This window comes from Ixodes scapularis, unplaced genomic scaffold (assembly GCF_016920785.2).
Source record: "Ixodes scapularis isolate PalLabHiFi unplaced genomic scaffold, ASM1692078v2 PGA_scaffold2__306_contigs__length_199485367, whole genome shotgun sequence".
Lineage (NCBI taxonomy): Eukaryota > Metazoa > Arthropoda > Arachnida > Ixodida > Ixodidae > Ixodes > Ixodes scapularis.
In genome coordinates this window covers 63,863,311-63,935,399 of record NW_024609857.1, presented here as the reverse complement: position 1 = coordinate 63,935,399, position 72,089 = coordinate 63,863,311, and the positions used below count along the sequence as shown (strand labels likewise).

The window sequence follows — 72,089 nt, the reverse complement described above, 5'->3', positions numbered from 1 at the left end:
AGACAGAGAGTTCCAATTTTATTCACATATTTCATACACTTCTTCTCTAGGAAGAATCTATTTTCACACATGGTTATTATAGTAGATGCAAGCATACTTCGAGAGGCTTGCATCCGTCATGGCAGCACGTTCTTTGCGGTTCAGAACCCGCAATTATGAAAACGCACGCTCCTGTACGGCACGGACGTTGGCAGTGTCTTCCAGGAACCACGGCAGCCTCTGAATACATGGCTTGCACCGACATCACTTGACCAGACACAATGGGGAAAGGGTACGTGAAAGCCTACCCTCCACTGCGTTAACTTTTCCACAAAAGGGGGCCATGGTAAACACAATAGGGGAAAGGCGTGTGAGAGCTTAGCTTCCAATGCGTTCACTAGACGCTTTTGACCGCCAGAAAGGAGGGCAGACTGACGCCACGTGCAAGGCTTGTGTAAACACTGGAAGAATGCAGGATCCACGAGATAACACGTTTGACGAACGTCTACGGGGAAAGGGTTTTGCTAGGTCGGAAACATGCAACAGCCGGTGTTTTTCGGTTTTAACCGATTTTATATTTTTGTCACCGACGGATGTTTATCGGCGTTTTTCGGTTAAAACCGGAAAATACACACCCTAGTTATAATTGAAGGCTTCACTGTGTATCAGGGTGTACTATTCTTCATCCCAGATTTATGGGTTCCAAACAAAAACCACTGAAAGGAGGTGGCTTCATCCATTGCTCACCTCTCCAACCTGCACCTGCTCTAAGTGAAGGATTTTGTTTACACATGGCAGATGCAGGAAGTATGTGAGGTACTTGGTGCTGAAGCCAGGGGAATCGCATCTCCCATCTCCAGCGAGGTCAAGCGGCTGGTTGTTGAGCTCATCCATTAGCAGCTTCTGCTCATCTGTCCACACCTGTAAAAAGCAATACTGAAATATGGGATACTGCCGTATATCTTGTACTTGTTAAACACTGCATTTGAACATGAAAATATGTCATATAAAAAAACAAGTGTCATCATAATCACCTCTTCAGCAGCTGGAACTAAAATTGCCGGCAGATAGGTGAAGTACGTCTTCACGGAGAAGACTTGGGTGTTCATCATCTGGAACAGGCGCAACGTTTTGGTGGGAGAGGCACCCGTAAACAGGACCATGGACGTTAGGAGTAAGTTTCCAGCCCCTCTGCCGTTGATGTAGGGCTGGCTGTCCCAGCAGTTCATGTGACCAGCAGGGCAGGAGGTGTACACAGAGATGAGTGTACCATTCAACTTGATGGATGCCTTGCAGGGGCTGTAACAAGTCTTGCATACTTCAAAAAGTTGTCGAAGGTAGCTTTCGCTCCATATACCCTGGCACCCCTGGCTCCGCACTTGTGTTGGTGTTTTTCCTGTAAAAGTTACAAATTTGTATCGCTCAGAACTCATTTCTGTGCTCAGCTTATCAAAGAACAGGGCATTATGTCATTATATTTGGGCTGGAGGTTTTAGGGTGTTCATTTCTAAGAAATATTTGCAGCCTTTTTTTTTCATTTTTTTATTTTTTCCTTCATAAAACATGCATATTTTGCCGATTTATTTCGGGTGGACGCATCCAACCGTGATCATCACTGAAAAGTAATTGCTAATGAATGCAAAAACCTCAGAAAGACTAACATCTGAAGTTTATTTATAGTTTGTAGACTTCCTTATAAATCATGACGCTTCATGCTCACCATAATGTAAATTGCTTGCAAACGACGGGCAATGAATGTGCACACTTGTGAAAGTGAATAATCTTTAACGTAATCACTCGGAGCTTTTCTTATTTTCTTCTTGCCCTACTACCCTCCTGCTCAGTGCGCTGACAAAAATGAAAGAGTACTCAATTTTTCTTTGTCACGATTCATTTGATACCAACCACCAGTAGTTTCCAACATAATTCAAGACTGCTGAGAGGCAGGAAAAAGCTGTAGCCAGCTAAGCATGAATGTGCTCTTGTGATATGAGGTGTTTGGTAAAATTGGACTTGTATCTACAGAGAACAAGTTTCTCAAAATTTAATGGTGTTCTAATGACTTTGTACCAATACAGCTTTATATAAATAGGTCACATCAAAGTTACCAAGGCTATGCTGATTTGATTTGTTGCGCAGATCCCATTATCATTGCTCAGGCCCAATTTCAATATGTTTTATTTTGTAGTGGCTATGCTAGTCTACACATAAATCAAGGCCCTAAATGTTTTGATGAACCTAACCTGTTTCACACAGGGAGAAAACCATTCTTACTCGACAACACTCTCTCTGACAAACAGCTCGAATGTGGGATCCTTGTTCTTGTTTTCATCCTCGTCCTCGTCGTACTCCTCGTCCGACTCGCTTGGTGGTGGGCTCAATCATGTTGAATTAACCTGAGACTGGGGTAGAGAAGAAACATCAAAACGTAGAAGGGACAGAAAATAGACAGGACGACGTCTCAAACTCAGTTAAGTAATTTATTTAGTCCACCTCCTTATATAGTCTCAATCTCAAGGTCATCGCCACCAGCACAAAAGGACGAAGTTATACAGATCAAGCGCCACAGCCTTCAGCACACAATGCAATAAAGTTGACAACGTTTACAGGTCGACGCGATAAGGCAACATCCATCCACCCTCAAACTTGAACAAAAGGAACTGTTCCCCTACTATTCTATACACAGTTCATACTTCTGAATCGTAACACGCCCTCTCTACAAGAAAAAACAAAACAACAAAAACACAACGATAGTTGGGTCAAAACACGTGGAGACCCACACAAAGCAAAAAGCAAAAAAAAAAGGTTTTGCAGGTTTTTAGAAAATCACAAGCACTTAAAACAACCTAATTGACAAATAATAAAAAAATAATTTACACCTTTAGAAAGCTTTTTGAATTGCTTCCAAACTGTAGTGAAGCCTGACTTATCCAGTTGCCTAAAGACTTTATCCGCACGGTCTCCCTTACTACTTTTTACATCGTTCCTCTCTTTGTGTATTATTTCCGTCTCCGACCAGAGCGCCGTGCAGTTGTTGCATTCATGAATATGTTTTGCTATTTCTGAGTTCTGTGCATTGTTCTTTACATTTCGTTTATGTTCGTTTAATATGTCATTTATGCAGCATGACGTCTGTCCTACATACTTAAATCCACACTCTAATTGTATCTCATACACAACACCAGTCTCGCAACATACCGATTTTTCCCGATAAGTCTTTTTGCACTCGCTCACACCTGTTTGAAATGGCGTCAGTTTACTTAATCTGAAATCCGAACTAAAGACAGCGTCTACTCCAAACTGCCTTGCACATGCCTTGAAGTTGTGAGAGATGTCATGAAAATAAGGGATTACAGCAAAGCGGTTCCTTGGTTTCTGTTCAGTGTCCTCTCCTGCCTGTAATAAACAATTCTAATTGCCGTTTTATAAAACTGTCATCATAACCTACACTTATCAACCTTTTCCATTGCCTCTCTACTAATTCAGTGATATGATGGACACATGATCTTTCTAACGCGTTCCTGACCAATGACTTTACAATCCCCGCCTTTACGGTCTTCGAATGACAACTCATCCCTGGCAAAACTGGTTTCAATATTTCTTTGCTCTATTCCCAACTTAACCCTCGATTTACGTGAATACGTAAATCGAAAAAACTGCAGAACATTATCTCCCGGTTTTTGCACAGTAAATTTAAATTCTGGAGCCGTTGACCTTATCACGCCTTCTATGGTTTCTGTTACACCTTCCCCAAATGTGCATATTAAGATGTCATCTACATATCTTCTCACTATTGCCGTACCCGGGGACAACTCCTGTAGATTATCGTGCACTGCGCGATCCAAAGAGTTTCAGGGGACACACCCCCTAGTGCGGTCAACTTTTGAACCCTTGTCTTAAAATTAACAAAATTTACAGGGTAGGCTGGTGGTCATGCTAGAGCGTGTTTGACAAAATGTCAGGTCTGTCGGTTAAATGAGAAGGAAATTAGAGCAGCTTCTATCAGCACCGCGCCTACATTGTTTAGTTAATCTATCGTCAGAAAACTATCACAATAATAAAGATTTTTATTCGCTAAATATATAGCAGAATGCCTAGAGGGTGCGGCTATGGAACATTTATTTCTATAAATTTTCTCTTCAGCAAAATTGGTCAACCTTTTGGTCTTCTGTGTCTTCGACAAAATGTCAACATATTTTATAAAAGACATTCGTAAAGTGAGAAAAAAGTTCCATAGCCGCATTCCTGATTAAATTTCGATCAGAAAAAGGGAAGAATGAGCCTTCCTTGTTCTGCCATTATCAAACGATAGATTGACTAAAATGGAATTTATACAAAAAAGTGGAATGGAGAAAAATGCGTTCAAAGTGCTCCAAACCCTACCTTTTCTTTAGCTTTGGTGGACAGAAAATAATTTGTAAAAAAATAACTATGCAGTGAAAATTAATTAAACTTTTTGGGAATACTCTCTAGATGTTGATAGATGTAAATATGTCATTTTCCAAAATCAACTTTTTTTGCAGAACTTTTTTTTTCTGGGCAGTGTCTGTAAACTTCTGCTAAAATCGGTGCGACTGATGACCCTATACAAACACCTTTTTCTTGTATATACTTTCTTCCTTCGTACTCCACTACCGTTGACTTAATTAAAACTCCAAAATTGTTCAGAAACTTTCTACCGATATACCTGAGCCTGATTGGAACTTAACGAGATTCAGCTCCAATGCCTCCCTGACTCTCTGCATTAACCGGGTATTTTCTAGGGAATAATACAAGTCCTTTGATGTCCATCGATAACACTGAACGCCTCCCATGATGAGCCTCCAAACTGGTAATCAGTTCATTTGAATTTCTAAGTGATAATGAATTTTCTATGCATACATAACCCAACCCCTTCTGTAGAAACTTTGACACCACTTTCTGCCATGTCCCACTCTCATTGATGACCGTACGAAGGGGCATTTCAGGCTTATGGTCTTTTTGGAAAAACTTGATGGCCAGTGTTGAATTCATTGCATTAGTGATACATTTTGCTACATCCCTCAATTCATCCTCATTCAGTACTGCACAAATGTTTCTTTTCAACTTTCCAATGTTCCCTACCCATTCCGAAAACTGTGTATCCATAGCCGTTTGTTTTTTCTTGAATACTGCCATAGGTAAGACTGCAAACCGTCTGGACTTGTCTATTTCTAACAACTTTAAGGACTTCAACTGCAACTTCCTCTTAACCGCATTGACTTCTCTGAAATTTCTTTTGTCCTTTGGGTACGTTACATCCATTACTTTTTCCATCCTGCTGATTGCATGATCTATAAAAGCGACCTTTTCTTCTGGGTTAACCATTCTAGCTACCGTATTAATGGAAGACAACACATCAATCCTCGAAGGCTTCAAATTCAGACAACACTTCGGTCCCTTGGCTAAAACTTCCTCCGTTCTAGGTGATAATGCTTCACCACATGGATTGACAACAGGCTGCCGGGGCTCACACCATACAACAGATCGAAACCACGATTTCGCACTCCCATTAACATGAGACTTTAAGACTTTGATACTATCTAGGACATGCCTTCGCTCCACATTCCACAGTCGTTCAAACAGAGTTCTTCTGGTGCTGTTCCATTGATGGTACTCATGGCAGTGCTTGAAGTTATCTCCCAGGAGAAGTGTCCAAAGTCTGTCACACGCACCTCGGATGTCCTGGATCCTGGTGGCTCCGTTCCGGTAGGCTTTAATGATCTTTTTCTTTGTGTGCCACGGAATACTCGATGAGGGCAGATGTTTGAAGTTCTCCATATCGTATTGCCATCTCACAATAGGTGCAAAAGCAATGAATGCAAGGTTAGAAGATACACACACGAATGCCTGTGTGTGTGTGTCTTCCTTGTGTCCGTTGTTTTTGCGCTTTACACCATGCTTCATAGCGTTCACCAATTTTCATGTTTCGACTCGCTGCTAAAGGGCGGCGCTGTAAAGGCCCGTTCACACTCTTGCAACCTCTTAAAACTGGGTCCTTAAAACCTCTTACAACGAGAGGACACACTGGCGCCATCTATTGCATAGCAGTGTAAACTTGGCGGTCCAGCATATTTTCTATTTCTCTCGCACATTATCCATTCTTTCTTGGCTCGAAAACCTTTTGTCAATGTTATAAACGAGCCTTTCTTATAGGTATTACGCACATTTGACCTCGGAAATCCCGCAAAACCTTCGCTCCTGTGAAATGCAGTTTCAGGGTCACCGCATAGATGGTGCGAGTGTGTTCTCTGGTCCTAAGAAATTTTAAGAGGTCTTAACAAGTCTCGTCTCTCTCGGTCAACACTCTGTTGCAAAAGCGTGAACGGGCCTTAATCGTATCTGGTTTGGTCTTGGTTTACGTGAGTGGTCTGGGTTTTAATGGTGAGTTTCCCAACTGAGTGTTCTAGTAACGTTGGTCTCTGCCAAAGGGCCTCTTTAAGAAGATGAATAAATTTTGTTATAGTTAGGCTCTTAATTTCTTTTGGGTAATTATATTTTTAATTAGGAAACAGACTAGGACCTTTAGGCATAAAAAATATTAGGTCAGTGCACTTTACAAAAATATTAGGCACGCACAGCATCTCACAACCCCCCCCCCCCCCCCCTCACCCCTGCCATAAAACAAACAAAAAAACAATGTAATTTGGAAGCATTTTTAGGTTCTGTTTTTCTATAGGAACGCATCTTTGCGTCGACGGTCCTTTTCCGTGTGGTAAAATTAAGCAATGTGCGCCGCCACTTATGCTTCACATAATGGCAGTAAGCCATTAAATCAAAGCTTTTTTGTTGCAATATCATGTCAATAGCAGAGCGTTTAATTTCTCCAGCTCGTGCCACGCGAGTAGCTGATTAACGCCCGCCAACAAACGAAAGGCCATGTCTCTGGAAGAGAGAGCCCCTCTAATAATTGTTTCACTGTTCTGAAACTTGCAGTGAGTCTGACCTCGGACAATGTAGTAGCACGAAGAAACAATTTTCTGACAAAATTCGCATTATTCCAGATGTCATGAGCAAATTAAAATTACCAAATCAGACAAGAAAAAGAACTCTCTGTGGCTTATCCAGAGCCTACAATGGTGGGACTGTGCCACCGCTCCTGAGTGGGGCGCCTAACTAGGTGCTTGTCTGGTTGCTTGCACATTTTTCAATTGTACATATTGTTCAGTGCTGAGAGGGAAACGTTTGATGGCTTTGGCCAATGTGTAAGCTGGATTACTCTTCATCATCCATGCGCGTTTAGCATCATGCAGCGCCACCTTACACCAAATGTTCTGCACCTTATCAAATTAAAATTTAAAAACACTATATTTGTTCCCCGTGTCTCCTGAACCACTAGAAAGGCAAGGATTGTTGTCCCTTGAAGAGATGGCTGGATGGCTTTTCGAGACATGGAGCACAATCCATCTGTTATGGTTGAGTGCTCGTTCGAGAAATGCAGAATTTCGATCGGCACTTCGGACGACAATGCTGTGGCACGTGGAGTGCGACAAATAGCTGTTTGAGAGGGAGGAAGAGTGATATGGTTGCGAGCGTGGTGCTTCACAAGAAACTGCTTGTTCTTTGTGCACAAACATTGATTCTTTCTTTTTGAGTGAGCACGTTTATTTTGGGGTTTGAAAACTGGGTACCCGTTGGAATTCGGTGCACACCAGAATCAGGTAATTACAGTAATAAATCTTGGACATACAAAATTGACTTTTTAACATTTGTATTGCGATCTGGTGTTTATCAGCTTTTTCTTTGTTAAAACCAGTCTGCAGCCTAGTTTTGGTATACTTCCTAGAATCCCATGCAAAACTGCCCTCCAATTATGGTCTTGGCATGTTTGCACTTTTTGAACAGGTCACACGTAAAGATCAAAGGGCACAATGAGAGCATTTGCAGCAGCACCAGAAGTACAGCCAGCTGTCGCCTCTTTTTGGCTTCCCCCGGCGTTCCATGCCAAATGCACTGTCGGAAACCGACATTGTGTTTTTGTACTGGCTTGTCTGGTTTGCATTCATAAGCTTGGCAGGGGCTGTTAGTACCATGCATGCGAGAGCTGGCAAGTTGTCAGTCAAGGACCAGCTTCTCTGCCTCATAAGGCTTCGCCTGGGGCTTCTCTACGGCCGCCTAGCACGGACTTTTTAATTCTCAATATCAGCTGCTGGGAATGTCGTTTAAGGCCATACTTCGGCTCCTGAAAAAGGGTCCTGGTGACCGTGGTCGTGTGGTTGCCAAGGAGAATTATTTGTAACTGCATGCCACAATCCTTCATAGACAATGGCCATGGCAAAACAACCTGCAAAGTGGACTGCACCGAGGTCCACTTGCCAGGAAGTTGATGCCCTGTGCACAGATATTCAGTGGGTATGAGGCGTATAACACTATTAAGATCCTTGTGGCAATAGCGCTAAATGGCTTTATTATGCATGTTTCGTAGGCATACGGAGGCCATGCCTCAGGCAAGGTCGTGACGCGTGACTGCGGCACGTGATGCGTTGGTGCGGCATTTTATTTTCGCCTGCAAAAAAAAAAAAAAAAAGTATTTCTGAAAGGACACTGAGGCCGAAGGAGAAAGTTTATCTCCGTTGCGGACGAAACGACCGCGACCTAAAAATATCGCTAACAAAGAGAGAGAGAGAGAGAGAGGGTCTTCGGAGAAAAATAAACAAAAGAAGGAAGCGCCGCGAACGCGTTCCGGGTGCACAGAACGCGACAAGCGTTCAAGGACGTTTGTTTTCTTACTTTTTGTTTTCTCCCCATCTCCCGCGACTCTTCTTCCTCTCTCTTTCTTTCTCTCTTTTTCTTTACGCTTGTGCTGGATTGTGGCGTCCTATCGGCTCTCCCGATCTCGTGGTCGCCATAATCGCCACGCCGCCAAGCCGTTGTCATATCGCTTTCGTTCAACCTCGTCCACAGCCGCCTCCCATCCTGTTTCGACAGCGTCACCGCAGTGGCAGTGTTGTCCGTTTGTTTGCTGCCACATCGTGGCCACCACAAAGATGACAGAGCCAAGGCAGTGCAAATCGTTGACGTTGGAGCGGAAAGTGGCCTTAATCAAAGAAGTTGAAAAAGGGGGTCGGACAAAGTCAAGCATCGCCAAGGAATTCGGCATTCCCTTGTCAACGCTCTCGACAATCGTCAAGAACAAGAACAAAGTCTTCGAAGGATTTCAGCAAAGCTTTTCAAGCAAAAGAAAGAGGCAGCGTGACTCCAAGTTTCCCGACGTCGAAGCAGCGGTCCTACAATGGCTACAGAACGTTTGAGCGGCCAACCTCCCAGTGAGTGGTCCAATGATAATGGAGAAGGCAGACGCACTGGCCCTGCAAATGGACTACACAAACTTCAGCTGCAGCAAGGGCTGGTTCGATCGCTTCAGGAAGCAAAACAATGTGTCGTCCATGCCGATACTCGGTGAAAGCGGCACGGTTGACAGAGTGGCTGTGGATAACTGGCGCAACCACCGACTCGTCAAGCTGCAGGAGCACTACCGTGACAAGGACATCTTTAATCTAGATGAAGCCGCCCTTTTCTATAAGATGCTACCCAGCCGCACCTTTACACCAAAAGGAGAAGCATGCACAGGAGCCAAGCAGCGCAAGGACGGGATCACTATTTGTTTTGGAGCTAACGCTACGGGTGAAGAGAAGCTGCCCCTTCTGCTTATCGGGAAAGCCCAAAAACCCGTGTGCTTCCGCCATGCTCGCTTGCCAAAGGGGGTGATCTACCGAGCCAACAAGACTGCATGGATGACGGCGGCGCTCTTTGAGGAATATGTGCGTGCGCTGGACCGCAAACTAGCAAAGGAGAAGTGCAAAGTACTTTTCATTGTGGACAACTGCCCAGGACATGAAAAAATTGACAATCTCGAGGCGATACAGTTGGAGTTCCTGCCCCCGAACATGACCTCTGTTCTCCAGCCAATGGATCAAGGAGTTATCGAAATAACTCGAAAGCTGTATAAAAAAAGCCTCCTCCAACGAATTTTGTTGTCCTACGAGACTGTGACTGGAAAGGGGTACGAAGTCGACCTCCTAGGTGCGGTTCACCTCATCGAGCACTCCTGGAAACAAGTCATGCCAGTGTTGATTGCGCAGTGCTTCAGGCAAGCGGGGTTCTCTCGCACCCCAAGCCCGCCGGAAACACAGGCTACGCCGGAGTTCAATAACTGTGATGGACTCTGTGAGGAAGTGCGCCGTCTTACCGGTTCTGCGGACAACGAAGCAGGCAGTGACGTCAACTTTGAGGGGTACGCTTTGTACGAGAGTGATGTCCCAGTGACTGGTGACAGGACCGATGCTGAAATTATCCAGGCAGCTCTGGGCAACGTGGACGACAAAGAGGAGGGCGATGAACCACCTCGAGAGATTCCGACGTCGGCCGAGACGCGGAACTTGCTGCATCTACTCCGGAACAAGGTCGAGTGCAGCGGCGGTGAGAAACGAGTGATGCGATCCTTGAAGGTGCTCGAAGATGCTCTTCTGGCACCGAATGTGAACGCAAAGCAAACGGATATCGCGACGTTTTTCAGTGCCCAATAAGTGAGTGGAAGAAATAAAATGTTAAGCCGTGCAGTTAGCTGCTTGCCGTTTTTATTGCAAAGGCGCATCACAACAGCTCACAGCTCCATGACACTCCCATTGCATGTAACAGGTACGCTTGTTTCTAATTCATTTTTTCTCGTTTTAGTAAGTGATTTCTTGCTCAAAAACGAAGCTGTGATTGGTATGATTTTCGGAAGCGCTAGATTTTCGAAATCCGCGGTCGGTACTTCGGAAATTTTGGTACTCCGCTTATCTCGAAATTTAGCTTATCTCGCAATTTTTGCCGGTTTTTAGGACTTTGAGTTAACGGGGGTTTACTGTACTCACCGGTGGTGTTTCGGTGCGTTCCCAGTGCCAGGGACCTACCTCTCGCTGCCTCACTTCCAGATGTTTTTGTGTATGTGCCGACAGGCACAGTACGGCATTGGCGAAGGTGTGGCCCGGCACCGCCACCATTTTCCATAGTGCTGTTTGAGGTACTTTTGTCCCGACTGCAGCTTCACTCTCAGGTACCCATTTTCGGTCTTCCACTCTATCTTTTGCCCTGAATGTCCACCCTTTGTGACAGCTGCGTAGGGGCATCCTCTGTTTCCTGGGTGTCCCACTGCTCCACCCCTGCCCCAAGGACTCCAGACTTGCTGGGGTTGAACATTAGCCCCAGGGTAATTCCCTCTTCTCCACAGGTGTCGAGCGATTTCTGAAGCTCCTCCAGGGACCCCACCATAAGCACCAGATCATCTGCATAAATCAAGGCAGGGATCCTCTTATCTACTTGCCTCCCCTCTTCACCATAGCACATCTTGAAACCTAAGCGACTGTCCTCCAGTGCTCCCTCTCTCGTCTTGCAATATACAACATGAACAGAAGTGGTGAAAGTGGGCACCCCTGTCTCAGTCCCCTTGTGGCCTTTATTGGCTCGGTGAATTCCGTCCCCCACTGAACCACAACATTGTTTTCTGTATATTTCTTGGAGTAAGTCCCTCCATTCCACAGGCATTTCCAACTCCTTCAATACTGTCCATAGCAGCGAATGGTTCGCAGCGTCGTACGCCTTGGAAATGTCCAAGAAGCCGAGGTATAGGGGCCTCTGCTCATGGTTGGCGATCTGCATGGCTTGTGTGATTACGAACAAGTTGTCCTCCAGCCTCCTTCCCTTGCGGAATCCTCCTTCCCTTGCGGAATCCTATGTGTGAGCGAAGCCAAAGTTGCCAGCATAAGAATGCAGCCTGAACAACGCCTGCACTGCACGAGCGAGCATGCAAGGCAAGGATGCACAAAGCTTTGGGTTCGTGCTTGTAGCTTTAGCATCGCTCACATATGCGGTGAAACAAAGTATAGTTACACTTGCTGCACGCAGTCTTCTTGTATGTAGAAAAGACAACATAAATAGCTAAAATAGGCTAACAAAGGATGTGCACAACATTTCATTTTCTTTTCAATATTTGTTTAAAAAATGATTACTGCTGCTGATGCCGGAATGTGCACCACTTCAGACTCTTGCGTGCACTTTGATACTTGGAAATTTAGCAAAATGTATTATAGGTGGCTCTATTGGAGATAATTTCTAGTGGAGGTCATTTCCAGGCAAGCAGGTTCAGATGTCTTATTGCATGACCCTTCCATACTTTTTGTAACCTTTTTTTTCCCTAGAAGTCGAGATTTTTTTTTCAGACTGTTTTTTTTTGGCTGCTTTGAATTTTTCAAAATCAGTATCTCGAACACATTATTTTGCAGAGGTAGGAAAAGCGTGAAATAAATGTCAGTTCATATCTCTGCAAAAACTATGTTAATTTTAATATTCTACAAGATCAGCTGCATTTTTTTAGATTACATGTTTTCACACCACTGCTAGTGCCCCTACACACTGTGATGTTAATCTAGCTGAGATCATCCACTGATTCATAGACAAATTGATTACAGAGGGACAGTAGTCGGGTTTTTTGTTGCAGTCATGCTCAGTTGTGCCTACGTATGTATGTATGCGGCAGGAAATGCATGTTCCCTCACCTTTAGAAGTGGCATATCCTTATCTTTGTTAGTTATCTGGAGCTGTCTTCACTGGTACAGTTTCTCCAGCCTCGGCAGAAGCTCAGAAAAGTAGAACCTATGAAGGCATGCCGTCCATGTCCGCATTGAGGCTCCACACATGAAAAAAAATATCCTGCCGACCCGTACAAAACAACTGAAATTGCACTTGACTAGCGAATCCTCGTGACCCATTCTGTGTGATGAAGTACCCATCTTTCTCATTGCTTCGCACGTCGTAGGTTCTATCCTTGGCCAGCTGTTCAGTCATTTGTGTTTGGGCACTTGATCTCCAGGAGTACCTGTTACACAGTGCCGTCTGGCGTTGCCGAAAGTCACGAAAAGTCTTTAGACACAAACATGCCACACCTTGTGACAGTCATCCCATAGTCTCTAACAAGCTGCGCTCATGCAACTGGCTTGTGGCGTTGTCCGTTCCTCATGGCGGCATTGCTGGTGAATGTCGGGCACACCATACTAGTTGCGCTCTTCTCACACGGGGTTGTTGACTTCTTCGGTACTTTATACACATTTGATGCGGTTAGCCGAGGCCGCCGTGCCACAAACCAGGTTGGCGTCTGCTGACTTCTTGTAGCCTCCTAGAGGGCTGTAGCAGCTGTTGAGGTCATGGCAACATGGTCTGCATAGAACCTGGTGCATGGCTTACAGCTTGAAGGCAGGTCATTTGTGGCAAGGTGGCTACCGTGGCACGGAGTAGTGGCATCATTGGCTGTGACTGGCTTCTTCACGCTCTGGGGCATTGAATGTGTCGTACAGCAGGGTTCCTGGGAGAAATAATGCAATCTATGTACAAATGGTTTAGGTTACGAAGGATGGAAGCAGCTGTTTTGAAGATATAATTTAATTTTTGTTTTACAAAACTACTGAACAGGAATTGGTCGACAGCTGAGTGTAAAAAAAGACTGACATTGGCTCCATGACAGGCCTTAAGCTAATCTCTGCATTGTCATTTAAATTCTAATATTTTATGAGGTGGCAATGTATTATATCATGCCACTTTTATTCATCTCTCCCAGTAGTCTCTTTGCACCCTAATTTTGTTTAATGTTTCTTTTTTTATTACAGGAGTGTATTTTAAATGCATGTGTTTCAATTTGTATGTTTCACCTCACGAGGGGTCTACGATGTGGCACGAATGCTTAATTGTGTACCATTTTTTGGGTGAGACAGTGCGTAATGATTACTGAATGGAATCATCACGCAAAAGTGAATAATAGCAAATAGTACTATTTACTTGTCTTGTTTTTCTATAAATCAACTAGTACTGGGATGCAGTCAATGATCCTTTGTGCAATGGCTCTTTTTAGCCTTCAGCACTATGGGTTTGACATTTGTGCAGGACTAATGACAAACAAGTGTACATTCCAGTTAGTCACTGCAGATCTGTTATCAAACTAGATCTTCAGTGTGGCTTCCATGCCTTTGACTTAGAGTTATAGGTACAATAAGAATTATCTTTCGAGACAACCAGGCTTACCTGGTATGTTGAAAAGGTCTCGGAATGGTGAACCCCTTGAAATGCTGCCAGCTCCTCTGCACCCATGGGCATCAGCAGTGGTCGAAGCGGCAGCTTGCCTGGTGCTGGATCCAGAGTCCTCTTCTGGAGGTTAAATGTGATGTTGCTGAGTCTGGCCGGCACAACACTGCACTTTGTTCCTTGGTTCCATTTTGCTGCAATGTCTGTGCATGCAAAGCCTGTCAGCGCTCTGGTTACAGTATGGTCCACTTTCCAGAGAATTGCGCCGACATGGCTGCACACCCTTGCTTGGCCTGCCATGCAGGTGCAGCCAGCTGTCAGCACCTCGCCACTGTCTCTGGCACAGGCACAGGCAGTGTGGGTGGTCTGGTTGACACTCTGCGAGGGTGTTACTTGTCCCTTAACATAGCAAAGTTCTGCATCGATCTGGTGAACTGAGAGCTTTCCAACCCAGCCACTTTGCAGGTAGTTGTAGGACTCTAAGCTTCGATGGGGCTTCACGTCTTGGAGGTCGCATGCCTTTGTGTTCACCAGGTAGTAAATTACATCTGGCAATGCGACCGAAGGCCAAAGGCGTATGTCTTCGGATCAGCTGGTGATTTTATCTGGGTGAGGGTAGGTGCGGTCCTCTGGAATAGAAGATAACCACTGATGAGTGTACCGCTTCGTGTTATCAAGAAGCCCAGATCTCCAGCTTTGCTGGGACCTTGTTTCACCCTCCTCCATTAAAGGCATTCTGTCATAGGCAGGCCCCCTGAAACAAAATCCTGGCTACGTGCCTGTGTGTAATGTGCCTGTTTGACCTGTGCCTGTGTGTAAAAAAACCAATGAGACTTGCCGTTGTGAATACGTGGAAAATTTTACGAAAATGCAGTGCTGCAGGAAAAAAGAACAACTCGTCGAAAGCAAGTTTCGCCAGTCTCGTGGAGGAATCACAACTTCCTTTGCATGCTGAAGCGCTGCGTCTCTGTGCCTTCGCACGCTTGGATACTGATCAAGAATCGACGCCGTGTGGAAGTATTTTGCGAATAGTCCTGTACACAATACTAAAAAAAGTAATCAATTACAATTACTATTACTCTTGGCTAAAAAGTATTGATAAGATTACTTGATTACTCGACAGCAAAAGTAATTGGACATTATTTTAAGGAGTAACCATTACTTTTTCAATTACTTTATTGTGTGAAGACATCTTTAGCACTCATAACAATGAACTACTTCCAACCTATATTTCACATTTTCACGAGTATTGAAGAAACAACGGGTCCCTTCTTTGCGGTCGTTGCACCTTCACAATGCAGACTTAAGCATAGAATTGTTTGAAGAAGTTTAATGATTTGGGTGTTCGCCAGTTTGGAGGAGGGGGGGGAGCGGGAGCGGAGCGGGAGCGGAGGGGGTTCTAGATCTTGTTAAGCTTAAGCGAGCGTTGTCGCTCAAAGTTTGCATCGCTCTTCTTTCCACGTTTTCTTGTGAATATGTCTGCTGCTACGCTGAAAACCCTCTCAACAGACTCGCTGGATGGCAGACAGTGGTGAATCTGAGGAACACTTTCTGAAGGCAAGGGAAGTCCTTCAGGAGGTCCGCTGTATTGTCTTGGGAAGTCAAGTACCGGGGCACTTCCCCACTGCCGTTAGTTGTCCCCATAACAGAAAAGTTAAAGAAATCTATGCCGGGGGATAGTACGCAGTCATATTTTAAATTCTCGATTCTGGTTCCCCGTAGCATTGGCGGTTCACCTTGTCCTTGAGCAGTTGCGTTAACTCCTGCCGCCTGGGATCGCCATGGACCCATCCCACTTTGAATTGGGGGAGCACAATGGACGCTAGTAGCAGTCCTGGTCATCCTGCAGATGATTGAACCTGTATAGACAAACAATTGCATCCAATATGTAACCGTATTGTTGAACACAAAGTATATAACGCTTTCTTTGAAAGCATACCTGTTCCGGATGCCATTAAGAAGTGCATTCACCAGCGGAGCAGAAAACTGCAAGCCTGCAACCAAAAGCTCATTGAGCCACAGCTCCAGGATTGTGATGGTCAGCGGTAGGTTCCCCACAAACATGTGATCGTCCTTTTGAAGGACATCGATTCTGCAGGCAAGGGGCTTCATGACCTGGAGAACATGAGATATTAGGTAAAGTACTTATACACACAATGCCTAATATTGATATGACGGTAACTCATCACCAAAACACTTCCTCTTGTGGAGCATACAATAATAGCTACGACGCTATTACCTTGCAGTACTTCCTGAAGAGTAAGTCATGTGGGAGCTGGAATTGCAGAACTTGCAAGGTCCTGCACAATCTTTCGAGGTCCTTGCCGTCGGCATCTAATTTGAGTACACACACTAGTGAATTGTAAAGTGAGTTCCACCGCGTTGCTACAGACCTAGGTAGTCTCGGCAGCAACCGTCGACTGTCCTTGTTTATTTCACAAGGCACGACATGTGCGCAATGCGGACCGGAGAGGTCTTGCAAAGAGTTCATGGTTGAGTTGAGAGTGTGCGCGGAGCACCGATGGTCAAGGGGAAGACGGGCCTCTCCCTGGCCCACGTTGTCGAGCAGCGGTGCTACTTCTACGAGTTCCAAGCATTCCCCTTCCTGCTCCGAGAGCTCCACGTCTTCAGGGTGCACAGGCGTGTTAGAAATGGCTAATTAATAATCAACGAAAGAAATTTAGCTAGTACGCCACGCTCAGTCAAACTGCATTCGCGCTGGCTGGGCTCTCAAATTGCAACTGCTTCACGAATTAGGTTAGACAGCCAGTGTGTATTCAGTTTCAATAATGAGGGGGGCAGAGGGACAAAATGAAACATGCAGCACACTATTACTTTATATTGTAAATATTACCTGAAGGCCCTTACAAAGTTTGACCCATTGTCTGTCATGACCTTTGCAACTTTTCCTTGAAGCGCATAGCCCTTGAACATCTCCAGGAGGACGTTTGTGATCTTATCGTACGTCACCTTGCCCGTCTTTCTGTGGCAGAGCAGTACAGCTGAGTTTCTCTTCAGAGAGACTGGTTCAAGCCAAGAAACCGTCGCTGCCAAATAGCAACTGTGGAGGAAACATTTTTATGACTTTAAAGGGGCTGTGCAACAATTCTCGGGACTTCAGGTCGATAGGTGTGGGAGTTAATCCCTACCACCTGTGGAATATGGAACAGAAAACCGCTTTTCGATACGTGCCCGAGTTTTTTTTTAACAAAATAAAAACAGATTGAAATATGCGCCCCCCGCGGCCACTCTCAACTCTCACACCGTCTTTCCAATAATGTGGTCGTCACGTGGTTGTGACGTTTAATGGGGAAGTAAGTTTCCGGATTCGCTCGGTCCTCAGCGAGCGTTGCCATGGTTGCCAGCGTTGCGCTGCATCCGAGAGCGAACTCTTTTCCTTTCATCCTCCGCTGACCAAGATGGCATCTTGGAAGAACGGATTGAGCGTGAGATGTTCGTCTTTAGCGAGTCCGCTGGACTCGTTCCGTACGCGGGCACCCCGACGGAACGGGAGCGCGGCGTCGATGAGACGACTCTCCGCCCGATCCTGGCCCTGATCCAGAGGCATGGCGGCTTACCACCACGGCATGGTAAGTGACGCGCGTCTCATGTCACCACTTGGATATGCGGTCTCCAAGTAGGTGTCATCTAATGTCTCGTTCTAATCACAGGTGCTCGTGCAAAAGGTGCAGCATCATGCCGACATCACGAGAGTGTGTCTGCTGCCGCGAAATACCGCCTGCGGTCGTTACTCAGCCCGTGGGCTGCGTGACCGAGCACCCAGACTATGCGGCGATTTGTCTTCAGACTGGCGTGCTGCGTGTTGCCTTTTGGGCGCTGGAGGAGGCAGGGGATCACCCGACGCGTGGGGTAGAGAAGTGCATATTTCGTTTCAAATTATATTTTTTTTACGGAGCTGCCACTGATCGGCATGCTTTTTTCTGTCTTTGTTAATCTGGTTTTGATGCAGACAGGTTGCAACGGGCTCCTAATACTCGGGAGTTGACACGAGCAGAGTGTTGGCCATAATGACGTCCCAACCACTTTATTTTCTTCTCTGGTGTCCCAACTTCCCAGTTTTCATTTTGATGCTTGATTTTTCGCTTGACGTTTTGACTGGTTTCGCGGGCATCACAGGAACAGCGGTACGTGTACGGGCGGCTGACTCAGATTGCATTAAAAAAATTGTCAAAATTCCATATTGCAAGTGCATGAAATCGTTCTACTATAACTTTTACCCAATGTGACTGAGTGCGAGGAGGTTCCCACATGAGTGGCTGTGGTGCCAGAGAACAAGGTCATGCACAAACACATCACGACCTAAAAAGCAAAGCACTCAATAGACTGGATTTGCAAATTTTAAACATGCACTAGTCTAATCCGCAACTTCGCATCAATCTCCACCTTGCGGATTTATTCATATTTCAAAAGAACAGTGAACACCATACTTTTACAAAGCAAACAAAATACAATTGTTTGACATTTTTTATTATCTTTTGAGCAAAGGTACTGTTCTATGCATTGCTGGAAATATAATAAAAAATGGAAGACTCCAAGTCACATTCTAAAGATACAGTATAACATACAAGATAACTGGGGGCTATGTTCGACAAATGTTTCGTTTCTCCTAAGAAAAACAGAAGTGACGGTATCATGTCTGATTGGCTAGAGGCTCAAATGACGAAAATTTCCTCTTTCGGCATTTGAGCCTCTAACCAATCAGACGCGACATCGTTCCTTCCGTCTCTTTTTAGGAGAAACAAAACATTTGTTGAACTTGCACTAGCAGTTACCGATTTGCCCAATGACACACAGACAGAATTCTGAGCTGCCTAGAAGCACACCATCCTCTTTTGGTTTGCTATTTCTTAGTGGAGTTAGTCACCACCAACTAAATGCACTATTCCCAAAACAAAAAAACAAAAAACATACTACCTCTGTAGCTACTGCAGTTTCTAACACTCACATTTATAGTATTGTACTTATGCAATTCAGATATGTGACCATGAGAGCGCCCACATTCTGACTACCACTTTACATACTTTTGAATTTCAAGGGTAATTGACCAGTTTTCATTGTTTACCAATTTCCCAGGATGCGTTTCGTGGCCTACAGACAATTCGCTCGATGGATGTGGCACAGACTGGGACGTCGCAACAGGTCTGTCCTTCTAGCCTGTGTTGTCGGGAGGATCCGGGAGGAATTCCCATCGGAAGCCTTCACTATAAAACTGTACTCCACCTCACTACGCTGAAAATGATTGCATGTGAAATTATTGTGGTAAGGGCATTTCAATTGAGGCAACTGCTATGTACGGTATCTGCAGGCAAAATATTTCTCTTGCTGATGAGCTGTTCACAAACAGCCACTGGAATATAGTTGATAATTTCATATAGTGTATGACCTTCCCTGTCTGTCACTTGATCAGCTCCCTCCCAATCATGCCCTTTCCTTTTTTCTAAATTACTGGACAGCGGTGTTGAAAAGTGTCATTAATGGGCAAAAGGTGATGATCTGACAGGCAGTTAGTTAAGACAGTCAGGGCCTCAAAGGAAACCATGCTCGGCCCTGCACATAGCCCCCAGGCATTGTAAATATAGAAGCAGTCGCAAAGTGTAACCTGGTCGCCTGGAATTGCATTGAAATAAAACCATATGCTCCTTATATCAAGACGAGAGAGGGTCAACTTGCTGATAGACTTCCTGGTCGTCATCGCTGGGACTCGACTCAACATCCCCTGGTCCCATTCACATATATTTTTTGGGACCATTATTTGAAAACACTGATAGTCATGAAGAAACCATTTTCCAAATGGCTTGAGGTATCAGTTATGAACTCTATGCCATCCTGCAGTGGTTGCTGGAAAAAGCACTTTCTGTGTTGACCGTCGTGTCATACACTATTCGGAAAGTCCGCTTCAGTTTGTTGAACTAGCGACATTGCAGACGATTGTCGCAGACAAAGCGGTTGCACAACATGATACCCAAAGGCAGCATCAAAGGAAACACAGGGCATGGCACTGTGCCACCGCAGGATGGTACAATATCAGGACAAGAGGTTGACGTAAACAAGCTATGAAAACAGCAGACAAAAAAGGAGGATACTGGCATGACAAGATGACAACATTGCTACCACTGCCTTAGCACAGATAAAGCTGGTAGCTGCCTTTTCCTGACTGCGCTCTGTCGCTTTTCCAACAAACGGCGCAATTGAAGACGGCATGGAGCACAAGAGGGTGGTGCAAGGTGCACAGTATGAACCTGACTTACTGAACTTGGGATTGCAGGATGAACTAGCACCAATTTTGCACGAGCCGAGCTTTTTGCTAGCTCCAGCAATGCCATCTAAGTTTTGGGGGACACTGCGAACTGAAGTCGATCTGGGAGTGGTTTGCACTACCATCAGTGCAGTAACACTTTTGACGACTGGCTGCCACACCCTCCAAAGCTGGTTTAGAATGATTTGAAGTATGAGTTGGAACACGTGACTTCTAGTCCAGGATTTCGAGTCGGTCATCCTGGCTAAAAAGATGCGCAAGTTGTGAGGAGTGTCAGCAGTCAAGAGATCGAGGTTGTTTTCTCTTGTACTCAAGAGGAAGCGAGGCGGATATTAAATCTGACAATGTCGAGTAAAACACAGCACCACTCTATAACCGCAACCTTTATGTAATCCCCTATTCAATGCAACCTTTCAAGTTTTAATTCAATAAACAGTTAAATGCAACCAAATCGCTAATTGGTACCGCTAATGCTAGCACTTCAGAAGTATGATAAACTCCAAGAGAAGCAAATCATCAATTGGCCACCAAATACTTCACCATGACATGAAAGGGAACGAAGGATGTACAGCAGGCACCCAGAGGGGCCACTTCAACGAGAAACCATGGCGGCAACACAGTCAACTAAAGCAAAGAAGTGAGCCAAGGGACTGCAAATAGCCTGCCGGACGTACCTGAAGTCTCGATTCAGCCGCCAGAGGCGAATAACAAAACACCGCCTTCGACTTCCAGTGACACTAGAGACCATACAGATGGCGATGCGCGAGGCAATGAACGGTGCTGCACAACTCTGGCAAACGGAACGACATGGAATCAAGAACACACTTTTTCATCCTGCATCTTGGGAGTCAGCGGTGAGGGGGACAGAGTGATCCTCAACATGAATGTTTTGACGAATGAACTTTGAATTGCTCAAGGTGATATTGTGGCGTGGCGAAACGTGTGAACCAGACAGCGAGCTGAGAAATTTCTGCACACGAGGTAAGACCCGCCAACCGATTACTTTGGCAGAACTGCACATTAGGGAGCAAGTGACGTCTGATGAGGCTGAAGAGTTACTGGACTTGCTAAGCAATCATCGGGATTGCTTCGCGGAAGATGTTTTCGAGCTTGTCGAGACCAGTAAGGCAGAGGTAACCATCGACACTGTTGAGGATGCGAGACCTGTGTCACTTCGTTCGTATCCACTTTAGTCCTATCAGCGTCACCGGGTAAATCAAGGTGTTGACAAACTGAAATCTGCACGAATCGTTCAGGACTCTTCATTGCCATATGCAAGCCCACTACTCCTTGCAAAAAAGGAAAAGTGACGAAAAGCGACTCCGTATTGACTACAAAAGACTCAACTGAGTTACCAAGAGGGATTGTCACCCATTGCCGTTGATTGAGGATTAGCTAGAGAGACTGCAAGGAAAAAGCTATTTCACAATGCTCAACCTAGCGTCGGGACACTATCAAGTTCCTGTTGCGGACGGGTCACGTGCAGAGAGTGCCTCACTGGATGGGCATTACGAATTCTTACACATGCCATTTGGACTTACGAACACACCCACCGTGTTCCATAGAATGATGACTGTCGTGCTGGGAGCGTCTACGATGGTACCCGCTAGGCATTGACTTTTTGTTTGCTACCGACTGCAACGCACTGTGTTCAGCAAGCGGAACTGGACACCACGAGTCGGCCGATAATGACTGAAGTTACAGTTCAGGTTCAGCATAGAACATAGAAGTGGTACCTCAGTGCCACACGCCGGCGCACTCAGCAGATCGTCGTGTCGAGGAGCAGAAAAGACCGAAGCCTGCGATGCCTTGAAAATCTTGGCCATGACAGCGGAGAGCAGCAGCAGCTGGATCGTGACAACACAGGCTCTCGACCCGCAAGTTAGAGCCATAAAAGACTTCCTGGGCGGAGATCAGACGACACAGAAACCTGAACAAAACCTCTACGATTACGAGCTCGGGGACGGGGTAATATTCCGAAAGGTTGGGATTGGTAACACAGCCAAAAGGCTCTGGGTAGTGCTGAAGCCACTGAGATGGCAAGTTGTCCGGCGATGTCACGACAACATTGGGGATTTCAGCATCAATGCGATGTTGAAGAAACTTCAAGCGAAGTACTGGTTTGAGTGCAGGAAGCGCTATGTCCGCCAGTATATTTCAGTGTGCATGGAGTGCCTCTACCGTTAAACACCAATGGGGGAAAAAACCAGGAATGCTCCACTGAATCGAGAAGAAGGAACTCCCATTCCACACGGATCATCTCAATCACTTGGGACCAATCACGAGCATCAAACCCAACAAAGTTAAAGGGCATCTCCGATTTCCCAGTGCCTACAAATGTACATGACCTCCGACAATTCTTCGGCCTGTGCACCTATTTTTAACGCTTTGTGGCTGGATTTGCCACGGTTGCAAGGTCACTTACCACGCTGCTTTATAGAGGGGAGGAATGGTACTTGACAACTGATCAGGAGGCAGCATTCTGGAAGCTGCCCAGCTGCCTAATGAGCGAGCCTACGTTAGCAGTCAACGTACACGGTGCAAAAACAGAGGTGCACAAAGACACTTGCAAGTTTGGCCTTGGAGGAGTACAGTTACCAGAGCAAGCGGACAAGTTGATGCACCCGGTTATGTAGGTCAGCTGTCGCACAACGTGAGATGAGGAGCGACATCACTCTTACGAGCTCGAAGCATTTGCAGTTGTGTGGACAGTTGAGAAGCTTTGGCCGTACTTGTAGGGGATCGAGTTCATTCTCCTCATGGAATGCAACTCCTTGCAAACCACGCTGTCAAAGCGAGGCCTAGTGCCACGTATAAGCAGGTAGTATCTGCGGCTACAGGACATGTTTGAAGTAGAACATAGACCAGCAGATACAATAACTCACGTCAGTGCTCTCAACAGAGCTCCTGTGTCAGAGCCTGAAGAGATTGATGTCACAGTCGGTGCAAAGGTTTTTCTTACAGAGCTATCCGACGACGATTGGTTGGTGTTAGCTCAGCAGACGGATCCAACGTTACAGGTGATCAAAGACAGCTTAAAGCAACCCTCAGAGACAAAGCAGAGGCAGTATATTGAGGGGTATGGACTCTCAGAAGGCATGTTTTTTAAGAGAGTTCTCGATGAAGGAGGAGACCGCCTACTATGGGTAGTGCCATGAGGAGCTCATTGGCAGATCGTGCGAGGATGCCACAATGATATTAGACACCTCTCTCTCGACGACACCGTGGCTTCGCTTACCAGGGTACTGATCCGTGAGGAGCTCTTCATCTGGCTACTAGAGGACTTTCCTCAGGGACCTGGACACCACTTACAGTGCCTTGTGAGAATTGGTCACCGACCAGGGAACTGCATACACCAGCCAACCGTACAAACAGTACTGCAGGCAACGTCTTATTCGGCTATCACTGGAACTCTTTTACCAAAACGGCTAATCCTGGCTGCTACCAGGTCCTCTTTTGGTGGCCTCTCGAATCTTTCGCTCATGTAGGCATCTCCCGATCTCGCTTGAACGCTTCCCTCAGGGGTCCAATCTCCTCGCAGATCAGGACAGCCTGAGCCAGCAGCTTTGCGACGTAGGCTGTAAAATGTATTCGAAACAATGTTTTGTCAACTGTACTATCTGGACTATGATCTGGACAGATTTGAGTTACAATGAGTTACAATGCAAAATAGGCAGCACAAGGAAACAGTCTTTCCACCATCAGTAATTGGTGCACAGAACAGTGTATACATTCGTAAGGCATGCATAAGGTGTCAATATTTGTTTACATGCGCTTCTCTCTGGAAACTTTTTTTGTAAGGCTGACACATTCATTCTTCCTCAGCTGCCTATTTTTCACATTCAACAGCAGATCATGCCGTTAGTAAAACTGAAAAGAAGGGATGTCACTTAGTACACCTAATTAAAAGAGAACTGGATGATATTGTCAGCCTGCTGCAGCTGCAAGCTTCACACTAAAGCATTGGTGTCTTGCTCCTAAATGAAGCTGACGACTAGTAATTTCTGAACAGTGGAGGAAGTTGATGCGGGTGCAAGACACGTGTGGGCAGAGCTTCCCGTGTACTAACCTGTCACCGAATATAGTCACTTGATAAACCGATCTCATAATGCACTTGACAGCTTGACAGAGATAAATACTTGCGAAGTTACCATGCGTGGCTTTGGTCTTCTCTTCAGCAACGGTGGGGTGCTCTTTCTTCGCTTTGGGCGACTTCCGCTTCCATTGCCTTTAACCTGCTCCCGAGATGGCCTGTTCCCTGTCACCGTTCTCGTTGAAGTGCAATGCTGCCACTCGGGTCCTACAGCAATAGGGAATGCAGTCGGAATATGGTGCTGATTCTGCATGCGATATGCATTTTAGCGTGCTGCTCAATTTTTTTCGTTGACAGAAAAATACAATCTGTATTTTTAGGCATTCGTTAGAGCAAAGACTGCCATCTCATCATGCGAGTCAGTGTGTTGGTACCATAACTGTAGTCATGACCAAGCAAAGTGTTAAAATATAAAGTGTCCATAAAAATTCCATTGTCGAACCAGGAAAGCTTAAAAAGGACTCGGAAGGGTTTCGTGATGGTGAGGAGGTTGCCAAATGCCCGTAAAAAAATATAGGTACCACTCCCACATTGGTAATGTGGGTAGCATCTAAAGGGCTGCTTTCTGAATAATTTCCTTGCGTACATACCTGGCAAGCATGCCCTTTGTGTGAAACGCGGCCCACTTCGGTGCAAAGCTGTTGAGCACGCTGTGGAAGGACTCCAGGGTTGATGTATGAGTGTTCGGCGACAGCTGGCGGAGGTCCTTCAGAAGAGATTTGCCGGTCACCACATCCACGAACCTTGCATGTGCGGGTGTGTCTAAAACAATCAGAAGAAAGGATCAAGGCTTGCTGTAAGGAAATTTTACTCACTCATGTTAATATGTCAGTACTCATTCAAAGTTTGTTCAGCATTACTGTATTCACGTAATGCATTACTGCATTACGTGAAATGCTCACTGACCTGGCAGCAGCCATTCGCCATCTGTGATAGGCTCGTGGAAGCACCTGGTGTAGATGCCAGGATGGTCCGTGTGGATGTTGACCACGTGCCTTGTCATGCTGGTCCAGGCATCCATAAGCAGGTCAGCGTTGCCCCTGCTAGCTGCCGTGCACCAGTTGAGGTGGTTGACAGCTGGCTGGGTCCACTCGGCAATCAAACCACACTCGTGGCTCTTGCTGGCTGTGCTCAGACTCTTCTTGACGCCTGCAGTTTGAGGGGGGCAAGAAGTTAATATCGGCCTGACTACTTCTGAGAGTTGGTGTGAAAGAAAGCATTCAACGAAGATAGAGGAAGCATCACTCACAAAAAATGTTGATGCCATTTTTCACTCATGCTTCTAATGTATAAAGTAAAATAAAATTAAAATTTTTATTTTTTTTCTTGGGACTGAGCCTGTCTACCTAGCGCCCAGCTCATTACAGCCAAGAAGTTTTGTGTTACCAATAGTACCAGAGTTCTTATCAATGGTAAAAAAAAGAAAGGAAACATTGAGAGCCACTAACAAAACATTCAATCTGTGTTAAAAAAAAAAGGGATTTACTTTTCGAGACATGCCAGACATCGAAGAGGTGGAGTATTGCTGGTTCCTTTTCCCGCATGTGTTTGGCAATGGAACGATGCCTGTCAGTGGCCATAGACCGCACAGTCATCTCCTTCTCGCGCATGAAGGCGAGGGACCTGATGAGGCCTTCCTTCTCCATGTGTCCGCTGCAGCGCACTGCCTCACATTGTGCAATCAGCAGAAAGTAGGAAAAGTTATTTCTATTAGCCACACTGTTTATCTCGTGCACTACATGCAGTGGCGAGGTGCACTGGCAACTTAGTTCAGGTAGTCCTGCAACCTTCCCCAGTGACGCATGCTACGTGAAGGAGTCAGAAAATATTTCTATGGAAAGGAAGGTGTACACAAAATTATGGGATGAATGGAACTTTAAAAAATAGCTTCGAGTGCTTCCGAAATCCTATGGAAAGGATGGTCTAGACAATATTGTGGGAAGAATGCAGCTTTAAAAAATGGCTTCGAGTACTTCCCAGATTCATCACAATGAATCAAAAGTCATGGCGGTCTCCTCTTTGTCACAAGAGCGCATAATGATGTTACCCAGCATGGGGCCGTACTGCCGAAACCGGTTATAACAAAGTCGGTTACAACGAAATAGCAGCTACAGCGAAGTGATCACGATTTTCCATTCCTGTTAGCACTTTTTCAATGCATTTGTGTCCTTTTTTTTTAGCGAAAATAATTGAGTGATTTCTGCATATATAAAAAAGAGAAATTTTGTGATTATTTAAAAAATAATAAAATTTTGAAAGTTTACTAAGTCTCGGACCGCCGCACTTTGCTGCCGCAGCCAAGAAGCCACCCAGAACAGGCTGCAGAGGATGCTGTAAAGGGCGCCGGCGCCATTCTCTCGAGACACTAACTCCCAAAATAATGTGGGAGTTAGTGTCTCGACCTTTCTGAAGTAAAAAACAAAAAACGCTTTTGCCTGCATGTGCTAGTTTTTATGTTAAAAATGGACAAAGATTGAGGTTTTCGGCACCTCTCAACTCCTTCACCATCTTCCGAGTCACATGCACTGTGACGTCAATGGGGTTTGCGCGGGGTTCGGTGAAGCTCTTTCTAGAGCCACCAGTGAGCAACGAGAACTCATCCGCCCGTGACCACGTGCGGGCGGGCGCGGCGCGAACAATATGGTGAAAGGAGGAAAGTCTCATCCGGGTTTGGCCATACCCGTCCGGCTCTGTCCCCTTCCCCCTCCGGCTTCTGTTTGCGGTAGCACATGGAGCTGACGGTTTTGTGGACCTAGGATAGATGGCGCCACTAAAACTGTATAATAAAAGTTTTGTCGATGATACCAGGTTTTGATGCATTTATATTTATGTTGGAACGACAAGATTTATAGAAAAGTTACCTTTTATCGAGCAGGTATTCGCGCAACTTGCTATCTTTCTACAAGACCCCCATTGACGTCACGCGGCATGTTTCTCATGACTGCCGCTCGCGGCTGCAGGTGGGGGAATATTCTCATTTTTGCCTTGCGATTACGCGGCAGAATCGCAACATTTCGAAGGAAGGAGGTGTGTTTTCTGTCTTTTGTGACAAGGTGAACAATGTCAAAAGTAGAAGATGCCGATTCTTTCAACGTTAAAATCGTTGCACAGCTCCTTTAAGTGGGAAGCGGCTTTGCTGCATTTCACGCAGAGAAGCCGTCGTGGCATGTCAATAAGGGCATTCGGAGCACTAGCGACAACGTACCGGCAGAGATGGCTGAGAAAGCCTAGATTTAAGAGGGAGCAGTAAGTACTCCTGCATTTGTGTCGCGTGGCCAGTGTGGCGAGGAAACTGTGCAGAGAGGCGGGGACACGTTTGCAGAAGGTGAACGCTTTTCAGTTTTGACTCCTTGCATGTTGCGGCTTGTTTTGCTAATGTGGCCCGCAAACCACGTCACCCTAATCGAGCAGTTGGCCCATCTCTCTCTAAAATCTAGGCTCTCTATACCGACGATAAACAAGCTTGAGCGTGAACTCAGTGCCGTGCGTGCCTTTGTTTCGTGATCCGTGTCTGTCTGGTCGGTGAGGTCGCTCTTGCACGAAAGTCTACTCGCTGAAGCACCGATGCGGTGAATCATCGTCCCTCAACAATGGAGAGTCCCAGCACTGCCGGCAGCTCGACAGGGAGGACGAAGGCAATCTCCTTGAATCAAAAAAGTGCCATCATTGACGAAGTGTGCATAAACATAAAGAAAGCTGTCCGCCGCCGGTGTCCTCCACTGCGACCGTAGCACCTGTCGACACGGTTCGTACATAGCAGGATCCTTTTTCGATCGGAGCTTGTCGGAGCTGGCGAGAAGCGGCTCCAACCTAGCAGAGGACGCGTGCAGGGAAGCCTCAACCGCTTTCTGCGGGCTTGTTAAACATGTGCCCCTGACATCCCGTGTCACGGGCACACGATGCAAAGAAGCAGATATAGTGAAGCGATTTCCGATTCCCATTGACTCCGTTATAACCGTTCTCGACAGTATTCATTCCAAATTGAAGCTACTGTAATAAGGAGAGTGCATCCCTTCCTCACCTTTCCAACCTGCACCTGCTCACAGTGGAGGATCTTGTTCACGAGGGGCACGTGCAGGGAGTAAGTAAGGTACTTGGCACTGTAGCCAGGGGAGTCGCACCTCCCGTCCCCAGCAAGGTCCAGGGGCTGGTCACGAAGCTCCTCCAGCAGCATGTCTTGCTCCTCTTTCCACACCTGTGCGAGGCAATGCTGATATGTTTGACACTGGCTTAAATGCTGCAGTGAAAATGTGCACCCTTTTCTGCACTATCATGGCAGGGGCAGTGGTCACACAAAACATATGTGTCGCCTCACTGTTTGTGCTTCAATGGTCCAATCAAATCATTTGGTGCAAATATCATTGTGCATAATCTAGAAAAGAAAGCCCTGCCTCCAGCATGAATGAAATGCAAAGTTGGTGTCTGTTATGGTTGAGCGCACTCCCACCATACGTGCAAAAGCGTTCACACCTGCGGGGCGACCCCCTTTTCCCTCGTGCTCTGCTAAAACAGATGGTCTATACTCGCAGTCAGCTTTCTGTGGCAATGCAGTCAATGCTAGGGGCGAGGGTGAGCCAACCACTGTAGACGTGCTTTCCTCCTCTCTTCGGATTGCCACAGAAAGCTGACCATGAATATAGCATCATGTTAATGACTGGAGGGAACCTGGTTCGAAACCTGGCACATCCTGTCTTTTTCTTTTTCAAAAGGGTGATTTTGCGCCGCTTCCGTAACTAACTTTAGTTTCAGGCTTCCATTTCAGAATAGCGTTACAGGGAGTGCTAGCAGCCAGCCGCAAACACATTCTGTATTAAAATCCTCCGGTTTACGTTTGGTGACACAGAGTGTGCAGTGCGATTTGGTGGGAGTGTCGTTGGGTCTATGAGCTATCGCCCCACCTCTCACTACGCATACTCTGTCACCAGATTTTAAGTGTGAGATGAAAGCACCAATATGACAATTAAATTGTTTCAGAGCCAAATGAAAATTAAAGGAAATTGCCACATGCCTTGCCCAGTAGTGCACGAGCCACGTAGAGCAATACTTTTTAGCTGTGTGTATCGAACAGCAGCAGAAACAACACTAGCAAAGCGGAAAAAGCAGTGGTTATGATTGGCAGACCCGGCTATATCCCAGTAAATCAGTTTGAATGATTCAACCGCATGGTGTCAATTACCGTTCTGTAGTCACGCAACCATATGTGATTGCATAACATTATGTGATTATGCAACATAAGGCGATTACGTAAAGTCGGACAATCTTTCGCACATTGGGCAGCTAGGAACAAATCTTTTTTTTCCGTAATGTTTACTGTAAATTTTATCTCTCGGAAACCATAAATATATTTTTTGTTAATCCTGCATACGAATGTAGAAGCACATCAGGCCAAGATCAGAAAGCATCATAATCACCTGTTCAACTGCTGGAATCAAGATGGCCCGCTGGTAATTGAAGAAGGTCTTCCTGCAGATGACCTGGATGTTCATGAGACGCCACAGCCGCAGGGTTCTTGTTGGAGAAGCACCCGTAAACAGGACGAGCGATGAGAGCAGCAGGTCTCTGACAGCCCTTCTTTTGATGCACGGCTGGCTGTCCCAGTGGTGTGTGTGCTTAGCAGGGCAACAGGTGCGCACAGTCAGCAGCGTGCCTCTTACTTTCATTAACACGGTGCAGCTGCTGTAGCATGTCTGGCATACTGCAAACAGTCGTAAGCAGCTCTCAAATACAATAAACTTCCTCTCCTTGTAGCCTGGCTCCCCGCTTGTGGTGGCATTATCTCTGGAAAAGTTATCAGTGTTTAGAGTTAATGAATAACTTCTGTGCTCACATTACCAAAAAAGAATAGAGCATTATTGCCTCATTCATGTCTGAGCAATAGACTAATACGTGTTAGAGACATTCTATGCAAGACAGCCCTATTTACAACTGCTAAAAATTTTGCAAAGTGCAAGTGTTTGATCAAAATGGACTAACAGTTACATCAAATATGACTTACTAAAAAATTGATGGTGTCTTGCTAGTGCAAATTATGTGGCGCACTGCATTTTCTTTGCCCTAACCCAATGAACCTATTCCGAGAAGATTTCTGCATGCACTGAACATGTTTATATAGCTCCATTCATAACAAACAAACATTGCATTTGATGGCAGAGTGATCTAAGACGTGTTTTTGATTTGCCACCGTAGTATTAGTTGCACTGTAAAGCAAGCAACTACATGTTCCTTCGTGTCTAGCCTGCTTTATCTAAAAAAAACATTCTTACTCAACAGACCCTTTTTCGACGAATGGCTCGTACAGGGGGCCTCCTCTGTCCTCATCATCCTCATTGTAGTCGTCGTCGTCGTCTTTCTCCTCCTCCTCCTCCTCCTCCTCTGAATCACTTGCGTGGGGGCTCATGGCGGGTACCAGGGCCGGGTTAAGCGGTGGCACTGGAGTGGTGGTGGTGACAGTGGCATGGTTGCTGGTGCTGTGGCCGCTGCTGCTGGCAGTACTGCTGCTGCCAGGAGGCAGCTCCGAGCCTTCCGTCTGGACCGAGTGGCTGGTCCCACATTTCGCGTAAAAATTTACCTGCGTGCCTGAAGGAAGGAAAGGGGTTAGCATACTCGGTTCTTCCTTCTGCTTCTAACCACAACAAGCTTCTACAAAATTGTGTTCTGGCACAAGACTACACTTCCCCGCAGGGGGCACCTGTGAAAGCAGGTGTTTGGAGAGTGGCGTCTCCACGGACCCCGAGCCATGCGGGTTCGCCCGCCCACGTCTGGCTGTGCGTGGCTTTCCCGTGTCTGGGGAAAAGGGCATCCTGGTGGTTGAGTCGAGCCCGGGGTAGGTTTGGACCCTTCGGGGCCCCCCGGGCGAGGCAATACACCACTTCGGCCCCCGCTTCTCATAGACGGGAGTCCTGGTAAGGCCCGGCCAGGATGATTCAGTCTAGTCGCCACTTCTACTATCCCCTCTCTACTTTCACCCTTGTCTTCCCCTCCTTTTTACTCTTCTCATTTCTCTTCTTTCCTTTTTCAACTTCTTTGGCGGCAAGGGCTAACCTTGGGTGGCCACAGACCCCTTGTCCAGAACCACACTTGGGTATAGTTCCTGGGCAGTGCTAATAGCATAACGTTTCCAGCAAAGCCCTTTTTGTTATGGTGCGTTATCTATTCCCATGTAGGGCTCCGTGGTGGGCGGCACACCAGAGGTTCCGAACAAACTTCGCCTCTTATGGCAACCCCCCAAACCAAAACCCCCAGTTCTGGACGTGCCGCTAAGAGGCATCGTCCCGAACGAACAGTCATAGTCAAAGATAAGGAGGATGAAACATTTTCAAGATTTATGGTGATTCACTCTGAGGTTCCTGACAAACCTCTATCTAAGATATCACCGTTTCTGGTAGCGAAGGTTCTCGACAGTCAGATTGGTTGTGATTATAAAGCAAAGAAACTGCATTCTGGTGACCTCCTTGTTGAAGTTGCAAAAAAGTCCCAGAGCATTACTCTTCTAAAATTGACATCTCTAGGTGATATACAGGTAACAGTGAGCACACACAGAACCCTCAACACCATTCGAGGAGTGATTTCAGAAGATGATCTACTTTCCAGCAGTGAAGACGAGATCTTGGAAGGCCTGCGGGCATCTCAAGTAGTGGCGGTCAAACGCATTATGACGAGGCGTGATGGTGCAGAGGTGAAAACTAAGCACCTTATCCTGACGTTTGAACGTCACACGCTTCCTGCACTCGTCAAAGCTGGCTACCTGAACTGCCGTGTCAGACCGTACGTCCCGAACCCACAGCGATGCTTCCGTTGCCAGCGTTTTGGTCACGGATCGCGAAGCTGTCGGGGGAGGGAGACGTGTGCAAAGTGTGGGAGCCACGACCATGTGGCCGACATCTGTGAAGGTTCAGTTGCCTGCGCTAACTGCAGGGGTCCTCACCCTGCTTACTCTCGGTCCTGCCCGCTGTGGCGACAAGAAAAGGAAATACTTGCCTTACGAGCCAAAGAGAACTTATCGTACCCTGAAGCAAAACAAAGGTTTTCTTTCATTTCCAAAGGTACCTACTCCGATGCGGTGCGCAGGGGCCCTGCACCGCGTACGGAATCCAGGGCCACTCAGTTCTCTCTTGAGGACTTGGCAGGCCCCTTTCAGGCCCCGAAACAATCTGCGGGGAAGCAGGGTGCCCCAGGTAACGCTGGGAGCACACAGACTCCCCAGTCGATTCAGGCACGAGCTCCGGCTGACCGGCAGCCTCGTGCCAGTGGCTCTTCTCAAGATAGAGAGCGAGGCCGTCGTTCCAATTCCTCGGAGGCGGCCCGCCTTGTTAGGGAGCAGCAGGGCCCACCTGCTGCTCCATCAACGTCAAAAGATGTTGAAAGCGTGAATGTGGGAGGGTCCCGGCCTGGTACGTCGAAGCCTTCTTCGGCGGGATCTGGCCGCGGCCGGAAACTCGTGGCTCAGGTCTCCGACCACGTCGGAACTGGCAAACCTGCATCCAAGGTTCAGGATGCAGTGGGAACTGTTGACATTGCCGACTCTTCAGGTCCCTCCTCGGATCAGGAGGACATGGAATGGCAAACCGCTAAATCAAAACAAAAAGGAAAAAAGCCGGTGGTTCCTCCTTAGGGTGTAGCAAATGTAGAACTGCTTTAATTCATTCATGAAATCTTTTATCCTTTAAAATGGGCTCTGTAATTCTTCAGTGGAACTGCCGAGGCTTATTCGCTAACCTTACAGATGTTGAGTTCCTTTTAGAAGAGCATAAGGCATCTGCCTTATGCTTGCAGGAAACACACTTGAATACATCTCATACTAACTTTCTGAGACGCTACAGTGTGTTTCGTAAAGACCGCCCTAGCACGTCCATTTCTTGTGGCGGCGTTGCGGTGGTACTTCCAAAACATATTCCGTGTGCAGAGGTTCCGCTTCAAACGCCACTCGAAGCTATCGCTGTTCGTCTCTTGTTGCATAAAGCCATAACTGTATGTTCAGTGTATTTTCCACCTTCTCTTTCTCTGAAGCGACAAGATCTCGACTCTCTTTTAAGCCAGCTTCCAGAGCCCTTTCTTTTACTCGGTGATTTTAACGCACATAGTACCCTCTGGGGAAGTGATCATACAGATACATGTGGAAAGATAATCGAATCTATATTATTTTCACAGTCATTATGCATTTTTAATACTGGCCATCCTACATATTTTAGTCCTTCATCCTTGTCATCTACATGCATCGATCTTTCTATTGGCAGTGCCAATCTGCTACCCGATTTTTCATGGACTGTTGATCAGAATCCCCATGGAAGTGACCACTTCCCCATTATTTTAAAATGTAACGACACTCCGCAGTCCTCACCTACGCGCCATCCACGCTGGAAGTTTGAAAAAGCAGACTGGAGCCTTTTTAAGCAGTCGTCACTCCTTGCCTGTTCTCGCCTCGATCAGCTTTCGATTGATGAGCTGAGCCATCTTTTAACATCCCATATCCTCACTGCAGCGTCACTCTCAATCCCTTGGTCATCTGGGCAGCTCCCTAGACGACCGAAGCCATGGTGGAATGAAGACTGTAAAGAGAGTCGCAAACAGCAAAACAAAGCTTGGAGTGTTCTAAGACGTTATCCAACTCGGGATAACCTGATATCTTTCCGAAAAATGAAAGCTCGTGCTAGGTACATTCGTCGGAAAGCGAAACGCGAGAGCTGGCAAAAATATGCGTCCTCTATCAATAGTAGTACTTCTTCCAAGGAAGTATGGGACAGGATTCATAAAGTAAATGGCTCATATCATGCTTTCACTATTCCACTTCTTTCCAGAAATGGGAAATGCCCAAGCAATCTTGAAGAGCAGGGCAACATCCTTGGCGAGCATTTTGAATTCATTTCCAGCTCGCAGCATTACTCGCCTGCTTTTCTGCAACATAAAAGGAAAGCTGAAAGTATGGTACTGAAAACATCCGGTGGTGAACGCGAAGCTTATAATGCCCCCTTTACTTTACACGAACTGAACATAGTGCTCCAAAACTCTAGGTCATCGGCTCCTGGTCCAGATGGTATTCATTATTATATGCTTGAACATCTCCATCCTTCCACACTTGATATTGTTTTATACCTTTTTAATCGTATTTGGTTTGAGGGCTACTTTCCATTGGACTGGAGAATGGCAACAATCATACCCATACTCAAGCCCGGTAAGGATCCATCCTGTGCGGCTAGTTATAGACCTATCGCTTTGACTAGCTGTTTTGGAAAGACTCTTGAACGAATAATTAATAGAAGATTGATGTATTTCCTTGAGTTAAATAGACATCTAGATGTGAACCAGTGCGGCTATCGTTCGTCTCGGTCCACTCTTGACCATTTAGTAAGGCTGGAGACAGTCGTGCGTGAGGCCTTCGTTCATAGACAACATTGCCTATCTGTATTTTTTGACCTCGAAAAAGCCTACGATACAGCCTGGCGTTTTGGTACACTGAGGGACTTGTATGATATGGGTATCCGTGGTCGAATGCTTCGTACCATTGAGAGCTACCTCAGCAGGCGCACCTTTCGTGTTCAGATAGGAACAGCTTTATCTAAAGTGTTTGTCCAGGAAAATGGTGTTCCTCAGGGAGGCGTTCTTAGTGTCACTTTGTTTATTGTCAAAATTAACTCCCTTGCATTGGCTATCCCCCCATCGGTGCAATATTCACTCTACGTAGACGACCTTCAGATCTCTGTGTCGTCTTGCAATCTGTCACTGTGTGAGCGACGAATTCAGCTAACTATCAATAAGCTATCAACCTGGGCCGATCAAAATGGGTTTAAGTTTTCCTCAGATAAAACAGTTTGTGTATGCTTTTCTTGGAAACGCGGACTACTTCCAGAACCTGTTCTTACACTAAACAATTCCACAGTTTCTGTGAAGCCTGAGCACAAGTTTCTGGGTCTTACATTTGACAGCAAACTAACCTTTGGTGCCCATATTAAGAATCTAAGATTAAAAGCTCACAAATCACTTAATATTCTTAAAGTCCTGTCCCACCGATCTTGGGGTTCTGACCGGACGTGCCTTTTGAGGATATATCGCTCGATAGTGCGATCACGACTGGACTATGGCAGTATTGTTTACGGTTCAGCTAGGCCTTCCATTCTAAAAGTGCTCGACCCTATTCATCATCTTGGGTTGCGATTGGCGACGGGTGCCTTTCGCACGTCTCCTGTGCCAAGTCTGTATGCAGAGGCCAACGAGCTGTCTCTTGAGAAGAGAAGATTTTCACTGGGCTTTATGTATTCCCTGAGAGTCAGGTCCATCTCTGATCACCCTGCGCGAATGGCCGTGGAAGACATGCGCTCTGAAAGGGTGTTTCAAAACAAAGCCACAATTGTGCCTCCCTTCTCTTTGAGATTGAAAAGGGCCAGTGAGAACATGGGACTCGATTGGAGGCCCCCAGTAGTGCAGTCTGCTGTTGCGGGAGCACCTTGGGAGCACCCTGTCATTAAGTGTGACCTTTCACTCACGCGATACAAGAAAGCTGACACTCCTAATGGTGTGTTTCTTCAGGAATTCTTAGCACTGCAAAGTCAGTATTCCAAATATGTAAGCTTCTACACAGATGGTACGAAGACAGAATCTGCTGTTGGGTGTTCCATGATTGGCCCGACAGTTCAACTTGTTAGGCGAATCAACTCCTCTGCTTCTATTTTTACTGCAGAGCTCTATGGTCTGCTTCTTACTATAGGCTTCATACTTGATAAAAAACTCTCTCGCTCCATCGTATACACTGACTCCCTCAGTGCATTGCATGCACTGTCTTCATTAACACCCCTCAAGCACTTCTTGCTCCTTGAACTGCGAAATAAGGTTGTTGCTGCCTCAAGACAAGGATACGAAATTATTTTTTGCTGGATTCCCAGCCATGTGGGCATTCCAGGAAATGAGGCCGCAGATCGTGCAGCAAGTACTTGCGTAAAGCGAACCGTTGACCTCCAGAACATTCCTTATGCAGACTACAAAGGCCTTCTCAGGCGTTGCATTAAGTGCAAATGGCAGGCTGAATGGGACCAAGAAATCAGCAACAAGTTGCGCATGATCAAACCTCTTTTGAGCGAATGGCAGAGTGCACGCCACCAGGAACGTTTTTTTGAGGTTGTACTTTGCCGGCTCAGGATTGGTCACACTCATCTGACTCATGGCTACCTCCTTCGTGGGGAAGATGCCCCCACTTGTGAGCAGTGTGACAATGCCTTAAGCATTCTTCATATTCTAGTTGAATGTCCTGCTTATCATGAAGAACGGCTTTTGTATTTTTCGCAACTGTATGAAGAACAAGTCCCACTACACCCAGCTCTGCTCTTAAGTGATGATTCACTTGTGACACATACTAATGTTTTCAAATTTTTAGATAGTATCGGCCTTCTACACCGATTGTAGCTTTCTTAATTTACAAATCATGCCCATCACCCTTTTACCTTTTGGTACCCCATTACCATCTTTTATCTAATCACTGGCTACTAAAGCCTCTTTTTTCTCTCCAAACCTTTTCCAGCAATAGTCTCGTTTTTGGCGCTCTATGGCCTTAGTAGCTTTTGCGCCATAAACACCAAATCAACCAACCAACCAACCAACAAGACTACACTTCTCAGAACCTCATAAACCGGAACTACCAATTTTCCGTTCATATTGAAATGAACATCAACTACAGCAGGGGTGGCCAAACTGACAGTGCGGAAGAGCCGCAAACGAAATTTGCTAAACTTCAGAGAGCCGCCGACAAGAGGGAGAGGTGGAACATTTCCTCAACAGCCAAGCAGAAGTGCACGCATGCTTTTGCAATTACAGTTCCTGACATGCTTTGCAGTATCCGAAATTATTTCAAGGATTATAAAGGAAAGAGTTCTTTGAGCACACATCTGAGTCCAAAGTGATTCAACTGTATGCATGGTGTGAAACGGCTCCAAAACGGCAAGTATTTGTCAAGCAGACGAATACGGGCAGCTCTTTCCATGCTTACCAAACAACTTTTTTTTCCAGCCTAGGGTCTGTTCTAGTCGATCTGTCTGTCGTGACAGGCGGCCTCGAAGCTGGCCCAGGCTCCACCTGAACTGCTGCGTCGCGTGTAGTCGGCTGGGCCACCTGAACCGCTGCGTCGTGTGCAGTCAATGGGTTCACCTGAAGCGCTGCGTCGCTTGTCAATGCTCGGTGACGGCAGTGGCACCTGCCCTCATGAGGCATCTGCTCACGAGGAGTCTGGTCAACGAAGCAGTCCATCTTCTCAACCGGATCATCGTGCTAGAAACCGAAAATTTTCGATAACCGCTGCTCTAAAGGTCTTTGACTGTCTGCCGCTCACTGTATCGTAACAGTGCTTTCACCAGAGTTCGCTGACGTTTGGACGCTAAATCTCCGGCTGGGGAAAAGGGAGGCTTCCCGGTGAGGGGCAAACGAAGCGATGGAACCGCCTCGGGCTTCAGACGGACATTCTTCATGGTCTGCCCGGCGTCGCAAAGCACACTTCCTACGCGACGGTAGTCACGATCCTCGTCGAAGTGATCGGAACACACGCGGAGCTCAACCTGTCCGGGGTCCTTCCTCCCGATCCTCCGACACCACTCAGCTCGGCGAAGTTCATCGCGCGGTAAAATGTGATAGCCGATGACTCTTCCCCGCTCCCGGAGCTGGCGGCTTCCTGGAGACCGGTTCGGAAACAGCGGAACACCGCACTCGGTCAGCATTGTCGACGTTAGCAGCGGAAGATCAAACTAGAGACTGAAAACCGTAAGTTTGCTCGTTCCTCACGCCATGAGCAAGTGAGCAATGCTGCAACGCCACAGAGCAAAAATGGTTTTGTTGACATCTGATAGATGGTGCCACTAAAACTACGAATAATAATATTTCGTGAATGGTAGGATACTTTCGATACATTTGTTTATGTCAATACGACAAGATTTCTAAAATAAGCCTTATGTTTAGCAGATAATAGCACAACTTGCCAATGTTTTACACGTTCGCCACTTGACGTCGCGCGCGTCATGTCCACGTCATGCCGGCCGCGCCCTGTGGTTCCGACAACCACCGCTGTGCGGCTGCAGGCCGGACAAAAAAACAGTTTTAAAATGTCCAATTACTTAGTGAAATCGCAACATTTCCGAGGAAGGTTGGGTGTTTTCTGTCACTTCGGGCAAAGCACATATGATAAAAATTACAGGCTGCGATTTCTTTCAACGTTAATATTGTTGCACAGCCCCTTTAATAGAATGAACGATAATGAAGCAATTCTTTACTTCCAGCGTTGTCACGAAGAAAATACACAAATACTTCAGGACCCAAAAGACATTAGCGCTAAGCAGGTCTGAACAGAATTGTTAAAAAAATATTGCACCAATTAAATTTCTTATATATAGCGGTCGTTTTTGTATAGGGTGGTTGGTGTTGATCGATGAAGCATTTTGAAAAAAAGATGGCCGCGACATGAATACCGTTTGTATTAGGTATGCATTTATCGGGCGACTTTAAAATGCAAGACCGAGAGCCTGGTATGCAACTATCGTATTTACTTGCACAATAAACGCACTCGCATAATGAACGGATCCCCCAAGTCAGCTCTTAAAATTTTTTTTTTTTTCACTCGCGTATTAAATTCATCTCCAACTCGGGCGTCAAAGTTTTCACCGCCCCCCATCCCCCCAAGCGCGCGAAATGAACGCACCTTTCTATCCTGGTGAAGGTGAAAAAGAAAAGATCCAACGGCAGCAAGAAGAAAAAAAAAACATGGAGAGAAGCTTTTTTTTTGCACAGCGCAGTCTGGTTTTGGGTTCGCGCACAAGGAGATAAGAAAGAAACGGAGAAGCCCTGGCCTAAGCAAAGCGTGCATAATGAAGGCATCCTGCCCTCGCCTCCTCCTCGCACTTTGGAAAGAGAAACGAGATGCCCTCGAAATGAACACACTTTTCTATCCTGTGCAGCGAGTGCATGGGCAAACAAAACGTTTTGCGAAAGGCGAAAAAAAAAAAACCCACGGAACCAAGAACAAAACAGAAAACATGGAGAGGAGCTTTTTTTTTCCATTTATTTTGCACAGCGCAGTTTCGTTCTGGTGGTCGCGTGCCGCACACAAAGAGATAGTAAAAGAAGCAGAGAAGGCCTCGCCTAAGCAAAGCGCATACAATGAAGGCATCCTGCCCTCACCTCTTCCTCGCACTTTGGAAAGAGAAGCGAGAAGCTCTCAAAATTAACGCACTTTTCTATCGTGGTGCAGCGAGGTCGCGAGTGCATGGGCAGTAGGGGCAAACAAAACGGCTTGCGAAAGGCGGGAAAAAAAACAACCCACGGAACCAAGAACAAAAAGTAAAAACATAGAGAGGAGCTTTTTTTTAAATTTATTTTGCACAGCGCAGTTTGGTTCTGGTGGTCGTGTGCCGCGCACAAAGAGATAGTAAAAGAAGCGGAGAAGGCCTCGCCTAAGCAAAGCGCATACAATGAAGGCATCCTGCCCTCACCTCTTCCTCGCACTTTGGAAAGAGAAGCGAGAAGCTCTCAAAATTAACGCACTTTTCTATCCTGGTGCAGCGAGGTCGCGAGTGCATGGGCAGTAGGGGCAAATAAAACGGCTTGCGAAAGGCGGAAAAAAAAAAAACAACCCACGGAACCAAGAACAAAAAATAAAACATGGAGAGGAGCTTTTACTTTGCACAGCGCAGTTTGGTTCTGGTGGTCGCACGCCGCGCACAAAGAGATAAAAAAAAGAAGCGGAGAAGGCCTCGCCTAAGCAAAGTGTGCATAATGAAGGCATCCTGCACTCGCCTCCTCCTCGCAATTTGGAAAGAGAAGCGAGAAGCTCTCGAAATGAACACACTTTTCTATCCTGGTGCAGCGAGGTCGCGAATGCATGGGCAGCGTGGGCAAACAGAGCAACTAGCAAAAGGTGGAAAAAAAGACACAAAAGCAAAAAAAAACATGGAGAAAAGCATTTTGTTTCCTTTTTCTTTGCGCATCACAGTTTTGTTCCGGGGTCGCGTGTTGTGTGCAGAGATAAGAAGGAGAAGGGAGAAGCCCTCACCCCCTTGCCTAAGCAAAGCAAAGTGCATAATGAATGCACCCTGCCCTCACCTCCTCACACCTTCGAGGACTCTGTTGTAAACAAAGAAGGGAAGAGAAGAGTTAAACCAATCGCAGAGCGCGTGACGGCAGCAGGAAGAAGCGAAAGAAAAATGTTTCCGCGTAAGTTTTTATATCCACCATTTTGCGTTGGTGCTGGCGGCATCTTCATCTCTGTGTTGACTGATGACGCAGGGATGGGCCGTTACGCCAGCTACACGTGCGGATTCAAACTTGAAGTTGTGGAGCACGCCATTGAACATGGCAATTGCGCGGCCGCAAGACATTTCGGCGTCGACGAAATGCGCGTCCGGTAGTGAAAACCGCAGCGTGAAAAGTCGCAAGCCGCAAACAAGACGTGTCGGGCCTTCCCCGACGCGTCTTGAAGAGGAAGTGCTCTACTACGTGACAAACCTTCAGAAGGAGGGTTGTCCTGTGTCACATGAGCTGATACAGAGTCACGCAAGGGCTGTTGCGAGAAGTCATGGCATCTCAGCACAGGATTTCAAGGCCAGTAATGTCCAGACGACACACTTTATGCGACAGAACGGACTGAATCTCAGAAGAGGTATAACACTGTGCCAACGGCTCCCCACAAGCTACGAGGAGAATATAGTTGATTTTCACCGTTATCTCATAAGGATGCGCCAAGGAAAAGACTTCATCCTGCCCCAGACTGGAAATGCCAATCAGACCCCCCTCAACTTCGACATGCCGACAGGTACGACTGTGGAGCAGAAAGGAGCACGCAGCGTCCACATCAGGACAACTGGAGCCAAAAAACAAATGTGTACCGTTATGCTAGCGGTGACGGCGGATGGCCGTAAGCTCCCGTCATACGTCATATTCAAACGAAAGACGATTCCGAGGGGAAAGTTTCCCAGTGGCATTATTATCCGTGTCCAAGACAAGGGATGGATGTCGGTGGACCTGATGGTCGACTGGATCACGACAGTGTGGGGCTTGCAGCCGAATGCCCTTCTTCTGCAATCGCTGCTCGTGCTCGACAGCTTCCGCAGACACCTCGTGGACAGCATTCGCCACAAGCTAAAGGTGCTCCATACCGACATTGCCGTCAATCTGGGTGGCCTGACTTCGGTCCTGCAGCCGCTTGATGTCTCCCTCAACAAGCCCTTTAAGGACAATGTGAGGAGGCTGTGCACTGAGTAAATGGCAGTCGGCAACTACGCGCTGACACCCCGTGGCCAAAATAAAAAGGCCATCGATCGAAATCCTCTGCGAGTGGATTCTGGAGGCCTGGAAGATGATTCCCGGTGACATCATTGTCAAGGGCTTTAAAAAGACGGGGATCTCCAACAGGCTTGACGGTACTGAAGACAACCTGCTTTGGGACCACGAGGACAAAGATGCAGCTAGCGACATCGAAGACGCGGCTACCGTAATATCCCGAGTCATTGCCCACCCCCCTACCACCTGAAATTCATTAAAAAAAGTGGGGTGGGCCATGTCTCGGTGGGTGAGCACAAACACTTGAAAAAAAACGGAAAAAACCGCCTATTTTTTTCTGCGTATCTAGCGCTGATGCACAAGAGATACATCAAACTCAGAACTCAATTTAGTTTCATTGTTTTATAGAAAAAAATGCTCACGAAAGAATATTTTACTATAGCGAAGTGTGTTGCTTGCATACGCGCTAGAAACACCGCCGATCTGCATATAGCGCAAACGTTTGTTCCGTGAAAGAATGTCACCACTATGTTCTCCTAGTTAGTAAAAAAAAAAAAAAGAAAGAAAAGTCTACAAGAAAATAGAAAAACCGACCAGGCACAACGAGCGAGCGAGCGGACCAAAGAAGCGACCAAGAGCAATGCTGGGAAAGCGGGAAAGCCGGCGGTCGCGTTGGCAAATACTTTGGCGTCGAGCCAAGTCGGGCGCCTTGTCAATTGCAAGCTCTTGCGCAACTTTCTTGTTTGGTGCGTACATATGTGCGTCCGTGCACGGAGGGCTATCAATGCACGGTTGGGACGCTCTGCAAACGTCTGTGTATGGCGTTCCAGCAAAGCTTTATTTACGCGTTGGCTTTGCCTAAAATATTGCACAACCGCGGTCGCGACGGGCGGGAAGAAGGAGTGGGTTCGCGGTGACCTTACTTCGGCGGAGACAGACTTTGATCTAACACTCCGCGGTTACATTAACAAACTCTTATTTTGTTATCTCCATCGTTTTCTTTTCGCACGGATACACGACCACTTTGGGGTCGCTCACGGAGGTAAACAAAAAGAAGTGTCTTTCCCTCCTTTGTTTTACTTTGTCACGGACGTCCTCGAACTGTAAGGTCCGCGGCCGCGTCATTCGGGTAGGATGAGTGTTCGCGGATCGCAGAGTCCGCGCTGGGGTATTTGAAGGGGTGGGCGATGACTCGGTGTTTTTTCGGAAATCGGTATTGGCCCAAAAAATGGGGTGGGCGATGGCTCAGGGATGGGCGACGACTCGGGATATTACGGTAGTCAGATCACAGGGCTTTCCGACTCATAGTGAAGTGAAAGTGAAAAGAGACAATAAATTGAAAGCGTGAATTGTGGCTGAGAGTGTACCTGTCTTTTTATCATGAAGGTGAGTCTTAAGATGCAACGTTTTGGTTAATGTATTTCCCATGTCAGCGTTCCAAAATAATTTCTTGCGATTTTGCCCCGGATCCCCCCAAAGTTATGTAGATTTTTTTGGGATAGAAGGTCCGTTCATTATGCGAGTAAATACGGGCACAAAAATTTTACTTTGCGTAATGAACGCACCCCCCACCCCCCAACTTTGCATAGATTTTTCGGAAAAAAAGTGTGTTTATTCTGCGTGTAAATACGGTAGGTACATTTCATCCTACATCGCTTACCATACTACACTTTATCAGATTGGCACAGATTAGCCGAAGGTATAACCGTCGCGACAGTTGGCTAACTAAAATTTCTCCATTAACTACTAAGTGACAATTTGCGTAAGGCAACAAACTTCGAGGCGCTCAAATACTCAATGATGCCTTGCGGGTTTTTTTTTTGCTTAATTTTTAGACTGGGCAGAGAAGAAGCGCCGGAAACTCCCACTGCTATAATGCGCAGAAAAATGACATCCTAATGATGGAACCGTCAACGCGATCTTTGGGGTGTCTGGTGGGAGCGTGGAGGATACTCTGCCGAGTCATGACGAGGTGCCCGTCATGAGTATGTTACTCTTCCAAGCACCGCTTGCGGCACAGCACTCATTTTCAAAACGAAGTGACAAATACGCGAAAAGAGGTCGTTGAACATATGAGAGCCTATTGCCCTTTCACAAATGAAATCAATTGGTTTAGCCTCCCATAATGCTTCAAATCTGGTAGAATCGTGACCATTCTTCTCTCGTCTAATGTTTGCCGAGACCGATAAGCATGCAGTGAAAACGGTATCCACATAACAGCCACCCACTATTTTGAAATAATCTTTGTTGATTAGAAACATCCATTTTGTATAATCTCATTCAATAGAAAATCCGCATTGCAATGTCAGTCTGCCACAAGATAGCAAAACGTCGAGACCGAAGGAACACGCAAATGGAAAGGCTTCTGGATTTCACAATGCAAGCTTGTCATTTATTAGATTTTTAAGTATTATGAATTAACTAATTTTTTCGCTAGCGAGAGTAGCAAGTGCAACCCAGTATATACAAGCTTTGAAACACACTTAAAAAAAACTTTCGTTAAGCAGGTAGTTGTGCTGAAGGCGCAAGCTTGCCACTGAAAATCTTACCGTCGAAAAGACATCCAGGAGTCACAGCCACGTAAGGAACCTCATCGAAAGCTTTCCGCAGACGCGTCTTCATCTGGACGTAGCTCTTATCAATCCTTGTCATCATCATTTTTTGTGTTAGCACGGTGCTGTCAGGAGCCAGAGTATGAACTTGTTTGACGAAACTGGGTGCCTCGACGACAGAATGGTTCCAGTGCGTCTACAACAAAGTTCACAATCAGACAGCCGAGCTTCCGTTGAGGTACTCGCCCACTGGCAAAGTTGCTTTAGCGCTGATGTCACAGCAGCTGCGGGCGTCTTTTGCTTTCGCACATACTTCTCAAGGTCAGTCAGCTGATTAGGGTGTCGATTCTGGAAGTATATGGTGGTCCAAGTCACCAGGCTCGATCTAAAATGGACCGTAAAAATCTATGCCTGCACGTAGCAATTGAAACTTTTTGTCAAAGGTGTATTTCACGGGTCGTTTTTTTCTCGTAAAATTACAAAGCGTAGTTCTCTTTTTGTAAAAAATAAGGCCGAGAAACTTGCCAGGGTCTACGGTGGGCAGCGACGCAGACGACGGATTCAGTAGCAGGGTGTGTTTGGCGTTTGTATTGATAGATGGCGTCGGGAGCAGCGTCCGAAAGTGCAGCCGACCAGCGAAAGAAAGCAGACAACATGCAGATGAAATCCGTTGGCAGCAAAAGCACCGCTGTTATGCATACGCATTTTTTACTTTAAGTGTTGCTTTTATTGTCCGCATTTGTTTTTTAACCGACGGTACATTTCAAAAAGATTATGTTCATTTTAATAAGCCACGGTGGTCGCGAGCCGTCGTGATCAGAGCCGTTTATTGAGAGAGTTTGGCCATACATTTGTTTGAATAGGCGAGCACCTCGGGGCCAACCACAGGCTGCGAAACAGCCCCTAGCGGTGGTCGTGTGCTCTAAATTTGTTACACGACTAATTTTAGCCGTTTTAGCGTCGCTAGAGTGGAAAAGTTTAGCTTTTGGTGGCTGAAAACTTTGGGCATGTGAGGTTTTCGTCACGCCAATATTGAACTGTAGAATAAACGAACGTGCGCCCCAAACCAGGGCCGACTTGCTAGAAACAGCGTCTCAGCTGAGACAGGGAAAGAAAGCACTGCCAAAGCCAGCGCACGAGCCGAGCGGGACTCCGCATCTCAAGACGCTCGCGCGCCCCACCCTTTGCACTGTTTTCTTTCAGCCAGTCTCAGCTGAGACGCTGTTCTAGCAAGCTGGCCCAGAGCAAAGTGTCACCGATACTTCATCTGCACAAACATCAGCAATGCAGACAAAGGCATGGGCACCAGCATGCGGCTTTGGAAAGTGCCTCCTATGCGCGAGTTCTCGTACAAACTAAAGCATTTTGCTGAGCTAGGCTCACACGCCTGTGCCTTTGTCTTTATAGAGGCCGAGATTGAACGCGTCTATTTCACGCTTTAAATGTCGTTTGCAATATTGTGACGTCGCGGTCTCCTGATTGGTCGACGCTGTGTCGTACCTTTAGTTTACGCTCTAACCACGGGGGGAGTTTTCGGCCTTTGCTCTGCCTATTGTCCAAACTCTCCTAATATACGGCTCTGGTCGTGATTAGAGTGCCTTCATACACATGCGCGCTTTTGCTTGAGTGGTGATATCTCAGCCATTTTTCCGCCCAATCGTTTTTTTTAATGAATATTGAAGTGCGCGCAATCTGGGGCCGCTTGCTAGAAAGTCTTGACTCAAGTCTTGGCTCAAGTCTTGACTCAGGCGCCTGGCGGTCTCGGCTGAGACCGTGACTGAGACCAAGACGGATCCAGCACGGTCTCCGGCACGGTCTTGACTCAAGTCCGGACTTGAGTCTGGCACCCAGACCGCCAAGAACGGAGTGAGCAGTACCTAGAGAGGGAATCTAGGGAAACCTGAAGAAATACCGGAGGAAACAGGGTGCGTTCCAAATCTACTCGAATGGATCCGAGTTACCCTGGCAGATCATGTCACGTGACAACAAAAATCGAGTAATGCCGGACGCGGGTAGGTTTTCGATCGCAAAGGTACAAAACCTTTACCCTAGAGTGAGACCGAGTAAATTTTGGAACACGGCCGAAGATTCCGAACGTGGAAGTGACGAGTTGTGACCTCCTGTCCAATAAGAAAGCGCCGGCGACGCGAGGCGGCAAGCGAGAGTTTGTCTGCTTCTGCTACGCTGCGATCCGTTTGGGCAAAGAGAAACGACGACAGTCACAAAACTGCGGCACATGTCTCGTACATACCGTGGTTCTGTGCAAAATAGAAGAAAAAAAAAAGTCGGCGATGCGCGGTTTTGGGTAGAGTTTAGTGCGCACCAACGCTGTCATATTGCTTCGTATCGCGATCGTCTGTCACCACCGTCGTCGACGTCCAGTGCGTACGCCGAATAAAGTTGTCTACAGAAATGCCTGCGTGCCCTTAAACGGCCAATTTTTTAAGAAAAAAAAAATGCGCTGGACGTATTTTCTTGGTAGCATTTGCAATAAAAGTTGATAATTATGTTTCGATCATTAAGTTAGCAGACGACCGTCTGAGTTCGCTGCACGCAGACATGGATGTCGCCGGTCCATCACGGATGCCTCCCAAGGTAAAGAAATCAAATTGGTCTGAAGATGATAAGTTTCAATTGGTTTACGAAATCGAGAAACACAAACGAATAATTAAGAACAAATTTAACAACAGTATTACAAAAGCTGCTAAAAGAAAAGCATGGCAGGAGATCGCATCCGTGATGAATTCGCGGCATCTATCGACGCTGCGCACTGTGCCGCAACTCTAAAAGCGGTGGTAAAACCTCAAATCTCGCAGGCAGCCGCGCTGAACTGACCCTCTCGAAGAAAGCACACTCCACGACCGGTGAGTTTACTATACAGTAAAACCTCGTTATAACAAAATGGGATATAACAAACAAATGGATATAACAAAGCAATCATAATTCCCCTTGCTTGAATAGTTGGAAGAAATGGACATTGGCTATAACAAACTAATGGTTATAACAAAGTAATTACGACCGCTCCTTCAACTTCTTTATAACGAGGTTTTACTGTACATATGTTTTTACTACACATAAAAATGAAGCACACATTCTGTGTGCTAAAAAAAGTTTTTTTTCCACTTTCTCATTTTCTTGGCTAAATTATAGAAGCAATTAAGATATCAAGCTATTAATACAATCAAATCAAAACAATGAATGTGCTTGCTGCAATCAGACGAAATTTAATGCTCAAACAAAATATAAAGAGAACCTTGTCTTCCACAGGCGCAGGGTGCAACGACCACACGCTGACACCGCTGGCTGAGGCTGTGCTGGCGGTCATCGGTTCCACAAGCCCCAACCTTCTGGGTATCGAAGGAGGCATAGACACCGACGAGTGAGCTGTCATGTTACTGCTATTTGTACGAAGCCTAGCCTTTCGAGATTCACACGATTGGGGGTTCTACTAGCAAAGCTAATATTGTTTTCACAATAATATTTTAAAGTTCGCAAGTACTAAATACTGGGCCACTCAAAGAAATGTTCTGGTGTGTTCTCTCCAGAGCAAGAAAGAACCGTGCACATCCAAGGACTCTAAAACTTTGAGCCATGTTACTTGAAGTTAAAGTCGAGCTAGGCATGTCAATGAGACCACTGCGCTCATCAATGATGATAATAAAAATAATATAAACAATAATAATAGTAATTATTGGATTAGGAGAGCCACGGCACTGCAGAAAGGCAGCAGCCCGTGCAAGGTACGCCCGCAATGCCACATCTTGTGATGGTGATTATGTGATGATGTAAGATCACGACTTAATCTTGTGAAATGCAAGATTAAAATGATGGTGATTATGAGCCGACATGTACATGGGGAGGACGACGCAGTCTTCTGAGCATCGCAAGCGCCGTTGGCCGAGTCTTGAAAGTTTGGGAAAGAAAAATGATAGCAGACTTAGGCTGGTACACTCCTGAAATGGTAAAAGGTATATCTTAAAAAGGTATCATGCAATGCGAACAAGACAAAGGGGATTGTGTTTCTACTACACTACCATTACAAAATACATTATACTCTCATGATTTCAAACTCCAGGAAGCCATGAATTTTGTTTGATTTATCAGAAATTTATCTAAATAATGATGCAAGATAAAAATATGATTCGCCTTATGAGTGGCTTCACATACACAGAAGATATTTCATGCTTTCCTTTACATAGGCCTACTGATCATAACCAGGTATGCTACACATGAAACATTCGTGAAATGTAAGACAAAAGTTTATTTATCCCTCAAAAATGTTCATTGTTGTGGGCTGTTCAAAGAGCACATGACAACTCAAAACAAAACAAAATGCAGTTTGTTCATTGGGTCAAGAAGTTGTCTAGTGTGAACTATTAAACGGGGGACACGTGAACAATAAAAGCAGGCACCGCGCCACAGTTTTCATAGCAACTTGTGAGGACGTTGTGACTTGCCCATGCTATGCCACTTAAATTCAATGCCGTTGTCCTGTAATTCATATTTTTTGTTCTTGCAGCCCTTTTGTTTAGTACACTTCTTTCCGAGCATCGGTGCACTGCAGAGTGAACACCCATGGATCTGTTGCTTCTCCGCAATGTGCCAGTGCTCAATGTAGGCCATGCTACCAGATCACAGCGTCTGCGCAAGTTGCTGTAGAAATTTCCACACGAGCCCCATTGAGTGAGCTTATCACCAAGCGCCGGTGCATTGCGGAGAAGCAACAGCTCCATAGGTGTTCCCTCTGCAGTGTACCGGTGCTCGGAAAGAAGCACACTCAACAAAAGGGCTACAGGTACAAAAAATATGAATTACAGGAAAACGGCATTCGGTTTAAGTGGCATATGGATACACTAAGAACATAGCGAGACAACCAAACTTCGGAAATTTGTTTGAATTAACCAGAAGTATAATATCCGAGTTTGAATTATCGCAAGACTACCGTATACAGGCTAGACTTTTATGGAGTCAAGCCGAACTATGACAAACAGCAAAACAAATATATTGTTTTATGTTGAAAACTCTACAGTTACGTAGACCCAAAGGTCACAAACCCAAAGATTGGACCTCATTTGCTTCAGGTCCGTTGTATTGAGATGGCAAGTCAAATGAACGAAGGCACAAAGCTGAGACAGTCTGTTACATAAACATATTTGTGCGAGATTAGTGCTCTGAAATCTCGCTCATTTCGTAGGTAGCATTCACCATCACAGCTGAGTTCGCTGCTGCTGAGCATATGCTGACGTCAAGCTTTTGCAACACTTCCAACATGCACATTGCATACCATGAGGAATGTCTTTTCTGGAATAAAACCACCCTGAAAGGGTGAACAGCATTGATAAATAAAAGAAATCAGAAGTAATCCTGAGCAGTCAGTTCAAATATGGTGTACAGTGAGTACAATTTATTAAGCACCGACCAGTAGACGCTACCACTAAATTTGGAATCACCCTGAGCACATCTGCTGCTCAATATGGTAGTCTTTTTGACATAAAACAGATTTGTAGGGACAAGCAACCAGAAATATGTGGCCGGCATCAACACTGCACACTGGATCTGCATGAAGCCAGCTGCTTTCACAACTAATAGCCGCAACAGCCAAGATCGGGCTTGACCTGCACACTGTAGACTGGCTTTACTAAAGCCCACATACTTTCACAACCAATAGCACCAATGGCCGAGAGCTGAGGAGTCGAGCTTGATCCACATGCGCACAAAAAGCATGAATGAAATACAAATAAGAGTGTTCTCAAATTATGTACAAGGGTGACAAGACTGACATTCTTGTGTATTTTCCTTAGGGCCAGCACAGCACCAGTCAGCGTGCAGCCAACCACTAACGAGGTGGTAGGAGAGGACCGAGTCCTGAGCTACGAAGTTGAAGTGGACCCCGGGGTCGCATTCCTCGAGGTGCCGGAATCCGAAGACACCCAGGACTACGAGCCTCCGGACTGGCTGCTGGACGAGGATGAGGCACCCGTGGAGCCTGGTGCAGCAGCTGCGCTGCTACGTCGGGAGGGGCCTCCTCCTGTGGCAGGGGGACCGCCTGAGGCAGCAGCTGCTGCTGAAGGGCAACCGGCACCACTGGGCCGGCGGGGACCACCTCGTCCACGACCGGTCTGGAGGCCCAGCGCACCACCCGCAGGCTCGGCAGCCAGCACACGGGCTGCAGACAAACAGTTTTATAGAGACATCTTGGAGCAACAACACGAGAACATAAAGTTAGAACGGCAGTGCCTCCTTGCCAAACTGAAGGCGACGGAAGAGCAGGCAAGGGCATCGGAAGAGCAGGCAAGGGCAGCAAGGGCAGCCTGGGAGGCTGCCAAAATGATGAAAAAGGCAGCAAACTTCTATATTCAACAGGGAGAAAAAATGTTCACGTAACTTGGGAAGGCCCTACGACAAGGCCCTTAAAGGGGAGGAGGAGCCTTCAGTTTGGCAAAGAGGCATTGCCGTTTTAGCTTTACTTTGTAAATACAATAAACAGTTTTCTTTGGTTAGTTCTCTTCAATGTCTTTTTGGTTCCAAGTATGCAAAAAATTTCCACTGCATTATGTATTTCATTTAGCAACATGCAAAACTAAAGAAATGATGGCATCATAAAAAACATGCAACAACTTTTACACACTCAGCTAAGTAAAAGTGAAAGTCATTACTGTAATTAACACGTGTAAGGACCGCACCCGCAAAAAAAATGTTTGCCTTGCACACCATTGCATTTGTACAGGCCTGAGCGATGTCACCGCCGATGTGGCATGCAGTCAGCATCAAAGCTTTTTTTTCCTTTGCAATCCTTACAATCCTCTCCCTTGTTGCTGCCTTTTGTCGAAGTTGCTTAAGACACATTCAGCCAACACACCTAACTATTTATCTCCCTTTTTATGTTTGAGCCACCTTCATTTATGATCCACTGACGTCAAAGCCGAGTAGGAACGACAACGAAATGAAGTACAAACTGCAGGTCCAAAATGGAAGCGCAGCGGCGTAAAGGCCCATACACACAGTTTCGTTTCAGTGCGTTTGACTGCACTGTATCGAAAAGTAGCCACAACTCCTTGGGCTGCCTGTGGTTCACATAAAACGAAGCAACTAACTTGCTTATCAGACGTCAAACGAACGGGGGCCCCGCACCATGCTGGTGATTGACTTCCCACCACATGGAAGCACTTACCAAGGCATAGGATGCCACAAATTGCCCGGACATGCCCTGATGTGCACCATATTTTCTACAAAACTACATGGTTTTTGGCATGTAAACTTGAAAAACTGTGCCAAACTTACGATGACGACATTCAACCAGCACGTACGGGATATTTCGGCGTTGGTAAAGTGTGCTACGAGCAGAAAGTTCCGATATGCCACCGACAAAGTTTTGATGCGAAAGGCTATTGTGTCGGAAGAACAAATTTAAATATGCAGTTCAAGGCGTAACTGGAATCCCGCAATTATTTGACCAGCGGCTCCAGACGCCACTCATAGTAAAGTTATGAGTTAGTGAAGTACTGGTAAACAACGGAAGGATCCATATGTCATGGACCGCAAAGGCTGATGTCTCGGTGGTAGCGTTTCAGCGAGCATGCATTTAGGGGCCACTGCCGACTGATCATTGCCTGGCCGAGCTCACGGCGAGGCATGCTTCCCGTACTCGGCGAGCAGGCCTCGAAGGTGCGCTCAAAACATGGAAACTACATCATGAAGATAAAGGCAAAGGGCATCGTTATCACGAACAGGCAAGGCTGATGCAAAGAGCGTGTGGACATAAATGTTAAAAAGTGCCGTCAATGCACCGCCACGAAGAGTCCTGCCAACTGTGCAGCCGCAGCCCTCCTCTGCCACTCGAACTTTCTTTTCTTTGACGGTTACTCTGTTGCGGGGCGACTCAATGAAACTATCGCCGCGATACATAGCAAGTGCTACAGCTGAAACAGGCGCATTTTACCATAGCTCTCGCTGCAAATGGCCGTCGCCTCAACCACCAGTATACAGTCGACTACAGACACAATGGTTGTAATCACATTCTGCTTGTACAGTGGCGTCGAAAAGAAATAGGGGGGCGAGGGGGGGGGGAGACTGCCCCCCCGACAGGTCAGAAATTTAATGGAAAAGATATGGGGGAGGGGCGCAAACTCGCCCTTCCCCCCCCCCCCCCACCACTGTCCCCGCAGGGGGCACCTGTGAAAGCAGGTGTTTGGAGAGTGGCGTCTCCACGGACCCCGAGCCATGCGGGTTCGCCCGCCCACGTCTGGCTGTACGTGGCTCTCCCGTGTCCGAGGAAAAGGGCATCCTGGTGGTTGAGCCGAGCCCGGGGTAGGTTTGGACCCTTCGGGGCCCCCCAGGTGAGGCAATACACCACTTCGGCCCCTGCTTCTCGTAGACGGGAGTCCTGGTGAGGCCCGGCCAGGATGATTCAGTCTAGTCGCCTTTTCTTCTACTATCCCCTCCGATCTTTCACTTTTACCTGTCCTGTTTCCTTCTTTTCCTTCTCATTTCTCTTGCTCCTTTTTCTTCCCTCTTTGGCGGCAAGGGCTAACCTTGGGTGGCAATAGACCTCTTGTCTGGACCCACACTAGGTTATAGTGTCTTGGTAGCACTGATAGCGTAATGTCGTCAGCAAAACCCTTATTACTATGGCGCATTACCTATCCCCATGTTGGGCTCCGTGGTGGGTGGTGCGCTACAGATGCCGAACGCCTTCCCATTTCTTATGGGTTCTAAACTAAACCAAAAACCTGATCGGGCCCTGAAAAGGGTCCGGACCGAAGTACACGTCAGAGAAGCATTTGCACCCGTGGAGAAGTTTCCCCGATTTCTCGTCATGCATTCCGAAACGGAAAAACCTTTATCCAAGTTATCCCCGTTCCTGGTTTCTAAGACTCTTGAATCTGTAATCGGAAAAAATTTTAAAGCAAAAAAAATGCCATCTGGAGATCTCCTCGTTGAAGTTGTAACCGCTCAACAAAGCTAAGACCTGCTGGCACTCAACGTGGTGTCTGACTACAGGGTTACTGTATCACCCCACCGCACTTTGAACACTATAAAAGGCGTAATATCAGAAGATGACCTGCTAGAATCCCCCCGAAGATGAAATTGTCGATGGCCTTCGTGACCAAGGAGTCATTGATGCCAAACGAATTTCTTTTCGACGGGACGGCCAAGAGGTGAAGACAAAGCATGTCATTCTGACTTTTGAGCTGAGGGTGCTTCCGGAATCAGTGAAAGCCGGATATCTGAACTGTAGAGTACGGCCATATGTGCCAAACCCTCAGCGTAGCTTTCATTGCCAGAGATATGGCCATAGCGCCCAGAGCTGCCGTGGGAAGACAACATGTGCCAAGTGTGGCGAAAATGATCACCCTGCAGAGAATTGCTCTAATGCACCTTCCTGTATCAACTGTGGTGAACCTCACCCTGCTTATTTCCGATCGTGCAAAAAATGGAAACAAGAAAAAGAAATTATAACACTCAAAGTGAAAGAGAACATCTCATTCCCCGAAGCCAGGAAGCGATTCTCCTTCCTGCAGAAGGGTTCTTACCCTTTGGTGGCACGTGCAGGGGGTGTGCCATCAAAATCTTCGGTAGGAATCCAGGTCTGTCCTAATGACCTGGTGATTCCACCACCTCCCCCTGCCTCACAAAGATTCGCTCCACGACTCCGTTTGTCGTTGGAACCGAAGAAACCACAGGGGCCTCCAGATGGTGCAGAGGCAAGAGATGCCTCTGTGCCAATGGATGGGAGACAAGAGGAGAGGCGGCAACACCAGCCTCAGGGAGAAGGCACTAGTGCCTCTTCCATTCTAAAGGACGGGCCATCGAACGATGTGCCTGCCTTGGTCACTCGGACCCCTCCCAAGAAGAAGGAGGGTATGTTTCGTTTTAAGGCTTTAGGAGAGGCCTCGACACGTAAGGAGGTAGGTGCCCGTACCAGCTGCTCCCTCAGCCGTTCCGCCTGAGGAGGAGCAAATGGAACTTGGTGAACCTCCTCCCCCTTGTTCGGTCCCACCTGATGACGCAAGGCTTATTAAAAAGTTATCCCAGAGAAAGCTCAATCCGCGAGTAACCCCACCCGAACCGCCCCAGGGCACTTAGGGCAGGTTTCCTTTTTTCTTGTGTTGTTACTTTAAACCGTTTTTAACATGAACTCATATAGTTTTATACAGTGGAACTGTAGAAGTCTTCTGCAAAATATTGATGACATTCATTTCTTTCTGGATGAGCTACAGCCCATTGCTGTGTGCTTGCAGGAGACATATCTTAACAACACCCATACAAATGTTTTTAATCGTCACCGCATTTTTAGAAAGGATCGGGATTCAGACCACTCTTCAGGTGGTGTTGCCATTGTTGTACGGAGTGGCATAGCATGTGTGGAAGTTCCTTTGCGTACATCACTGGAAGCTGTTGCGGTACGTGTTCTTGCTGATCGTCTCATTACGGTTGTGTCCTTGTATTTGCCACCTCATCGTCAACTGCATCTTCATGAACTTCAAGGATTGGTTCAGCAACTCCCAACGCCTTTTTTAATTTGTGGTGATTTTAATGCTCACAGTCCCATGTGGGGCAGTAAGCGCCTTGACTCTCGTGGCGCTGTTGTAGAAAGATTCTTATTGTCCTCAGACGTATGTCTTTTAAATAAGAAAGAACCAACGTTTTATAGTTCCACTCATAATTGCTTCACATCCATCGACCTCTCCATTTCATCACCTTCATTACTTCCCTGCTTTTCTTGGAAGGTTTTAAACAACCCTTTTGGGAGTGATCATTTCCCGGTTATAATTGAAAGTCTCGTTCCTCTGCCGTCTATTTTAAAACGAACCCCTAGGTGGAAACTGGACAAAGCCGACTGGGCACTCTTTAAACTTGATGCAGTGCTTGACCCGTCAGTTCTAGCAAATTTGTCACCTGAAGAAGCGACAGTGTATGTTACGGAGCAAATCATCAGTGCCGCCCAAGACGCCATTCCTCGCACCTCCGAAAATTTACCCAAGAGGTGTAGGCCTTGGTGGAATGAAGACTGTGCCACCGCAAGGAAAAAGCAGCATAGGGCATGGGACACTTTTCGGAGGTACCCTACTCCTTCAGATAAGATAGAATTTAAAAGACTAAAAGCAAAGGCCCGATGGACTATGAGAAAAGCTAAGTGGAAGTCCTGGACCCAGTATATTTCCTCCCTAAATAGTTTTGTCTCAGAGAAGGAAGTTTGGGATAGGTACAAAAAAATCAAAGGGGATTACCGTTGCTTTGTTGTTCCTCTATTTAGCTCCCCTGCTAACTCGCTGAAAGATGTTGCTAATGTGCTTGGACAGCACTTCGAGAATGTTTCCAGCTCCCGAAATTATCGGACGGAATTTAAACGTTTTAAAGCAAATGCAGAATGTCACCGTATACCTATGTCCGGTTGTAGCTCTGAGCCATACAATACTCCTTTTACAATGCAAGAACTAGAGGTGGCTCTGGGATCCACTATGAAATGCTCCGTCAACTGTCTCGAGAATCGCTGAACACACTACTAGATTTTTTTAACTATCTGTGGGAAGCAGGCTACTTTCCTCAAATGTGGAAACAGCCGCATGTAATTCCTTTGCTGAAAGCTGGGAAGGACCCTTCGGACCCCCGTAGTTATCGTCCAATCGCGTTAACGAGTTGCCTTGGCAAAACCTTTGAACGCCTCATTAATAGGCGGTTAATTTATATTTTGGAGCATAACCACTTCTTTGCTAATAACCAATGTGGTTTTCGAGAAGGGCGCTCTACTTTGGACCACATAGTCCGCCTGAAAACAACAATACGTGAAGCTTTCATAAATAGGCAACATTGTGTCTCTGTTTTCTTCGACCTGGAGAAAGCATATGATACGACATGGCGGTATGGTATCCTTCATGATTTATATGCCTCTGGGGTGCGTGGTCGCATGTTGCGGTGTATAAGCAGTTTTCTCACAGGTCGCTCCTTTCAAGTTCTACTCGGCACCACACTATCCGACCAGTATGTCCAGGAAAATGGTGTTCCGCAAAAAGGTGTACTGAGTGTCTCCTTGTTTGCCGTAAAGATAAACTCGTTGTCAAAGGTAATTCCACCTTCCGTTTCATACTCCCTCTACGTGGATGATATTCACATCTCGGCCTCTTCTTGTAATTTGTCTAGCTGTGAGCGGCAACTGCAGCTTACCATCAACAGAATTAGTAAGTGGGCTGACAAAAATCGGTTTAAGTTTTCAGCTGAGAAGACTATCTGCGTGCCATTTTCTCTGCGTCGGGGGCTGTTTCTAGATCCAGAACTGACACTAAACAGGGTTCCTATTAGTGTAAAAACGGAGCATAAATTTTTGGGCATAACATTTGATAAAAAGTTAAACTTCGTTTCCCACCTGAAGGACCTGAGGAAGAAGTGCCTTAAATCAGCTAATATTCTTAAAGTCTTAGCGCACAAGTCATGGGGATCCGACAGAATATGTCTGCTACGCCTGTACAACTCCCTTATCCGGTCACGTCTGGACTATGGTGCTATAGTTTACGACTCGGCGAGGCCTTCTGCACTTAAAATGTTGGATCCTGTGCATCATCTCGGTTTAAGGCTCGCTACAGGTGCCTTCTGCACATCGCCCATTCCTAGCTTGTACGCTGAATCTAATCAGATGTCACTTAGGCACAGACGACGTTATCTTGCTGTGACTTATGCTTCCAGAATTTCGTCCTATCCAAATCACCCAACTTATGGTGCCTTGCAACATTCTCGGTTTGCTCGTCTTTTCGAACATAAGCCCAGGGTTGTACCGCCTTTAAGTCTTCGCCTTGAGGGCATTTGTACATCTCTTGACCTCACCCTTGACGAGACCGACCTTTTGCAGAAGGGTGAAAATGAAGCTCCGTGGAGTACGTTGCCCGTCTTTTGTGATTGGTATTTTACTAGATTTAATAAACATAACGTCCCCCCTGTGGTGATTCAACAAGAATTTCTTGAGGTGCAGAAGAAGTATGATAACTACTCCCAATTTTATACCGATGGTGCTAAATCATCGCATTTTGTAGGATCAGCAGTTTACTCTGAAGGATTCAGTAAGGTTCAGCGTCTCAAGGAATGTGCAAGTATTTACACGGCAGAGCTCTATGCAGTGTTGATGGCCTTGGAATATATCCTCATCAGCAAGACGATGAAATCTATTTTATTCGTGGACTCTCAAAGTGTGCTCACCACACTTTGCTCAATAAAGGGAAGTAAAAATAGACTGGCACAACTTGTCCGATCTAAGGTACAATGTGGTCTGCGGCTTGGCCGAGACATAAAATTCTGCTGGGTGCCTAGCCATGTGGGGATCCTAGGTAATGAAAGAGCAGACGAATATGCCACGAGCTCTAAGCACCTACTGCCAACCACCTCACAAATTCCATTTCAAGACATGAAGCCCTTGGTAAAAGCATCAGTTTTCCGGCTATGGCAATCGGAGTGGAGTCTGGAATGCGAAAACAAACTTCCAGGATTAAACCAGCTCTTGGTATATTGGAGAGTGCATCCCACAAAACCCGCCGCCTTGAAGTTCTTTTGTGTCGTCTTAGAATTGGACATTCCTTCCTCACCCACAGACATCTGCTCAGGGGGGAAGCTCCACCCCTGTGTGATGAATGTGGGGAGCGTTTGACAATTTTACACATTTTGTGGCTGTGCCCAAGGCTTGAGCAAGAACGACGTACACATTTCCCCGAGTTTTTTTCACACCAGATTCCTTTTCACCCAGCGCTGCTAATTGGGGAGACTCCTATGGTACCATTTGATCGTGTCATAAATTACTTGAGAAAAACCGGCTTCCTACTAGAGTTGTAATTTTAACTCTGGGTGATTTCAGATAAGATCGACCAAAGGGTGGCTGGTCGACATTTTTAAATCAACTGATGTTTTTATATGACATTGTCTAGTGTCTGGTATGAACGAATCCACACTTAGTTTTGACCAGAAAAAAAATTTGGAGACAAGAAAAATTGTAAGGCAGGGAGAGGTGGACAGTTGCAATAACGCGCACTGATGGAGGGGGCAAGTTTGAAAGTGAATAATTAAAACAATAAAATTAGGAGAATTTTAAAACTTTTTACAAACAAACTATGGGTACAACTTGCTTGTAATATAAAGTAATAATATTTATTAAAAATTTATTTAGTTTTCTAAAAATTGCCAAACATGCCTGCTCGAACGACAAATGGCAAACTTTGGAAATCTGTATCTCATGAAATAATTTAATCATTATTACATAACTTGCAGACATTATTTTACTAATATATGGCTATTATTGAAAAAATAAATAAGGTATCTGAGTGACACAATAGTTACAATATATTTATGCAAACATGGGAAAAAAATCAAACAAAGAAAAATTCCAATGCGAATAAAAAAAAAACACCACCTTCGATTTTTTTTTAAATTTGGGTACCCTGTTATACTCTATTTCGGCATTCATTTCTATTAAAAACATGTTGCATCATTTTATTGAGAAAGAAGATACAACTCCCCAAAGTAGGGTCCTTTTTCAAAGCCTACACTTAGCAGTGTCCTATACAAGAAGTGACTCTGAGTTCCAGTTTCATGAAACTTGCACAAATCTTCTATATACATTTATTCAGATGAGGTCATTGATAAAAAGAGCGATCGGTCACACAGTAAAAGGGAGGAGAAACTATATACAGCATTTTACATAAGCATACAAAGTGGTATTATATTAGAGACTAATGATTTGAGAAAAGATGATGCAGTGTGAAGTTGTACCTTCCGCTATATTTTCCATCTGGAGTAAAATAAATAACTTTACTTCCACACACAAAAACAAAGATATAATAGTAAGATATTTAGGTTGGCTGTGTATTTACGATTACAAACAATTTCAGGTGACGGATGCCATAGTGCCTAACTGGAGCAGCTTCGATGCTCTCGGTGTATGAATGAATCGTGGCAAGCCGATATATTTTATCCTGCTCGAGGATAACATTTTAGGATTTTTTTTATAGTGATCAGATAAAAATTATTAGTAACCACCAACAAAAACAGTAGGTTAAATACCCCGTGAAGAAAAATGTGATAAATAAGATGTCCCTGCATTCAAAATGAGCAGTCCTTGGGAAATCAAATTCGGCACTTTACGCTAAGGTTTTCCTCGCTGTACCCATTTAATAAAGTTGCTTCCAAGCAGATCCGACTGTCCGTGCTACATATACGTCACAGGTCCCTTCTGTTGATGACTTGCTGAGCCGCCACGCGTGCCAAGACTGAATGCCAGGGAAGGCGCGCACCGTCAGCCACTCTTTTTTTTTGTTCACGATACCGAACAACCTCATTTTCGTCCAGATATACAAGATGCACGCCTTTCAGTTTCTTTGATAGAACGCTCACCATTGTCCTGGCCGTCTGAATTGCGCTTACTGAACGTTCTCTCAGGTTGTTCAGCGTGGCCTGGTGCTTCACGAGTCCGCCAACTCCGTCACATGCATTGTGACTGAGGCTGTCGGCAAAGCTTGATCCACGTCAAAGGAAGAAAGAGGGAAAGTCTCCAGACAAAAAATTGTGGTCAGCGGCGTTCGAAAAAGACTTTCCGGAATCGCACTGTCGTCCCTCCACGCGCTGATATGAAAGCACCCGAGCTTCTACCACGTGGTTCATGACACAGCCTGAGCCATGTCGGCCATGTCGCGAGGGGTTGGCGGTGGGGTTACGTTGATGGTCACTCGGATTAGCCCTTGCTGTACTGAGCTACCGCCTGCAGTGCCTTATCGCCGGCTGGTGTCAACAACGAGAACACACACACCCTGTCTACACCAAAACTACAAGCGTTCACCGCACACGCGTCGCCGCCGCTTTTAAGCTTTTGTGAAATTGCTTTCTTTTGCCGCGGAGAACCGCCTTATCTTAACTACGCGCCTGAAATCCTTCCAGGCGGGCGTACACAATATCAAGCGTTTCGAGAAATGCCCGTGGAGTAGAACTATGGGAAAATTCGGAGCCCGCGATGTCGATATCGTCGCCGTTGTGTTAGTACGCCGTCGCGTACTGCAGTCCCCCGTTGGGGGAGGGGGGGGGGGCGGTCTTACTACGATAACATGGCGACAGCGTTTACACTCTATGTATTTACGCGAGGCTCGAGTATTTGGGGATAATGCTGCCGGTTGGTGTGCCCCTTTGTGCCTGATATTATCGCCCGTGACGCCAGCGAGTGAGATGGCGACAGGCATGACTGCTCAGTAAACAGGCGTCGGCGGCCATGTTTTGCTGGTTGAAGCGAACCCCCTTGTCCTTGACAGCGAGCGGGGAAATGCGAAAAAAAGATTGTATCGGCCGTTTTGCCAGAACTAGCGACGAGTGTCGTCAGCGGTTTCCGGCAACTATTTTGCCATAATCGTGAGCTTAGCGAGGAAATGATTTTTGCTAGCCACAGAACACTACCACGCAGAAAGGGAATGCTTGAACATGTTTTTGTTCTGGATATATATCAGGGATATATATGAGAGAGAGAGAGAGAGATTAAGGTAGAGCGGAAGAGGGAATAGCATATAGTGTCGCAGGAGAATAAAGTAAACAAAGTTCCTAGTGGCCGATGGCTGCATGATCTTTTCTCGGATCACTAGTCTGTAATATGATACCTCTTTGTACACAGTAGTTTCTCCTTAATTTAAGTGTGTGAACGATTTCTTTAGTTATCATTGGCCTTATCTGAATAAAAATATATAAAAGATGTGTGTTGGTTTCATGAAACTGGAACTCAGAGTCAGTTCTTGTATAAAACACTGCTAAGTGTAGGCTTTGAAAAAGGACCCTACTTTGGGGAGTTGTATCTTCTTTCTCAATAAAATGATGCAACATGTTTTTAATGGAAATGAATGCCGAAATAGAGTATAACAGGTTACCCAAATTTAAAAAAATCGAGGGTGGTGTTTTTTTTTTATTCGCATCGGAATTTTTCTTTGTTTGATTTTTTTTCCGTGTTTGACTAAATATATCCTAGCTATTGTATCACACAGATACCTTAGTTGTTTTTTAAATATTAGCTATATATTATTAGAATAATATCTGCAAATTATGTCATAATGATTAAAATATTTCATGAGATACAGATTTCCAAAGTTTGCCATTTGTCGTTCGAGCAGGCATGTTTGGCAATTTTTAGAAAACTAAATAAATTTTTAATAAATATTACTTTATATTACAAGCAAGTCGTACCCATAGTTTGTTTGTAAAATGTTTTAAAATTCTCCTCATTTTATTGTTTTAATTATTCACTTTCAAACTTGCCCCCTCCATCAGTGCGCGTTATTGCAACTGTCCACCTCTCCCTGCCTTACGATTTTTCTTGTCTCCAAATTTTTTTTCTGGTCAAAACTAAGTGTGGATTCGTTCATACCAGACACTAGACAATAACATATAAAAACATCAGTTGATTTGAAAATGTCGACTAGCCATCCTTTGGTCGATCTTATCTGAAATCACCCCTCTATGAATTTTAACCTTGTCATATGAACCTCTTTTCGATAATTCATATAAAAAAAGACCTGAGTATGTCCCAACTAAACAAGCTTGGCGCAGTATGGCCATAGTAGCTTTGCGCCATAAAGCCCGTAATCAATCAAACCCCCACCACTGTCGCCCCCCTCCCTCCCATCTGCTGAATGGTTCTGACGTCTCTGTGCTTGTAATCACCCATTTTTTCTGACAAAAATTTTTACTTCAGTGTCCTATTCGAAAGTTTCTGGAAATTGCCACAGTTTCAATAGATTGTTCATGGTGACTTGTGTGTAGAGTGGTGGCACCATCTGGGACACGGATCGCAATCCTAGAAGATTACGCCACACCGCGGAAAAAATGCGAAGCACGCAGTCAACGGCCAATGCTAGCCAGTGAACCTATCATGTCTTCATTACGTAGCCTTTGTATCTTGAGTCAATAAATAGTTCATGTTATCCGGTCATTATCTACTGGCCAGGATCTATCATGTGGTGATGAGGATAAGATTGCATAGAGACTGCCGCACTCTACGACCCCACATCGGAACGTACAGGTGAGGCACAAGGTTTGTGAACATCGCCCTTTGTTCAGGTACCCTCGACAAGAAATGGCGACCCTGGGACCGATAGAAGAATTGAACCCTGCGTTTCCGGAGAAGTGGGACGCCTATGAGGCAAGTTTGAACTTCCACCTCGAGGCAAACAATATCACCAACCAAACCAGAAAACATGCTGTTTTTTTTTTTTAGCGTTTGCGAAGCTGCCACTTTTGACTTAGTACAGTCACTACTCGCGTTGGCAACTCCCAAAACGAAGACCTTCAGCCAACCGTCGGAGATTGTACGCCAGAATGCCTTTACCGGCGGAATCAGGGTCCGGAGAAGTCTGTGGCCTTGTTCATTGTGGAACTACGGCGGTTGTCACAAAACTGCAACATTCCAAATCTCACGGAAACACTGTGAGATCGACTCGTGTGTGACCTGAGGGATGAAACTCTTGAAGCTTGACTCTTCGCAAAAAAAAAACTCGTTCGAAATCGCTCAGGAAGAAGTGCTGGCAGCTGAAGCGGCGGCTCAAAGCACTCACGATGCGAGGGGAGGAGAACCAGCTGTGGCAACCGACGCTGCAATACGCCAGGACTAAGAGGAAGGAGAAAACACGCTTAGGCAACCGACAAGGGAACAGTATACCACAGGAAAACAAAGCCTTGCAATGGGTGCGGAGGAGATCACGCACGGGAGTATTGTCAATTTAAGGATGCCCAGTGTCACTTATGCAGAAAAATCGGCCGCATTGACTGTGTGTGTCGCATGAAACAATGAGCGCAGAGCGGGCCATGGGAACAAGAGGATCCAAAACCACGGCGAACGTTCTGAACTTGGACACACAATCTGATGATGTGTACGATAACCAACTGGCCCTGCCACAGGCATCGCAGACACGTCAGCACGGGACGTCGGCAATGATGGAAGTTGACTCGAGGTCAGAGTTATCGATCGTCCGAGAACAAACAAATGAGGTCATGAAGAAGATGCTGTACCGGGTGAGCCATTTCAATCGCAAGTCAGATTTCCATTGCAATATGGTGCAGATCAAGGGAGTGTAAAGGTCCATGTCAAGAATGGCAGTTTCGAAGGAGACCTGAAACTGCTAGTAGCACAGGGACAGTGGACAACCCTCCTTGGCATGGACTGGTTTAAACCATTGGGAATCAGGCTGCCAGGGGTAAATAAGGTCACAGGGCTGTTTATTGAAGGTGTGCTTGCAAAGTATGATGGCGTTTTGGGTAAAAGATTGGGAAATTTGAGGGACCCCCAGTATCGCTGCACCTTGACTTTACAATGATGCCAATTCGCATGAAACCCTGGCAAATGCCCTTCGTACTCACGCTTAAAATTGACGCTGAACATGATTGCCCTATTGAACAAGGCATTTTAGAGCCGGTCACAAAACCATAGTGGGAGACCCCGATTGTGACGCCCATGAAGGCAACTGGAGACATCAGAATATGTGGCGCCTACAAATGCACTTTCAACAAGGCACTGGCTCAACACCCATACCCGATCCGCATGGTACAGCACCTCCTGGCATTACTCTCGGGGGGGGGGAGGCTGTTTGCAAAACTGGATTTGGCAGAAGCTTACCAGCAGCTGGTGGTTGATGAAGAAGCGGCGGAGGCACAAAGGATCACAACCCATTGAGGAGCATTTCGAGTAAAGTGGCTACGGTTTGGAGTAAGTGTTGCTCTTGGGATCTTTCAGAGCTTCATGGATGACCTCCTGAAGGGGATCACCGGGGTTGTGTCATAATTCGATAATGTTCTAATTGCTGCAAGCACCAAAGAAGAGTTGGCAGGCCACCTCGAGGAAGTCCTGCACCGTCTTGCTGATGCTGAACTCGGACTAAAAAGTGAAAAGTGCCATTTTGAAGTGTCGCAGCTCGAGTTCCTGGGATTTCTTATTGACGAGGCGCGTGTGCACCCAACAAAAGAAAAGGTGAAGGCGATTCATGAGGCACCAGTACCAACAAGCAAACAGGAGCTACAGGCTTTCCTAAGACTGCTAAACTTCTATTGCATCTTTCTACGAAAAATGCAGCGGTGGCCGAGCCACTACGTCAGCTACTTGACGAAGAGGCACGATGGGAGTGGACGCCTCTTCATGAACAAGTTTTCAACGAACGCAAGCAGCTGCTGTCCTCAGCAAGTGTGCTGCACCATTATGACGAAACAAAGCCCTTTGTGCTCACTTGTGATGCCTCGTCATAAGATATACATTAAAGCTGCACTTGGTTGTCGACCGGAAGATGACAAAAAGGTCCCCGTTGCATTTTACTTCCGCACATTGACATCTACCAAGCCAAACTATGCTCAAATCAACAAAGAAGCCTTTGCAGTGCTGGCAAGCGTAAAGAAGTTCCATGACTACACGTATTGCCTTCGAGATCATAACACCACAAACCCCCTTTGGGACTGTTCACACCTGCAAAGCAAATGCCATACATCTTGTCTCCACGAATGTTGCATTGGACGATCCTACAGAATGCTTATAACTACAGTTTGGATCATTGACCTGGGATACAACATGCCGATGCATTTAGTCGCCTCTTACTTACCGTTCCAGAGTTTGTGGTGCCACCTCCTCTAGAAGTTTTGTTTCTGGAGAACACATCCAATCCACCGCTCCACGCCAAGGACGTCGCACGAATGACAGCAAAGAACACCGTTTGAAGGGTTCTCAACTGGGCTCTGAAGGGTTAGCTGCCAGGAGGCCTTGAGGCAAATTTTCAGCCATTCAAGATTCAACAACATGAGCTGCCGGTTCACAAAGGATGTATACTTTGGGGGAACAGGGTCGTAATTCCCCCAGAAGGCAGGAAGGTGTTATTGGAGGCCCTCCATGTCGGACGTCCTGGCATCGTCCAAATGAAGGCTCTTGCTCGCAGCTATGTGTGGTGGCCCAAGATGGACAGAAGCATAGAAGAGCATGTGATCAAGTGCATGGCATGCCAAGAATAACGACCTGCACCTCCTCGTGCCTCAGTAGACGCATGAAATGCAACTCCAGCACCGTGGTCTCGGATGACGGGGCTCAGTTCACCTCCGAAGAATTCCGCACATTCTTGAAAGCCGGTCTCATCAGACACATCACGTCAGCACCCTTCCACCCGTCAACTAACGGACAAGCAGAGCGCATGGTGCACTCAACAAAAGATTCGCTACAGCGTATTGTAAAAGGGAACATGAGGGCAGCTTGATCGACTGCACCCGGACCTGACTGAGAGCATGAGGAAGGGAGCTGATGAGAATTCCAGCGAAGGAGCCCTACCGAAGTCACGAATGTTTCGACCAGAAGACCCAGTATTCATATGCAGCTACAGCAGTGGCCCTTCATGGATACTGGCGACAGTCGTTGAAATGACGGGTCCAGTTTCCTACAAAACCCGCACCCAGGAGGGCATTATCATGCGACGTTCTGTCGACGAAGTGTGTAGGAGCGGTGCATTGAGAGTTGCAACAGACAGCATCAGCCACGGAGAGCGGCAAGCTGCTCGTCCTGAACCACCTGGGCACCCGGATACAGGCAGCACAGTGCACACGTCGGTGATGGGCCCAGTGCAAGATGTGGATGTGGCCAGAGCCGTATATTGGGAGAGTTTGGCCAGTGGGTGTGGCGACAAAGGCGCCGGAGAGGAGAAAAGTAAATGAAAGATGGTCACGTGACCTGGAGGGGTCACGTGACACCTCCAAGTCACGTGGTCCCTCGAGGCCACGTGACTCCCCGAGGTCATGTGACCCCTCCCAAGGTCACCTCAAGGTCACGTGACCCCTCCCAAGGTCACGTGACCCCTCCTAAGGTCACCTCAAGGTCACGTGACCGCCAAGGTGACCCCCACGTGACCCCCTGAAGGTCACGTGACCCCGAGGTCACCCCAAGGTCACGTGACCCCTCCAAGGTCACGTGACCCGAGGTCACGTGGCCCCCTCCCCGAGGTCACGTGGCCCCTGTACCCTTCACTCCTCCTCAAGAGCTGCGCTCCAATCCGGCGTTACAGGGAATTGTAAACGGCTTTCACTTTTTTTTCCAGTTTTCTGTGCACCTGGTTGTATGCGCACTCCGCTGACGTGTCTACCCAGCGGTAGGGCACGATCAATCACGACCATCGTAGCCGATCGCCATCCGCGATGAAAAGCCCGTTTGAAGTTCCTCCTCCGAAATTGTCTCTGATACAGCTCTGCGATAGCATGTGAAGGTCATGGGTGCTTCCTTGCCACTTGGCGACCACCTCATGATCTGTGAGCATATGCCGACCATGTTGGTTCCGAGGAGCTCCGCTGCTGGTGACCACCTTAAAGGAGGACCAGCAGAAATATTCTTTCGCCTGGCGGAAAGTCCTCCTCGCCCTCTTTCTTTCCTGTATTGTAGCACGGCGAGGGGAGGGGAAAGGTCCCCTTTTGCGCCGGCTTCTTCTGAAAAGATAAGCCGAGAAAATCCCCATTCTGAGCGACGGGCGATGGGTGCGGCAGCAGCGACCTCGTGAGGTAGCTTCAGCCCCTATCGCGTAATCTGCCCCATTTTTTTGGCGCTCACCAAGCATAACCCCTCGGGTGTAGGTTTTACGGGGCTGCAAGGCTGCGCCCGTGCAGTCACCGAATTTCAGCTGCCGAAGGTCTTTTGTTTAGCCCGTGGCTAAGTAAACGCATACTTCAGAGCTGCGATGCATTCCCGCACCTATTGAAGGAACGTTTCATAGATATTTTCGGTTGATCAAGGAGCGCAAAACACATGCGCGAGAAGTGGTGACTTTAATATGTAAGGATGGACTTACATCTTCACAAAACATTCCATCTCTAAAAAAACGGCTTATCACGCTCAAACCTGCCTCAAAGTGGGATCGATGGAAAAGAAAACTTTGTACCAGGCGCGGGCATCTTCTAGAAGGTCTCTGTTTTCTAGCAGCGAGCACAAATTATTGGAGAACTTTAGCAGACTATGTTTTCAGGCCACGCTATATTTAGCGGGAGCTCGCGCTGCCACTTCGATACATTCTCTGAAGCGCGCGCCTGAAGTGGCAGCGGGCCTTTGAAAACGATTTACTAAAATACCCTGTTGTGTGCCTAACTCGCAGCACATGATGGCCAGCAGAATGTATGAAATTCATATTTACACATTCCCAACAACCACCTGAGGTGAGAGGGCATCAAGGGTGGATGTCAATTTTATCTAAGTGGATGTCAACCACTTAGATAACCGTACGGTCCGTACCCCACAACGAAATGTAAGCTAGACTCGCTCTTTACATTCTTTATCGAGTGCGGCTAGGGAGCGGAAAAGACAATATTAAAACCCTTTTTGGCGAGTCTAGCGTGTCGTGTTATGATTGAATGTTGCTTGTATCGGTTTCATGGCACCGGCCGCCAGGCTTCGAAGTATTTGTGGTGTCTCAAAGAAACTAAAGCAAAAGCAGAACATTTTTTTCAACGTGACACAGAATTGTATTTAACATTGGAAAAACCTTTTAGGTACCCTACGCCACGCAGTTAGCACAAACAAACTATCGCCGGTGTTTCCAACTTTTTTTTCTTGTTATAAGTGAATGATGTTTAGGAAACTGTTTATGCGAGTATCCAACCTAAGCGGTAGATTTTAGTGCGATTCGATACATTGCTGGGGAAAATAGCAAAAAGCGCCGATGTCGTGTTTGCGCTAACAGTGTCGTGTAATGTACGCATACCGATGCACAATCAACGCTAACGAAGTGAATCAGTAAATTTAGTGGCCCCCAAAAAAGTGGTGTTATTTTGTTTTATTTTTATGGTTGAAAGGTTGTTATTTTTAAACAAGCAATTCAGTAAAGAGTGCTTCCGTTGGGCACCAACTTGCGAGGCATCAATTTGTTCTTATACACTAAAACACTAAATTCTGCATGGCCCTTGCGTAAAAATGTCAATATTGTGTTCGTGCTAGCTGTGTCACGCACAGTAAGAAGACCAGTTCATTGCTCGAAAATTTATACAAGGCCTTTCTTACGCTTTGTTACGCCACATAGACGTTTTGCGAGTACGCTCTATTACTGGTGGTTCATAAAATAATCCACGTTGTTTATTTAGAGGAAGGAAGTGGTGGTGAGGAGAGGGGGATTGAATACAAAAGACGACTCAGGGAACCTCAAACTTTGTAAATATTTTGCTCAACCTATATTCCTGAGCTAATTAAATCACTTTTTCTTTGTCTGTTTTAGAACTTGTTAATAGTCGCGCTAGATGCCAAGATGAGCGAAAAGTTAGATGCCCCTGTTTATTTGAGCAAGAAGCTTATATATGCGAGATAGAACTAAAAAAGCGTACGAGTGAAACCGTAGCAATCTGCGACCAAGCCTGAACCTCACTTTTTCTGAACCCACGGAGATGACTGCTTTTGACGACTTGATAACGCAAGCCAAAGCCGTTAGTAAGTGTGACTTGTTGTCAGCTGTGATAATCAAGGTGCTGCGACGATTTCTTAAAACCTTTCATCTATCAAAACAAATTGTGTAATAAATCCATTGCCATATTATGCTTGCGCTGATCGGACATTTCGTCGAACGCCATTTCACCGAAAGCCGTTTCATCGAATGAACGGACATTTCATCCAACGCCGTTTCATCAAACGCCGTTTCATCGAATCGCCAAGGGCCGTTTCATCGAATTTCTCTGTATGGCTCTGTACCGAGTTTTGGGGCATAACAGTGCTCTATAGATGTCAAACCTTGCATTTGTTAAGACTAAGGTAGTCACTTGTGAAATTTTTTTTGAAGGTGGTGTCAATTTACTAAAAATAAAAGCAATTGGCATCAAAAGAAATAAAAACAATTGGGTATGCGACTTACTGAAAAGCTTTACTCATGTACATACATGACTAAAACCACGACACTGCAAATAAAGGACAGACACCTAAATCACTTTTAAGTGTCTGTGCTTTCTGTTTTTGTCTCATTTTTAATTGTTTCATGTGACATGGAGAGGGGTCATTGTTTTATGGAGGCTTTCTTCTCGAAGCAGGATATGTTCACGATGGAACTTATCTCGCCACTGCACCCAGTGATATAAAAACAGAAACAAAAGAAGAAAACAACAACAAAGAATTAGATGAAGTTGTGTATAAAAATTAAAGTAAATTCCAAAATATTGCAGACTGTAACGTTGTTCGATGAAAAGGTGTTCGATGAAACGGCTTCTATGAAACGGCGTTCGAGGGAACGGCGTTCGATGAAACGGTGTTCGATGAAGCGGCATTCGATGAAACGGCATTCAAAGAAATGTCCGGACGCACTTGTAGTGGTACGCGTGCATTATACATGGCACCTTTAGCCCGAACGCGACATCGGCGCTTTTTACTATTTCTGCCCAGCAACGTGTATTGTCTAGCACTGAGCTCTGCCACTTAGGTTGGATAGTTGCATGACAGTTTTCTAAACATCATTTATTTCTAAAAAAAAAATTAGAAAGCCCGGCAATAGTTTGTCCGTGCTAAATGTGAGGCAGTATACCTAAAATGTGTTTGCAAAGACAAACTAGAAACGCGTATCATGTTAAAAAAATTGGCTACAATTTTTTTTTTATTATTTAATGCCTCAAAAATACTTTAAAGTGGCAGCACGTGCTATAGCACCGATTTAAGAAACGTTGAACTATAACACCAGACGCTTCGATAGCCCCACTTGATCAAGAGTGCTCACAGAAAGGTTATATCTTATATATTGTTTGTAGGGTGCGGTTATCCAAGAGCTAAAGACGCTCCACTAAAACTTTTTAGTATCGACACTAGTGGTGCAAAACTATCGATAGTATCGATAGTCGCCAGAAATCTGACTATCGATAGTCGACTATAGAAAAACTATCGATAGTCAACTATCGGAAAATTATCGTTAATCGACTTTCGGGAAACTATTGATAGTCGACAATCGTAAACCTATCGATAGTACAGTCGACAGTTTACTATCGATAGTTTTGAGAAACTAGTAGTTAGCGTCGCTCCCTTTTTTTCTTTTTCTCGCTTTATTTTTTTCAAATGGGACAGCAACTAACCCAAGAACTTACCATCCCAACTTTGGTTCAGCTTTCAGTGATGACGAAGATGGGAGTTTGGGCGAAGAGAGGAGGAAGGGAGGCGAGCGGCGGTGTGGCAACTGTGTTCGCTCTAATAGTGGTGCAAAACTATCAATAGTAGTATCGATAGTCTTCATAGCCGCCAAAAATCTGACTATCGGTAGTAAAAAAACTATCGATAGTCGACTATCGGAAAACTATCGATAGTACGATTCGACACACATTATTGCTGCCTTCTTACCTCATGTGGTTGCTGGCATGCGTAAATATAAATGTCACCTACATTCGTTGGCCGTCATATGTGTGAGTTACGCACACAATATTTGTGCTCCCTGCTAGAAAACAGAGACCTTCTAGAAGATGCCCGCGCCTGGTTCATCGTTTTCTGAGGCAGGTTTGAGCGTGATAAGTCGTTTTTTTAAGATAGAATGTTTTGTAAAGATGTAAGTCCATCCTTACATATTCAAGTCACCACTTCTCGCACATGTGTTTTGCGCTCCTTGATCAACCGAAAATATCTATGAAACGTTCCTTCAATAGGTGCGGGAATGCATCGCAGCTCTCAAGTATGCGTTTACTTTGTTACTGGCTAAACAAAAGACCTTCGACAGCTGAAATTCGGTGACAGCGCGGGCGCAGCCTTGCAGCCCCGTAAAACCTACACCCGAGGGGTTATGCTTGGTGAGCGCCAAAAAAATGGGGCAGATTACGCGATAGGAGCTGAAGCTACCTCACGAGGTCGCTGCTGCCGCACCCATCGCCCGTCGCTCAGAATGGGGATTTTCTCGGCTTATCCTCTCAGAAGAAGCCGGCGCAAAAGGAGACCTTTCCCCTCGCCTCGCCGTGCTTCAATACAGGAAAGAAAGAGGGCGAGAAGGACTTTCCGCCAGGCGGAAGAATATTTCTGCTGGTCCTCCTTTAAGTGGAGAAATATGTCGGAGATTCGTTCACGACAGACAATAAAAATGCTAGCGCAGTTTAGATTCAAATATATATATAGCCACGCCATAACAATTCCTAGCGAAGGTTCATAAACACTGCTATAACGTATCAAGCTACTCGCTATCTTCCAAAATGTTTTGGAACATGACGTCCGTCGGGAGTTGACGCTGACATTTTGAGAAACTGTTTGCTTTTCCGACTGTTTTTAAACACGAAACACATCATTTTACAAAGAAAGGATTGCCTCGGAACTGTACCTCGGCCAACTCCGTGATCGTCGGGTTGAAAATCGTCTGAACAATAAGACTACGTACTATGTCTTGCTTTCCGTTCATCCTTGAATGGATGGCGCTGCATTTGTGTCAGGAACTGAACCGCAAAAATAAGTTATAATTATGCCAAACTTATTCACATTTGCCTTTACGAAACAGCACAACTAAAAAGTGGTGTTATTGATATTATTTCTTACCTGAGCACTTCCATCAGGACATGGGTGACCAGTCAAGCTCACAGGAAAACAAGCGATTGCGAAACCACCAAACCGAAAACGAAACAGTCGTGGCAGGCTTTCCTGTCGAAGACGTCGATGGCGTAGAAGCAGTCTAAACTCGCTTTAACGAAAGCAATCAACCAGTAAAAATGACTTGTAGCTGGTGCGTAGTGGCTGTGGTAGCCACGTCCGACAATTTGTTTTCTCGTGTGGTTTCATTTTGGGTCTCAGCTGAGACCCAGCGTAAAACGCCGGTTGAGCCGCTTGCTCGAAACGAAATCGGAACCGTCTCAGCCAAGGCAGTACTTAAGTCCGGTACCTACAACGGAGTGAGCGGTGCTTCGAGAGGGAATCTAGGGAAAACAAAGAAAAACGAAGAATCCGGAC

At 46.2% G+C, this 72,089-nt stretch overlaps 1 protein-coding gene, 1 long non-coding RNA gene and 3 pseudogenes across 2 annotated transcripts; 3 read left to right on the top strand and 2 right to left on the bottom strand.

The window, feature by feature from the left end:
- Nucleotides 1–14,503: 14,503 nt before the first annotated feature.
- Nucleotides 14,504–16,036, bottom strand: LOC121836750. Its single transcript, XR_006077980.1, has 3 exons — nucleotides 15,989–16,036; nucleotides 15,786–15,908; nucleotides 14,504–14,678 (listed from the first exon to the last, which is right to left on the bottom strand). It is a non-coding gene; the product is annotated as an uncharacterized LOC121836750 (long non-coding RNA).
- Nucleotides 16,037–17,468: 1,432 nt separating this feature from the next.
- On the top strand, nucleotides 17,469–18,198 carry LOC121836749 (annotated as a pseudogene).
- A 5,600-nt stretch (nucleotides 18,199–23,798) lies between these two features.
- LOC121836504 lies at nucleotides 23,799–30,284 on the bottom strand (annotated as a pseudogene).
- Nucleotides 30,285–30,635: 351 nt separating this feature from the next.
- LOC121836503 lies at nucleotides 30,636–38,136 on the top strand (annotated as a pseudogene).
- A 9,211-nt stretch (nucleotides 38,137–47,347) lies between these two features.
- LOC121836748 lies at nucleotides 47,348–50,918 on the top strand. Its single transcript, XM_042291902.1, has 2 exons — nucleotides 47,348–47,591; nucleotides 50,014–50,918. The coding sequence occupies exons 1-2, from the start codon at nucleotides 47,407–47,409 to the stop codon at nucleotides 50,594–50,596; spliced, it is 768 nt and encodes a 255-aa protein (XP_042147836.1). The 5' UTR covers nucleotides 47,348–47,406; the 3' UTR covers nucleotides 50,597–50,918.
- The last annotated feature ends 21,171 nt before the right edge of the window (nucleotides 50,919–72,089 follow it).

Bases quoted from the DNA above. Each gene is read 5' to 3' on its own strand.
- LOC121836748 (XM_042291902.1), top strand. From the start codon at position 47,407: ATGAATGTGCTTGCTGCAATCAGACGAAATTTAATGCTCAAACAAAAT. The intron at 47,592-50,013 runs GTGAGCTGTCAT...TATTTTCCTTAG, and splicing joins GGAGGCATAGACACCGACGA to GGCCAGCACAGCACCAGTCA.